Raw genomic sequence first — 72,089 nt, 5'->3', positions numbered from 1 at the left:
GTGGCGCACCAGTAGTGCGCCATTAGTAGGCAAAACTGGTGCGCCACTAGTAGGCCTTTTCCTAGTAGTGTGTGTGTGCGTGTGTGGGGGTTGGGTGGGTGGGTGCATGCGTGCGTTCGTGTGTGTGTGTGTGTGTGTGTTTGTTTCTGTGTGTGTGTGGGCAGAGGCCACCAACGATGGGGTGCGAGAGAGAAAATGCCCGTAGAGAGGGAAGAGAAGGTGTGTGCGCGTGAGAGTAGTTGACATCGAGAGAACGTGTTTGTTCGAGAGACACCAAGGAAGACTACTATATATCGATGGTGCATGTAGGTGGGAATTAAACGAAGGGATGGTCTTATTGGTTTCAGGGATATACGGGAAGAGTGAGAGGGGGTAGCTACAAGGAGATTGTTAAGTGTGATCGAGTGTGTGTTTTACCCATCCAGGCGGAAGTTATGTGCACACAAGAAGAGAACGATTCGATGTGGCGTTAGGGTTGAGGGTAATTAACTACGTATGGAGACATAGAGACCTTCAACGTGCATGTGTGAGAGGTATACATGTATACGTGGGATGTGTGTGTGTGTGTGCGCGCGCGCATGATCGAGATAAAAGAAAGAAGACATAAGTCATAAGCTAAGATCAAGGACATGGGAGAGACAGATCAGTATGACAATATGCATGCATGCGAGAATGCAGGGAAGAAGGCCCAACAATTGAGTATGTGTTTTTGTCTTTAAGAGATAGTGGCGTGGGCTGGAGCATGCATCTATGGCGAGCAGAGGGAGTGAGGCACAACGATTGTGCAAAAGAGATCAACCTATAAATGAAAGAAGGTTGATGGAGAAACAAATAAATAGAAAGATAAAGATGCTAGCTAGTGTGCGTTAGAGATAGGAGTCTAGTGGATCAGAAGGCTGAGTTATGGGTGTGGGTGTGAGAGAGATGAAGAAAGGGTGCATGTGACTCACATACAAACAAATATCAGAGAGAAATGAGATACCGAGAGATGGAGTTTGTGTCTGTGAGAGAGAAAGATATTTCAAAACGAGAGTGATAGCTAGAGAAACATATGAGGGAACACAAGATATCTCTAGGGAGAGACAGTGAGTGTGAGCGACATGCAGGAGAACAGTGGAGAAATATGAGACCCTGGGAGACAGAGTTTGTGTTTGTGTATGAGAAAGAGATATTTAAGAGGAAGAGTCGTAGGTTCTCATACCTAAGGAGCGAAAGACATCTCTGTATTAGGGGTGTGCGAGTGGCACACAGGGGAATAGTAGAGAGAAATGAGACCCCGGAAAACAAAGTTTTGTGTTTGTGTGAGAGAAAGTGATTCCACATGGAGAATCATAGTTAGAGACACATAGCAGGGAGCGAGATATACTTAGAGAGAGATAGAGTGATGAAGGTCGACGGAGAGAGTACCGTTAGTGTGTTACGAAGATAAAAGATCATTGTCAACATGCACGTAGCACGAGAGATACCCGAGAGACGATGAACGCGTATAGGTCTAGAGAGATAGTCCTATATAAGCATGAGTGATAGTTATATGAGACTAATATCTGGATTAAATGGGATTCAAATATTTAAACTGGAGATCACGACATCGATAATATCATAATGCAAATTGGTGTATCAAACATGCATATTCATTTGAATTTGGGGACACGTGTAATGTTATATAGTTTATCAATATTGGTGATCCATAGATTCTTTAATTAGAAACAATGCATGGTTTATATGCAATTAATGTCTAAACGGGATACACTATATGTTGCGTGTGTGAAACACATTATACATGTTTGAGAAGTAAAAAAACCCCCGCATGAAACACACATTAATTGGAGATCGTTAGAGAGGAATGCATACATTGGATTTCAACATGAAGTGGTTTCAAATATTTGAAAATCCAAATTGATGGATACAACCTTGTGAATCTGAGATCATGCCATTTGTAAACCATATTTATGTATAAAGGGTGTTGTGCTTTTGAAAGTATATATAAAAAATGATGTATATAGAATTTTATTCCAATCGAAAATGCATCCTGCCCGAAAAAAATAGAATACAAACGGGATTCGAATTGAGTTGGCATGGTAAACGTGCACTCTACAAAAGTTGAACAAAGCGGGGAAAGTCGCAGTAACCGCCCGAAACCAAAATCTGCGAGATGGAAATTACTACTGCCTATCCCTGCCACGCAAAGCCTATCTGCTCGATTTCTGTAGGTTTTGATAGGGGTAGGTTTGTAATTTCACTCAAATGTGACATAACCGCCTCTCACCCGGATTCATACACGGTGGGCGCCAAAACACAGTGTGTCCTCGGCCGAAATTGACTCCCTCCCTGATTCATACACGGTGGGCGCCAAAAACAAACTCTTGTCGGCAAATATTCGGTGTATGCGAGATTACCGTCCTATCTCCAAACGACTAATATTGCTGTGATGTAGGAAATTTGAAACTGGGGATAAGTTTGTAAATTTCCTCGCATTTGAGACAAGCGCGCCCTGAAGACATGGTTCCCCTTCATCTCCACCTCCATTTCCCCATTCGTACTCCGTGGGCGCCAAAACACCCTCTCCACCCCAGCCTCCACCGTCCGCCACCCCATCCACCGCCGTCCTCCTCCACCATGCCGGAGCTGATACCCCGACGCCGCCGTCCATTACAAGAGATCGACCTCTCTCATCCACGGCTTCAGACCAGGATCCTTGCATCCCGTCCTCTCGCTTCATCCCCGCCGTCGTCCACCTTGCCGGCGCTGGTCCTACGATCATCTCGTCCACCGCGGCCCGCCGCCACCATCTACCCTCCTAGATCAGCTTCCACGCCGCCGACAGCCATCGCTACCGCAGCACCGTCAAATTCTTAGCAGATGCATACACAGCGTCGCACCAGAGGCGGTACTCTTTCGTACCTGCTCAACTTATTTATCGCAGCAAGAAAATAGGTCGCCACTGCTTTACTCTGATTTCTTGTCCATCACTTACTTGCTAGTTGAGAGCAAACATTGGTTGCGAAGTTGCCTTTCTCCGGTTTGCACCTTCAGATCCGCCATGGCACGCTCAATACTATACTCCCAATGCTTATGGTTTTTCCCTTTTATATTCCACACTAGTTAAATCACAGTAGACTAAATTTCAAAATTGGGTCAGTCGATTTTTCAGAGCTCGGCAAAGTTTGCCGGTGCGAATGAAGGGGCTCGGGTGGGGACTTTGGTTGGGGGCGGGGGTGGGGCCTCGCCGAACGAAGAAAACTCGACGCGGGTGGAGGCGGGGATGGGGGTGGGTGTGGCGGAGGAACACAGGCGGTGGGGGCTGATGGTCCGGCCGGCGGCCTGTGCGGTGTTCTGTATGGGAAGAATCAGAGACGAGGAAGAAGAAGGGTTAGGAGACGTAGGATCTTCATTCAACCGCCTGAAATGGTCGACTGACCCAAATGCAGGCATGCCTTTATATTCAGTACCATCATCGTGCCTGCTTAGCACTGCTCCTGAATCCATCAAGCTAAACAACGTGCCACTCATAATTCCAAACTTGTTGCTCAAGTACGAATCTGATATGATGCTGATATTACTAAAATAGATAACATTTAATTGGTCAGCTAATGTTCCTACTTTACTTTCGAAAAAGCACCGGCACCACATATAGAGAGATAGCAGGGAGTTGCTTTCTTAATGCGCTCTGGTTCATCATGTGTGGGCACTGCGCAACGAACATTTTATTATCCGAAATCTGCTTGCTCTTCTTTAGCATGTTCCTCTTCTGTTCTTCTTTAATAAGTACTCTCTCCGTTCCTAAATACAAGTCTTTGTATAGATTCCACCATGGACTACATATGGAGCAAAATGAGTGAATCTACACTCTAAAATGTATATGGATACATCTGTATGTGATCCATAGTGGAAATCACTACCAAGACTTATATTTTGGAACGGAGGGAGTATGATAGTAGTACAGTATGTTCCTTGTAGTGAAGATGAGTAGCGACATTTGCAGTGTAGAGGTCTATATGGTCGGTTGGTATGGACACTTTGAACTCGTCGGGCCTCATTGATTCGTAGGATTTTGTAAACATGGGAATATGATTTGTAGTGGCCTGCCCACTTGAACCCTATAAGAATAGCAAGGAAATGCGGGGAGCTGTGTCGCCTTTGAGAGTTACACTGATATTAACAGTACCGCACCTTTAGTTGAAGAGAGCTGGTATCCGAAGCCTTTCTAGCCGTACCGACAATACTAGCACATATATTCCAGCAAGTTCCACTTTGCTGATTTTACTTTGATGCTTATGGTTTTCCCGTTATATCTACACTATGATCTGTGTAGCTGCTTTGTGTCGCACTAGTAGCAGTCCACTCTTGAAGCTAAACACCGCAATGACTTACAAAATTGGCACCAAGGCATTGAGTGCCATTCTGGATGCAATGAAACTCATACGCTCCCCACCTGTTGACTCTTGTTCAGAATATGATCCTAATGACTCTTGTTCAAAATTGCCACATATAGAGAGATAACATGGAATTGTATTTCTATGGGCGCTGTGATTCATCATGAGTGGGCAACCAACATTGTATGCAATTAAGCGGAACCTCAAGAATATGCTTCCTCTTCTGTTCTTTAACATGTTCCTCTTTTGTTATTCTGTATTTAGTACGTACAGTATGTTCCTTGTCAGGAAGGGGAGCAGGGACATCTGCAGTCAACAGCTGATAGAGCCGGCATGTACTTGATCGATAGGCTTTCAATTACTAGCGGCAATACAACACCGTATTTTCAAGGCAGTTCCACTTTCCCGATTTATATATCGTGGTTATGGTGTACCCCTTTTATGTACACTATGATCTGCCTAGTTGCTGTGTGCTCTTGTTATCATGGTTTGGCAATAAACTCTCTATACAGTATATTTTGAACCTATCATCTGCCAACTATCCTTACTTTTGGAGCCTATTTTTTTGTGTACTTGTGCCAGATTATATAAATGCACGCACCATATTACAGCACACATGAGCTCTCTCATCAGAATCCAGTGATAGCACACAAGTGTTTACAAGGGCGCCCCTATATTAGAATATCCTCTACATTACAAAGATAATCTCACAACTATTTATGTTTTCATGGTTCTCAGATATTATACGTAATTACAGTGAATATCAGAATCCGCGCATCAGAAGAATATTGTGGAACACTGCAATGACTTACAAAATTGGGACCAAGGCATTGAGTGCCATTCTGGATGCAATGAAACTCATACGCTCCCCACCTGTAGATTCTTGTTCAGAATATGATCCTAATGACTATTCTAACCTCGAGGAGTCAAAGGAAGATGGCCTGTCATGTTCACCCATCAAGGTGCCTGCTCTAATTTGGCAAGGTTTTATTGATTGCGTGTATCTTGCATATGTTGTCTTGCATTTCTTCTACTTTGTTGCACCGCCATCTGGTTAGTTTTCTCATCATATATGTCGAGATGCCATGCCCACCATTATCAATACATATTCCATCTATCATCATACCATGTTTTTCCACTCAAATGTTGTTCTTGTGCATCAGACATCAAAAAGGAAGAGGGTGATTGCCGAACCTGAAGGAGCACCAGCAAAGTCCTTGAAAAACGTGGTTGTGCCAGAGAAATCAGACAGCACCCCACTTATATTGGCTGTACAACCAGTGACACAAAATGTAGGACCGACTCTAGAAGACTGTACCCATACTTCACTGGCCACACCACAAGCCCCACCACACAGGACCTGCACTCCAGCAAAAGGTATGCCAATTTCAGTTGCCATAGCACCAGCCGTAGCACAGAAAAATCCCACTCCAGCAAAAAGGACAGCAAGTCCACCGGCCGAAGACCTATCCCAACTGCAGAGACGGCCAATTCCTGCAGATTGGAATCCCATTCCAGTTATTCCCAGTTTAAAAGACAATGCTTTCAATATTGATAGGGACTACGTGCATGTATTCTCATCATTGGAAGATTATAGTGAAGACAAACACCATTTTCACATCTTCCTGTCCCACTTACGTGTAAGTGCTATTATTCATGGTGATTATTTTCTTGTTTTCTGTTGATTGAACACATCAATGATTTACATTACATTGTTGTAAGTAGGCGAGGGTCAATCTGGATAGTCATGACGAGAAAAGCTTGCTTGCGCTTTTCAAAGAAGCATTGCAGCAGTATTGGTGTTACCTGAGGAAGTCACACTTTGATGGCAAGTCTATAAACGAATTTCTGGTGAAGTCTCCTGTGCTAAATTTAGAAGACATTGAATGGAAAAACCTTGTTATGCACTGGTCTCGTTTCGAGCATGAGGTACTATCTATGATATCGCATGACAATTTGAACTTCTACCTTTCCGCATGTGCCTTGCGGATCTTTTTGCAGGAAATCTGCTCGAAAAAGATTTCCGGTTTGAAAAGAATGACAGGATATCGCAAATATGTTGCCCGCTGCTTTGCTCTTGTTAGTACGTGTTGTCTCGTATCACTGTACTTGCATACATACCTGGTTCATTATGTGACAGCAGTATGCATGATAGCTTGCTTATCAATTGTTCGTTCCAAATTATCTGATCTGTATGAATGGTTACATTCGTGTAGAATATATCCAATGCCAATGAATTTTTTATCTCTGCATTGTTCTTGTAAGTACCTACTGTCCTTTATCAGTGTACTTATATTGACAGGTAGTTGTTCATGTAACATCACTCTGCAGCTTATTTTCCTTTGCCCTCCATTTTCTACACATAAGATCTATATTTACTCTTACCATAAGGTTGGATAACACCGATGGTACTGAAGAAGTTTAGCTCTGCATTGCTCTTGGCTGTACCTTTTGCCTGTATCGCTGTACTTACATTTATAGTTACTTGGTTATGTAGCATCACTCTTCATCTTATCTTAAATATTCTCCATTTTTTCTTATATTGTCACATCTATATTTACTCTTAACAAAATGTAGAATAAAGCCAATGCTTATGAAGAAGATTCTATGGTAAACTTCTTGAATTGCCCCCCCCCATCACCATGGACAAGGGCTTTATAGAGCCTGCCTTCACCAGTAATGTAAGTTTGCCCTTCTCAAGCCTTCAAACTTTCTTGTGTATATTTGGTTAGGCATGATTGCAACAGCTGTTTATTTTTGGTGTTTGCATCAAATTGCATGTTTAAAGTTTATTATGTACTCCAATTCATAAACAAAAGTTTGTCCTTCTCAATTTAAGTTTTAAGTTGTACAACCAAGTTCCTTCTTCATACCATGTAAATTAAACAATACAGAGCAAGTGATCTTATTTTGCCAATCTGAAATGGGATAAATTGATAGCACACTAACCATTGATACTTATGAGTTCTTGATCTGTAATCCATTGGTGTCGTGAAGCTGCCAACTCCTTCAAAATGTCATTTCCTGCCATGTCTTGACCTGAACAATACCATATTGTGTTAATGCTATTTTAAACTATGTCACTTTATTCGTCAGTAAGAAATGTGATGAATTGTCAGCACTGATACTTATATGTGCAAAACCTGTCATCTGTCTGCTTGTTTTATCTTTCAGAGTGAGGAGGATATAAGTGTCAAACAAGTGCAGTCTCACCGGCTTGCTCAGCTGCTTGCGCTGCAGCTCCCGAGTAGGGCTAACCTTTCTTGAACTCTATTGAAGTGCTGTCGGTTTTGTATATTATTTTGTCGGCGTGTTTAGTTGCACTAGTGGCGATCTTTGATGCCCAGTGTATGTAATCTGCTGTTTGCTTGTGCTTTATTATGATAGTGGTGAACTTTGATGCCCAGTGGATGTAATATGCCGTAATTTCTTTATTGTATAGTCTAGGTTTTTTTCTTATTCACGATGCTGCAGTTATTTTACTGTATATATATCCTGTCTTCGCAGTAAACCGGCCAAACCGTAAAATTACGGTACATAATCAGGCCGTCATGCAAATCACCATGTATGATCCGCATCATGGGCCCCGTCATCTTGGTCCGTTAACAGGCCTAAATGTAAACTGGCCCACTAGTAGATTCATGCCTTTAATAGGCCAAGTAAACCGCCGGCCCCATTTTCCCAAGAAAACTCAATGGACCTTTAGGAGGCTGAAAAGTAGGTTGGGCCTGAAACATGCCGAACAACTCACCGGCCGACAGCAGGCCGAAATAGACCCCGACCCATGAATGTGCCAATCAAATCATGGGCTTATAACAGGCCAAAATTGTCTCAGTCCTTGTTTGGCCCAATCAGATTATCGGCTGCGAGCAGGCCGGATGCAAACCGGGCCGTAGTTAGGATCAACTATATGACGGGATTTTAACAGGCCAAAGTTAATATAGGGCTGAAATGTTAAACGGGCCCTTAATAGGCTGAAACTAATATCAGGCCGAATTACTAAATGTGCCTTTAGCAAGTGGGCCCAAAAGCATAGCGTCAAGTTGACGGGCCGAATCTGATATGGGCCATAATTTAGCCCAAAGCCTCTTAAAGGGCCGGACCAGATCTGGGCCGTAATTTGGCCCAGAACGTGGTAGGCTTTTAACGGGCCGGATCTCATATGGGCCATTATTAGGCCTGGAACGTGGCAGGCCATTAATGGACCGGATCAAATATGGGCCGGCAATTGGCCCAAAACATGGCAACCAGTTAATGGGCTGGCCTACTAGGGTCCTCAAAATCTTGTGGGCACACAGCTAGGCCGGCCCATTAATGTCGGCGAAATCTCGTAGGCCTTTAGCTGGGCTAGCCCATTATGGTCCAAAAAATTCTTGTGGGCCTTCACATGGGCCGGCCCATTATGGCCCGCAAAAATCTTGTGGTCCTTTACCTGGGCCGACCCATTATGGCCTGCAAAAACTTGCGGGCCTTTAGCTGGGCTGGCCCATTATGGTCCGCAAAATCTTGTGGGCCTTTAGTTGGGCCGACCCATTTAAACTTTATGGGCCACTTTTGGGCCGGTCCACGTGTTAACATATCATAGGCGCATCTCGCCCATTGGATGAGTGACACCTGTGCCAACACGGAGCTTACACGTGTTTCCTACAGCCAATGATGATTTTACACGTGGAAAATCCCCATTGGTCCGGGCTGTTAACGGGTTATCGGATCCAAAACCGGACCCGATAGCTTAACGGCGTTCCGTTACGGTGGATGCCACGTGTCGGTCACCGTTGACGAAAAAACTTCTGTGACGCGCGATTTATTGTCATGGAAGTGGACACTTCCGTGATGATAATTTTGGTAATGTCATGCAACACTTCTATGATAGCACAGGTATGACTATCTTGATTCTGTCATAGATTTGTCATGGATGTACATGCATGACAGAAAACATGACCTACTGTGACAAACACATATCATCATGGAAGTGTATTTTTTTGTAGTGAAAGGATTATGGTATGAAGTTGCATTATCATCCAGGAAAGGCCAATGTTGTAGCAAACGCTTTGAGCTGGAAGAGTTATGTCAATACCCTCATAAGCGGAGGATTACCAAAGGAGTTAGCCGAAGATCTCAGGGAGCTTCGCTTGGAGATAGTCCCTAGAGGTTTTGTCGCAGCAATGGAGGTTCAGTCAACATTATTGGGAAGGTTTCGAGAAGCTCAAAAGGATGATAAGGAGATTGCTGAGATAAAGGAGAAGATGAGCGAAGGAAAAGCCAAAGGTTTTCGTGAGGATGAGTATGAAACTTTATGGTTTGAGGACCGTGTTTATGTACCCAATAATGAAGAGATCAGGAAGTTAATACTTCAGGAGACCCATGACTCGCCATACTCGATACACCTCGGAAACACCAAGATGTATTTGGATTGAAGGAGCGTTTCTGGTGGACTGGTATGAAGAAGGATATTGCGGAGTATGTCGCCGTGTGTGTTGTATGTCAGAGAGTGAAGGCAGAGCATCAGAAGCCAGCAGGATTCTTGCAGCCTATGCCGATACCCGAATGGAAGTGGGATAAGCTTGGCATGGATTTTTTCACCGGATTACCCAGGACCCGATCGGGATATGATTCTATCTGGGTAGTAGTGGATCGTTTGACCAAAGTGGCTCACTTTATCCCAGTGAAAACCATCTATATGAGTGCAAAGTTGGCCAAGATCTATATGACCAGGATCGTATGTCTGCATGGAGTTCCGAGGACCATCGTATCAGATAGAGGAACACAGTTCACTTCAAAGTTTGGCCATCAGTTGCATCGGACATTGGGTACTAGGCTAGAGTTCAGTACAACCTTTCACCCGCAGACAGATGGACAGACCGAGAGAGTCAATCAAATTCTGGAGGACATGTTGAGAGCTTGTGCACTAGATTATGGATCTAGTTAGGATGATAATTTGCCGTACGCAGAGTTCTCATACAACAACAGCTACCAAGCCAGTTTGAAGATGGCATGTTTCGAAGCCTTGTATGGAAGAACGTGCAGGACATTATTAATGTGGGATGAAGTTGGAGACCGTCAGTTGTTTGGACCAGATTTGATCAAAGAATCTGAAGAGAAGGTTAAGTTAATTCGAGATAGACTGAAGGTAGCTCAGTCCAGGCAGAAGAGTTATGCAGACTCAGAGCGCAAGGAGGTAGTCTATGAAATCGGAGACAGAGCATATCTTTGTGTGTCACCTCTGCGAGGAGTTAAATGCTTTGGAGTTAAGGGAAAGTTAGCCCCGAGATTTGTAGGACCATACCGAGTTTTGGAGCGTATGGGAGAAGTGGCCTACAAGTTGGCGTTACCCGAAGGACTGTCAGGAGTTCATGATGTGTCTCACGTTTCCCAATTGAAGAAGTGCCATGCTGAGATGGCCGATATTCCTCTGAGAGATAAAGTGCCCCTGGAAGCAATTCACTTGGATAGTGATTTGACCTACGAGGAGAAACCTGTCAAGATTCTCGAGTTTGCAAGCCGAGTTACACGCAGCAAGGTTATCAAGTTTTGCAAAGTCCAGTGGAGCCACCATACCTAGGATGAAGCCACCTGGGAGCGAGAAGAAGACCGACGGAAAGACCACCCGCACCTATTTTCTAGCCAACCCGAATCTCGAGGGCGAGATTCATCTTAAGGGGGGTAGGTTTGTAACATCCCAATTTTAGATTTGGATGTTATACATAGGACATCATATGCATATCATATTTTATTTGCATTTCGTTTGTGATCCTTGAAATCTTAAGCAACTCAAGGACCCACGCAGAGAGTTGGGGATTTCATTTATTTTCATATTTGAATTCTTCTCAAATTTGAAAAGGGGATCATTTTTATTTTTATAAGTTTTCTCTCCGAAATATTTCCAGTATAAAAATAAAAGAGAGGAGATAAAATGACTTCTCCAAAATAAAAGAAATATTGGCGGAAAAATGTTAAAATCCAATAAGTAATTTTATTTGGAATTTTGTTGCTATTTTATTTGAATTAGAAAAATGTGAATTTTTCAAAATTGCATTTTTAGGCCAGAAAAATGTTCCCTTTGTTCTAAATATTTTATCTAGACGGCGAAAATTGTTTTGGCGCTTTTTAGAATTTTTTATATTTATTTAGGATTTTCCCTTTTCGGCGGAATTTAAAAAAGAAAAAAACGTGAACCGACTCTGGGCCATGCCCGAGCCGGACATGTTCCGCCCAGCCCCTTTATAAGGCGAGGCCCAAGCTGCCCCAGCCCAAAGACGCCGCCGCCCTGCTCTGCCGACCGCCCCGCCGCCGCCCGTTCGCCGGAATCGTCGCGCTGCCACCAGTTTTTTTTTTGGTTTTTCGGTAAACCCTAGATCCGGTTTTTTTCGAGTAGATCGGTTCGGTATTTCTAGGTTTCGCCGGTTTAGATCGGTTTTTTGTTTTTTTCGGTTCAGATCTAATTTATGAACGTTCGTTCGTTTAGATCTAATAACGAACAAATTCGTTCATTTGTCTCTGCTAGCGGACGTTCGTCCGATAGATTTTTCTTTTTCTGTTTTATTTTCGCTAGGGACCTATCCGCGATTTTTTTATCGCAGATTAGCCCCTGAGCTTCAAACCCTCGCCACTTTTTAACCGTTCGTCCAAATCCAGTGAAACCAACGCCAAAATCTTCGCCTCGAACCCCTCTTTCCAGTTAATCAACTTGAACAAGCTTTTGACAAATTAAAATTTGGTTTCAAGAAGATTTGAATTCGAACTTCTTTTGATCGTAGTTTCAGTTCCCTAGCTCCGATTCGATTGATTCTTTTGCAAATCGAAGCTCTTCAGTTGAACTTTCAGATTTGATCTTTCTCATCTGAGTTTTACCCCTTGAATCTATGCTTGAGTGCTTATGTATGCTATTGTTTGTTTGCGATAGAATTCCTGGAGTGCGAAGCATGCTACTGCGAGTCTCTAGGGTTTGCAGATCGTCAGCAAGGCAAGTAACACTTCAATCATATCCCTTATTATCTAGTTTTTATGCTTTTCTTTCAACCCTCAAACATGGCATGAGTAGGACTGTTAACATGTGGGTATTGATGTTCTCAAAAAACATGTGGGTATTGGGAAGTAGATGATGAGGTAGAACCTATTGCCCTTTTATTATCAAACCCTGGGAGTTACTTCTACGTTATGCTTATACTGCTATGCTATGCTTGTAGACGTGGTTTGGTTGAGTGATTCATGACAGCTGTGAGATTATTTATAAACTAAGGGTTTATTTAAGGTGGCTACTTTAATAAACATTTGGGTGGATTGTTGGTGGGCACCTGGGGAATCCAGTGTTGTCCAAGGAGATCTCGGGGCATCCGTGTGATCATCCTTTGGTTCGCCACCCAGGCTCAATGGGATCATAAGATTATTCATGCTAGAAACTTCCGTGTGCAGCCACAAGCCATTATGGGCTCTGGCATAGTTGAGTATGTTGTGTGACCTCTTTCAGTGGTAAACTAGCAGATGTAGGGGATGTAGGTGGTACGGTTTACCCGTCGAAAGAGTTAATGCTTCTGAAAGACTGTGTCTCGGTCATCCGTTTCTCAAACACCATGTAGTGTGAGAAAACCAACGTAGGAGATCGAGTCTTGTGGGGAAAAGTTCGCAAACCTCTGCAGAGTGTAGAAACTAATCATCGTTAGCCGTGTCCCCGGTTATGGACATCTTGAGTATCTGGTACTTGAATTATTGATTTGATCTCATCACGTTACTTAATTAATTTTTTGGGTTGTTAACTTCTAATTTGGGATTGAGATGGGGTTACCATTCTCAATGTTTTTCAACTAACTTTTTAGATATATAAAATATATTCCTTTGTAGTAGGGAAAAATTGGCTTTTCGCAAAAACTTGTCAACCGTAGAGCCTCCACCAGCCAAATATGCATGTAGTGTTAGCATTTATTTTGTTCATTGCTCTACAGTGTTATTTTGCCAGCATATTCCATGTGCTGACCCGTTTCGGGCTGCAACGTATTATGTTGCAGACTTTTCAGACGAAGAGGTGCGGTAGGTCATTGTCGTGCACTCAGCTATACCGTTGGAGTTGATGGACTCATTTACCTTCGATGCTTCCGCAGTTATCATATTTAGATGGCCTTAAGCCATATTATTGTAATAAGTGTGTGATTGCACTCTGTTATAAATCCTTCAAGTACTATGTGTGTCAGCATTACCGATCCAGGGATGACACTTATGCATAGAGATTTGACCGTTTGAGGTCTTTATTAGATATGGTGCGATCTATGATGTCTCTTACCGATTTACGACTATCATTTTGGGGTTATGCATTAGAGACAGCTGCATTCACGTTAAATAGGGCACCATCTAAATCCGTTGAGATGACACCATATGAATTGTGGTTTGGCAACAAACCTAAGCTGTCGTTTCTTAAAGTTTGGGGCTGCGATGCTTATATGAAAAAGCTTCAACCTAATAAGCTCGAACCCAAATCGGAGAAATGCGTCTTCATAGGATACCCAAAGGAGAATGTTGGGTACACCTTCTATCACAGATCCAAAGGCAAGATATTCGTTGCTAAGAATGGATCCTTTGTAGACAAGGAGTTTCTCTTGAAAGAAGTGAGTGGGAGGAAAGTAGAACTTGATGAGGTAATTGTACCTGCTCCCGAATTTGAAAGTAGTTCTTCACAGAAATCAGTTCCTCTGATTCCTACACCAATTAGTGAGGAAGCTAATGATGATGATCATGAAACTTCAGATCAAGTTACTACCGAACCTCGTGGGTCAACCAGAGTAAGATCCGCACCAGAGTGGTACGGTAATCCTATTCTGGAGGTCATGTTACTTGACCATGACGAACCTACGAACTATGAGGAAGCGATGATGAGCCCAGATTCCGCAAAATGGTTTGAGGCCATGAAATATGAGATGGGATCCATCTATAAGAACAAAGTGTGGACTTTGGTGGACTTGCCCGATGATCGGCGGGCCATAGAGAATAAATGGATTTTCAAGAGGAAGTCGGACGCTAATAGTAGTGTTACTATCTACAAAGCTCGAATTGTCGAAAAATGTTTTCGACAAGTTCAAGGTGTTGAATACGATGAGATCATCTTGTAAGTGCATCTAGTGCCACCCTAGTTGGTTTTGGAGTATTGACGACAAACCCTGTTGAGGGACTAATGTGTTTGTGAGAATTGCAGGATAACACAGGTAGTAGTCCCTCATTGATTCGGTTTGCCTCCCGGAGATGACCCCTAAAAATGTGTGAAGACAATGGTGGTATGTGAAGATATTCACAATGAATACTATGACTCGAGAAGACATTCACATGAAGACTATGGAGTGCGAAGACATACCTATTTCGTAGTTTCCTTTTCTTCTTTGATGAGTCATAGGAACCACCGTACTGTTAAGTGGGGTCCAAGTGAACAAAGTCAGAGTGACTGAAGTGATGCTCAACCAAATCCTATGTCTTCGAGTGAAGACAATGAAAGCAAATCTTATTCAGAGTTGGATGAGTCAGCTTTACTTGTAGCCCAAGTCAAGGTGCCGCGTGTGTTCCTTAGTGACCCAGGGTCATTTCGGACAAATCAGGTCAGGTTGCCTAGTGGCTATAAATAGCCCACCCCCTACACCATAAATTGGTGGCTGCTCAGAGTTAGTGCACGGCTTTTGTCGTTTGAGAGCAACCCACCTCCGAAGCTTTTGAGAGAGAGAAATCCTTGCGAGGACAAAGCCCAAACACCCAGAGCCAAAGAGTGTTAGGCATCACTGAAGTCTTTCTGTCCGCGTGACCTGAAGACTTGTTACACTTGAGGACTGTGAATCCTCCAGCCGGTTAGGCATCGCGCTCTGAGCATCCAAGAGTCATTGTGGATTGCCGGTGAACGAAGTCTGTGAAGGTTCGGAAGTCTACCTTGAAGACTTACCAGAGTGATTGGGCGAGGACTGGGTGTCCTTAGCTCAAGGGGAATAAGGTGAAGACGTGGTCTTCTGAGTTGAATCTCAGCCTCCCTAACCAGACGTATAGTTGTCACAGCAACTGGAACTGGTCTAACAAATCCTTGTCCGCACCAAGAGACTGGTTATATCTTCTCCCTCTCTTTACTTACAGTTTGTCTTTGTGAAGTCATTGCCTGCCTGCGCTACCTGTTTGACTTCACTATGTGACTTCTATTGTTGTTTGGCTTCCTACTATCTTCCTTCCTGATCATTACTACTTAGCTGCTATTAGTCTTCGTGCTTTCACTTCATTGAATACTTGACTATGGTTTGCCTAGTGTAGTCTACCTTCTGCTGCATGTTAATAGGTTCGTTTCTATTGTTTGTCTTTGAAACTTCCATGTTTTGAAGACTTTCATAAAAATCACCTATTCACCCCCTGTTGTCGATAACTAGCACTTTCAATTGGTATCAGAGCAAGGTAGTCCCTTGTTCTGTGTGATTCGGTTTAACCACCTGGAGTTTTAGCTATGTCGACTGCAGGGATAATCAAAGTCTCCGATGCGTGCCCTGTCTTCGATGGCACTGATTACCCCTACTGGAAGAATAAGATGTGCATGCATCTTGAAGCCATTGATGTCGATCTATGGTATGTCGTCAAGAACGCCGTTCCCAAGACTGGTGAAGGTGTCACCCCTGCTGATGTCAAGAAGTTCGTTCAACTGGATTCTACTGCGAAGAACATCATCTATGGTCATCTGACCAAAGGACAGTATGGCCATGTGAGCGCTCTGGAAACTTCGAAGCTTGTCTGGGACTGGCTCTCCAAGGTCAACGAAGGCGTCTCAACCCAGAGAGATAAAAGGATTAGTGTTCTTCGCAACCTCTTCAACCGCTTCAAGAGAAACGACAATGAGAATGCGTAGCTCACGTTTGATCGCCTCACTGACATCACAAATGAGCTTCATGCTCTCGGCGCCACTGAGATCACCAAGCATGAAATCGTCAAGACACTCCTGAGATCACTTGACAACTCAATTGACACCCTGGCCCTGATGATTCAAGAATGCCCTGACTTCAAGACACTCGATCTGTCTGACATACTTGAGAGGCTCAACACACATGAGTTTCAGCTATCTGAGCAAAGAGATAACTATGGTCCCAACTATGGCCGAACTCGCGCTTTGAAGGCAAAGGCTGTTTCCTCATCTGAAGAAGAATCTCACTGCAGTTCTAGTGATCATGCAGACATTGGAAAGGAGCTTGCTATTCTTGTGAAGAAGTTCCAGAAGTTCACCAAGAAGAAAGGCTTCAGAAAGTCTTCACGATCCAGCTCAGGAAATGATGAAGATTCTACTCATGACCACAAGAAGAGAACATGCCACAAGTGCAAGAAACCTGGTCACTACATCTCTGAGTGTCCGCAGTGGGACAATGAAAACAATTAGAAGAAAAAGAGCAAGGAATATGATTTTTATGACAAGAAGAAGAAGAAATCCTCAAAGTCTTCTTCCAAATCTTCATCGAAGTCTTCATCACACAAGAAGAGCTCATCTGGCAAGGCTCGTTCTTTTGTTGGCAAGGAGATGGATTCAGAGGAGGAGTCTGCTTTTGAGGAGGCGGAGGTGGAGTCTGAGGAGGAGTCCGACTCTGGCGTTGCTAGTCCGGCTCTAGCTACAACTTACGTTGCCAAGTCCATCTTCAACACTGAAGCAATGTCTCCATCACCAACGCTGATGCTAATGACAAGGATTACTCCGCTCCCACCTACTGCTTCATGGCACGTGGTGCCAAGGGTATGACAAAAAAGTCTTCAGAATGGATTATGGATAGCGGATGCACTAATCATATGACTGGAGATCGAAGTCTTCTCATGGACTCAACCTTACGTCCATCTGACAAGAGTCACATCACATTTGCTGACACTGGTAAAAGCAAGGTATTGGGTCTAGGTAGAGTTGCAATCTCAAAGGATCAGCACATGGATAAAGTGATGCTTGTTGAATCCCTTGGTTTCAACTTAATGTCTCTCTCAATGCTTTGTGACTTGAAAATGATTGTGATATTTGGAAAATATCGTTGCCTTGTACTAATGGAATCTGACAAGTCTCTAGTCTTTGAAGGGTATCGAAAATATGATTTGTACATGGTAGATTTCTCAGCAGGACCACAGCTTGCCGTATGTCTTCTAGCAAAAGCTTCAGAGTGCTGGCTCTGGCATCAAAAGCTAGGGCATGCTGGCATGAGGAACCTGTACACTCTCGCGAAGAAAAAACATGTCATAGGCATCGAGGGCGTCAAGTTCAAGAAGGATCATCTGTGCGGTGCCTGCGAAGCTGGAAAGATGACGAGGGCCAAGCATCCCTTGAAGACAATCATGACGACATCTCAACCCTTCGAGCTGCTACACATGGACTTATTTGGCCCTACTCACTACTCTACTCTCACTACTACTGCTTGTCTCTATGGCTTCGTCATTGTTGATGATTATTCAAGATATACGTGGGTGCATATAATCCTCTACAAGACTGAAGTCCAGGATGTCTTCAGACGCTTCGCCAACCGTGCCATGAATAACTATGGCGTCAAGATCAACCATATCAGAAGGGACGACGGCACTGAGTTCAAGAACACCGGCATCGACCTTTACCTCGATACATTGGGCATCATTCATGAGTTCTCCACTCCGTACACTCCTCAGCAGAATGGCATCGTGGAGCGCAAGAACCGAACCCTCATTGAGATGGCTCGGACGATGCTTGATGAATACAAGACTCCAAGAAAGTTCTAGCCCGAAGCCATTGATACTGCATGCCATGTCATCAACCGTGTTTATCTTCACAAGCTTCTGAAGAAGATATCCTATGAACTCCTGACTGGTAAGAAGCCAAATGTCAGTTACTTCAGAGTATTTGGTGCTAGGTGCTGGATCAAGGATCCACATCACACTTCAAAATTTGCACCGAAAGCACATGAAGGTTTTATGCTTGGTTACAGAAAGGATTCGCACTCCTACAGAGTCTTCAACCTCTTTCACTATAAAGTGGTTAAAACTGTAGATGTGCGGTTCGATGAGACTAACGGCTCGCAAACAGAGCACCTGCCAAATGTGCTAGATGAAGATCCACCTAGTGAATCCATCAAGCTGATGGGAACTGGAGAGATCATACCTTCTAAGGCACAGGCTGAAGAGGAACTCATCATTTCTGCACCTAATCAACCTGAAGCCATTGCTCAGCCTGAAGACAATGATCAGCAAGAGCAAAATCTTCATCCAATTCATCCTCATGTTGCAAATGAAGTACAGACTGAGAAGATAATTGACAGCATCAGTGCACCAGGTCCACTCACTCGTTCAAGAGCAACACAACTAGCAAATTTCTGTGGGCACTTTGCATTTGTCTCAATATCAGAACCCAAGAAAGTTGCTGAAGCCTTCATGGAACCTGAATGGATTCAAGCTATGCAAGAAGAGCTTCAACAGTTCAAGCTGAACAATGTGTGGGAACTAGTCAAGCGTCCTGACCCTCGCAAGCACAACATAATAGGCACCAAATGGATATATTGCAACAAGCAAGATGAGCATGGTCAAGTCGTCAGAAACAAGGCTCGTCTCGTTGCTCAAGGATACACTCAAGTTGAAAGGATTGACTTCGATGAAACATTTGCTCCTGTGGCTAGGATTGAAGCCATTCGCATATTGCTAGCCTACAGAAATCATCATAACATCCTTCTGTATCAAATGGATGTGAAGAGTGCCTTTCTCAACGGCAAGATTGAAGAAGAAGTGTATGTTGCACAACCACCTGGCTTTTAAGATCCAAAACATCCTGATATGGTATACAAGCTTAACAAGGCATTGTATGGCCTCAAACAAGCCCCTCGCGCTTGGTATGACACACTCAAAGACTTCCTGAAGAGCAAAGGCTTCAAACCTGGTTCCTTGGATCCCACACTCTTCACGAAGACATATGATGGTGAACTGTTTGTGTGCCAAATATATGTGGATGACATTATCTTCAGCTGCACTAACCAGAAATACACAGATGAGTTCGATCACATGATGCAAGAGCAATATAAGATGTCCATGATGGGTGAGCTAAAGTTCTTCCTTGGTCTTCAAATTCGTCAGCAAAGCAACGACATCTTCATATCTCAAGAGAAATATCTCAAAGACTGCCTAAAGAAGTTTGGAATGCAAGACTGCAAAGGTTACACGACGCCAATGCCAACCAAAAGTCATCTGGGTCCTGATGCCAATGGTAAAGAGTTCGATCAAAAGGTATACCGCTCCATGATTGGTTCTTTACTTTATTTATGTGCATCTAGGCCAGATATAATGCATAGTGTTTGCATGTGTGCCCGATTCCAAGCGGCACCAAAGGAATCACATCACTTAGTTGTGAAGCGAATTCTTCGATATTTGGCTTACACCCCAACACTAGGATTATGGTATCCAAAGGGCTCCGAGTTTGATCTAGTGGGATTCTCGAATGCTAATTATGCTGGTGACAAGGTGGATCGCAAGTCTAGATCAGGCACATGTCACTTTCTGGGACGACCACTTGTGTGTTGGTCTTCAAAGAAGCAGAACTGTGTATCTCTCTCCACTGCTGAATCTGAATAAATTGCTGCTGGATCTTGCTGTGCTCAGCTTCTATGGATGAAGCAAACACTCAAGGACTATGGCATCCATCTGAAACAAGTACCACTCTACTGCGACAATGAAAGCGCCATCAAGATTGCCAACAAACCAGTTCAGCACTCGAAGACAAACACATTAAGATTCGTCATCACTTTCTCAGAGATCATGTCATGAAGGAATATATTGATATCATTCACGTCAACACTGAAGAGCAATTGGCAGATATCTTCACAAAGCCCTTGGATGATAAAAGGTTTTGCAAGTTGCGGTGTGAGCTAAATATCTTGGAATCCTCGAATGTCCTGTGATTAGGCACACATCCTAACACTTATGCATGTTGATGACTTAGATGTGCAACACACGAAGTAATGTATATCTTCAATAATGAAGACTTACACTCTGAGTGTGAATACATTAATGCGGAATTTGACTTCGGAGCGCCACGATAATTCTGCGCCGTGTCTGTGTCTAATACTTCCTATACGGTGGGTAACGCCACCACCAAATCCTTATTTGGAGTGTTTTTTTGGGCGTTACATTTGCTAAGTCTTCGCATTTGATTTATCTTCAACATTGATTTGTCTTCATGATGATCTTCACTTTAATGATTTAGTCTCACTCAGATATATACATATATTTGTGTTCTGTCCTCTACATCATTCACTTATAACTATGTCTTCTCGTTTGAATCTTTTGAACTAAGTGAATGTGATCGGACCCTAACCTCTTCTATGCTTCTTCCTCAAATTCTATCTATCCAAATCATATGCATTCTATTGAAACCGTCGAATGTGTTCTCTACGTCCTTGTCAGCAGAAGATACAGAGACAAACATTGAATCTGTTTTAAATGCTCAATCCTAATTGCCTGAAACCCGGAGAAGCCGGAACGACCACCCGACAGTCCAGGCGTGCGTGGGAACATGGAACAACTTCCAATGTGTTGCATGTTCGCCACATGTCTCTCAGATGTGAACCGCCAGGGGCACCTGCGTAATTGTCTATGTTGTCCCTCTCCTTATAAATGCACATCACATCGCGGTCAAAATCTTTCTTCCACCTCTCCACCTCGACAAACCCTAGAGCCACCGCTAGCTCTCGACGACACCGGCGACGAAGCGCTTAGCTGTCGCGACCTCTCCGACGCCGTCCTCACGCCGGCCACGGACATCGTCTTCTCCGCCGCCACCATAGGTGTCCTCCGTCGCCAAGTTAGGGCACGGAAGATCGAAGTGCTCGGCCTCCTCTCTACCTCGTCTAGCAGTTCTTCGTGTGCTAATTAAAACTCACTTTTACTGCCTTTTTGATCCGATTGATTCATCCTTTTTCACCAAAAGTAGTTTCTCTGGCTACATCGTTAGATCTATCCTGTTCCGCATCTCATAATATGCCTAGTATATTCACTTATGCTTCACATATAGTTAGATTCCTCACTTGTACGTATTCTTGGATTCGTACAAATATGGAACCAACTCCCAACATAAAGTGAATGTCTTCGCACTATGAGGTCAATGTCTTCTAAACTGATTTATCTTCAAAATCTTCTGAGAATGCATATGACCTCTTCCCCTTCCCTCACATCTCTAATGCTGTCACAGGTACATGTCCGTGGGAGAATCCCTTAGTTCTCATAGTCTGCATTCATTTGCAGAATTCTTACAGCATCACATTAACTCTCCCAAAGCTAGTTCTTATCTGACCAGCAGACGGAAGACTTTGACAGCTTTGAATCCATTCAGTATGAACTTAATGGCCACAGAAAAGTCTGCAAGGAAGGGTGGCAGGCAGCGCCGAGGGGGGACATCAAGGGATTTTCCACCAGATCTCTATGAGTTGTATAAGACTGATCCAGAAGAGGATTACAATCAGCGCAAAACTCGAATCAAGTGGATTCGACGATATTGGGCCGAGCAATGGTTCAAATACAGGTTCGTGCCCCAGGAGTATGCTGAGGAGTATGCCATCAAGAGTCCCTGGGGTGATATTCTCTTTCGAAATCTTCAACCCAAGAACAGAGCTGAAGATATTGCTCAGGGTTTCTACCCCTGTATGGTCCGTGGACCACAGCCTGCCAATGTCGACCCATCATCATTGCTGTGGTGTCGTGACGATAATCTTTTCAAGCACAACTTTCAGACTGCAAAGGCATCGGCCAAAGAGAACAAGAAATCGCTGGGAATAGACTTCAACCCCGGTCCTTCTGCTCCTCAGGCTGATGGCACACGTGATGCCAATCCCAATGTCATCGGCCCCTTCAACAACCTTGATGGTCTCCTCTCCTACATCGCCGCTCAGAGAGCCACAGTGAATCAGTCTGGAGATGAAGCTGATTCTGATGAAGCGCCTGCTCCGCCAAAACCACAAAAGCAGAAGAAACCCAAGGCTTCAAAGCCCTCCACTGCACCAAGAGCTTTGCGTGCGAAGCCTCTGGCCACTGCTCCTCCTGCATCAAGTGTGCATTCTGAAGATCTTTCTCGCATCTCCAAGACTGAGAAGAAGAGGAAGCCCATGCAGATTACTGGTCAAGAACTGACCCCAGCTGCCGTTCTAAGGAATGAGAACGATGCCATTGATCTATCAAGTGATGACGACCTTGGTGATGATGCTCTCGAGCTGCTAATAAAGAGCAAGCAAGAGGCAGAAATCTTCAACAATCTTCCCCTATTTGACGTGGACATCCTGAACAAGTTCATTGATGAGTGGTTTGATAGCCCAAACCTCAGTTTTGATGATCTTCAGCTTCCTGTTGGCCTCAGCGTCTCCTTCCATGGAGCCATTGCTCCTGAGCTGGCTCTAGCTTAGAGAATTGTTGAACTGAAGAACAAAATTGACTATGAAAAAGCCCAGTTCAAGAAGCATACGGCCAAGCTCAGTGTGACTGATGTCCAAAACTTCAAGCAAATGATGCATGAGCTCAAGGAGGCGTTTCACAAGAAACGTGACGAAGCTAAATGTTCACGAGAGCGCATGAAACTCCTCGCTGCCAAATGTGTTCAAGCTTACAATGAAGCAGAGAAGCGCAAGGCACTTGGGCGTCCTGGCATCGACCCCAAGATGGCTGCCAAGAAGAAGAAGCCTGCTGTGGCCCCAACTGAAGCATCCTGGCGGGAAGAACCTCGCATTGTCTTCCCCGCCAGTATGACAGGCGTGAAGCCTAAGGTCCCCACAGTAGCTTCAGAACTCAAGAAAACAAGGACAGCCGAAGCCAGAAAGCGCATGTCCAAGAACACCACTAACGATGCTCCACCAACCAAGAAAAGAAAAACAAAGAAGAAAGATCAGGCTGCTCACACAGAGCCCCTTGTCGTCGAGCCAATCTCAGTTGCTCGTCCTGCGTCCACACACCAAGAGCGTCGGTTGATAGTTCACGAGCCTGCTACTACAGAGGCTCCTGAAGCTCAAGAAGATCCAACTGTTGACCACACCGCAGCTGAAGACATTGGTCCCCAAGACAATGTAGATGATGATGAAGTCCTTCCTCAGATTGAGCACAAAATGGTATCATCGCCTGTTCCAACGAACAGCGAACTCATCAGCATTGGTCGTCCTCTGACGCCAACTGCTCAGGATGGTTCATGGGCTGATCACCCTCAAGACCCCCCCCCCCCCCCGTGAAGAAGAATCACCAAGTACTCCCCCAACTCAAGTCACCACTCCGGTGCTTGATGATGACGACTTTGAGGCCCAGCCAACTCCCTCTCCACAAGCGTTGCCCGTTTTTCACAGGCTTCGGAAAGGACCAAGGCCCCAAGTCACTCTTTCGAGTGTTCCAGAAGGAGAAGAGCACCACCACTCAGTATCACGCCAAGTGTTTCCTGAAGCCACCCCAACTGTGAACATCTTAGAGTCTGAAGCCAAAGCTGCTGAAGGCATTCCGGCTGCATCAGCCGATGAACAAGAAGAACCCCGTCAAGAAGAAGAACATGTTGCTACACCCCCATCCAACCAAGATGTTTTTCTCGAGGAGATCGTGTCCGACCCTCCAGCTACTCAAGTGGAGGTTGATAACATTGAGGCGGCCACCAACACCAATACTGAAGCCAATGACGTTGTCATGACTGAAGCAAATGTGGCGCCAGAAGTCAATGTGGCACCAGAAGTTAATGAGCCTGAAGTTTCCAATGCACCTGGAGTCTATATTCCACCTGAAGCCATTATACCACTTGCAGCTCACGACAATGCAGATGCTCCTGTACCTCCTCCAAGGCCACACACTATCGAGCTGGCATTTGATCGCGGCCAACCTGTCATGGTTCGCTGGCCCATTCTGGTTCCTCCGCCTGCTGCAGGTCCACAATTTGGCTATCATGTAGAGCACAGGCCTAAGGTCCAGAAGCCTAAGCCAAGGTTGCCAAGGTTTCCAGGAACTGCAACTTCACCAGGATCCTCCAATGCAAATGGTTTCATTGCACACAACACCTTCTTTGACAGTGCCAAGAACCCCTACTCGAAGCCAAGAATTTCATCTGATCGGTTCTGGAGCTATCAGCAACGCAGTTACTACTCTTGTGTTCTTTATGATCAAGGGCGCATCTTTCCCCATATGAGCCTAGACTATGAAGCTATTGCTGGACTACCCTGCCTAGAAGAAGCCCTTGACTGTTTCCGAGATGCTGGTCTGTTGCAATTTGTGACTGATAAAGAGCACTGGAACGAGGAGCTTCTGCTACAATTCTATGCCACCCTCCACATTCCCGGCTACAACGGGGATCCGAAGACATGGATCATTGAGTGGATGACAGGCAATGTTCATCACGAAGCCAAAGCTCTTGGCATTATTGAGCTCACTGGTCTGCCCACTCCAGGTGAACTATATGAACCTGGTTGTCAGCTTCACCGCAATGCTTTGGAGAGCATCTTCCAGAAGCCTGAGTCCAACATGAGCCAAATGCTGAGCATGATGAAGCCACTACCACTACAACAAAAACACCCCTATTGCAACACATGACTAGCAACGATGATAACACAATGTGTTGTTTGGTTGAACCCACCTTCCCCACTTAGCGCTAACCTCCCGTGCCCACCTCCATCTCTTTTAGCGCTGTACCTGCTCACGCATCTGAAACTCCCATTGTTTTCTCTTTTGACACACCTGTCTAAAAAAATCAAGGGACACCCAGCAGCCAGGGTTCCCACCACCGCCGCCGTCCCCTCGCCCTCGGTCGCCTCCGTCCCCTCGCCCTCGGCCGCCTCCCCTCGGTTCATGAAAGAACCTCTTCCAAGCTCGCCTCCCTCGCCACTTTCTTCGCTCATTGGGGATGCACACTGCATCGCCACCCATCTCCTGCGTCGGGGAAGGAGTTGCCGCCGCTGTTCCTCCGCGCGACCAAAGATGCAGACAGCGCTGTTGTTCGTTCGCACAGCTAGGAACGACGCAAGTACCGACGCGCCCGTCCTCCTCAACTGCAGCAGTTCAGCAGGTCTTATTCTGTCCCTCGCACATCTGCAATCCTGTATTGTGTCCCTTATTTAGGCTTTGTTCATTTTGATTTATCCCCAAAGGGAATGAATCAACACAGGGATTGGGTGGATTCCTGCATGTCACTCAGATCTCTTTAGGGATTGAATCCCTTGCATCAACTATTCCCCTTCATCTAAATAATGTTCGGTTATATACATGGTTTGACAGGGAATGATTATTATATCAGGATGGCAGATAACAAAACAGAGATTTGAAGCACAAGTACTCCTATCAATAACAAATTTCATGAATCAATGTACGTCTAGATCCCAATTAATGCATCATCACATTGCTTTTGCTAGACAACCACATGTTTGTTTACCTCGATTATTTCTAGTATATATATTATCTAATTTAATATTAAAGAAAAAATTTATTTTCTTGTTGCCTCCCTGTTTAAACTTCACTTTAAAGGAATTATACAGTTACTAATAAGCAGAGTATACTCTAATAAGTATGTGTGATAATCAACTCTGATTAATACTAAGTGGATTTTACAACTGGAAAACAAAAAGACCAAATACATGCCCACATCAACCGATTAATTGGTGACGAGAATTGGATAATTCAGCCTTAGCTAGGATGTATCAGGAAACAAGGATCAAGAAACCCCTCAATCTAACCCAAGCTTACAACTTAAGAAGAGGAGAAGAAAGAGAAGGGACATGTACTTTAGAGAAGAAGCAGATGGTTGTTGCCTCGCCGTCACTGCCGCTGGAGAGATGGCCGCCCCGTCCCTGTCACTTTTGCCTTGCAGTGCAGCCTTGTAGTGCCTTATTCCTGTCCAATCCACGTCTTCTTTCTACGCATGAATGTCTAAGTCTAACACAAGGAGAAGACCCTCTAGCCTCTAAGAGCGCTCCCAATCTAGCACCGCTGGCAGCAGCTACGCCATCACATCCTTGCCCACAACCCCTGAAACCTCTCACCAACGTGATCTTCCTCCCATCTTGTCCTCATGAAGGGTCAAAGTGCCAGTCAGCGATTCTCTTCCATCTTTTCCATAGTTCATGAGCTAATCTTCTAATTTTTTGCCCCCAAGAATTGATTCCTCACAAAATTTACATCCCCGTTTTGCCTCCTGCTCACCCTTGTTCATGTGGAGCTAGCAACTTAAATTGGGCATGGAACAATCATAAGTGCCATTAGTTACTGTTTGTGCGTACAATTCTGCTTCTTCATTTTCCTATATGATTACTTTACCTCGGCTCATTGATTTCAGCCGCTGTTTCAAATTATAAGTGGATTAGATTGAGGTATCTGTGATCTTTTAGTTGTTGTTCTTTCAATTGTTTTTCCTCTTACCTCTAATTAATTCATTTATTATATAGCTCCTTTTGTTTCCTTACCAAACCACACGCGGACCAGTATGCACTTTCCTCATTACATTGCTATTTGTAATAGGGAGATATTGTGCCTTTTGTATTGTAACAAATGAATTCATGGCATGTATGTTTGGCTCAGCTACCTTGGATTGTATACGCGATTTATTGTTTTTTAAATGTGTTGTGCAATACAATAATGCTTAAACATGGATTGTTTCTGCACCCAAGTGACCTCTTCTCAACTTCATTTTCTTTTCAGAATTTTTGTTTAGTGGGTAACTACTCCATATTTGGTAACTTGATTGTCTGCTTATGACAACTGGATATTAGACCTCTCATTGTGCATGCGGTCCAGATAATTCTATCAATCAGGTATGCCTAATCTTTCTTTAAATTGATTGCATGTCTGTGTTCACGGAACCATGTGCGATTCTCATGTGCATGGTAGTAAAATGCATCTCCACAAGTAATGAATAACTGGTCTGTAATGATACCCTTGATGTTACATACTATTTGGGTGTTATGTGTGTCACATGGCTTGGTTTCAGTACTCAGTATTACATAGGCACTGCCTTGGTTCTCGGAAATACTTTAGATGTATCATCGTATACTTAAATTTGGCTAGCGTTAAAATGAAATCTCTTAGCTATAAGATAACATAGTATACAGATGGGGTGATGATCTTCTTTTTTCTTTCTTCATGCTTTCAGTTTGGTTGCCTCTCGACATGTCTTATTGAAGAGAACATGTAGCCACGAGTTGATAAACCCAACTGCTCAAATCTAATGATGCTTTTTTCATGTTCTTGCTTCTGCAGGTTCTGAGAATTTTATTGATGGATCAGGAAACTATTATTTGTGACTTTGTAGTTCTCAGGTAACTACGAAGTTTTGTGTGCTGTAACATTTTCAAGTTGCTGGCACTGAGATTTCTCCTAATACACCATAGCAAGCATGACTAATGAATCATCCCAAGCATGAATTGCTGAATTCATTTCATTATTAATATAATATAATGTTTAGTACTCCCTCTATAAAGAAATATAAGAATTTTAAGATTAGAAAAGTAGTGATCTAAATGCTCTTATATTAGTTTTTTACTGAGGCAGTAGTAAACACTACAAGTTGATAGTTGTTCAGAATGAACAGCCACATCCGATTGGTCAAAGGTGCTTGGTGTTTTGCTATGCAGATTCTTATCTCGACGAGTCATTGATATTCAAAAATGTGCAGGGCAATAAAGAGAAATAGAACGTCCTTACTTTACGAAATCTGTTTGTACTAAATAGCATGGCGATGACCGTTTCGCTGGTGTATGATGAAAGTATCTGCACTTTCCATTTCTGAATTTTGATCCTTTTTAATAGAGAATGCATTGGAACAAGAAAAGTATATAATGATAGTTCATGTAGTTCATCAAAGATGCAAAAACTAATTAGTCCACATATATAAGTCACATGATCTGCAATGTTGTTTAACAGTTTCATGTTTTAAGAAGTTTTTCTGTTCAGATTATTAATGAGCCCCACGTTTATATATAAATCCAAGTCCTGGTTAATCACATATGTATGGTGCTCACTTAAATTTTACTTCTCTATTGGCCTGATTTTCTCTACTCTAAGTTACTCATCTCATATTGTTGTTGTTGTAGATCAACAAGATAAATTGACGATGCATCGCTCAGATATTGATTGCACAGTTGAGAATGGAGCTTCTAGAAGATAATTAGGACGTCATTTTTAGGATAAAATTTTCAAACATTATAGTTGATTGCAAGGTCAAGAATTGGCCCACTACTAGATATAGTTTCACCTCTTGTAATCTTCGGATCATGTTCTTTGTAATGAACACAGTTGATATAATATATGAGATATTTCTATTTGTTGTATTGTGGCCTATATTCTCTATCGGCATTGAAGTAATATAATTACGGATGCCAGTATATAAATATGATTAATTGTAAATGCTATCTAGCGAAGCTTCTAGCCATTGTTACGTGCAGGGTCGTCACCAACGCATATGAAGTGTTGTTGGGCTCTAGCTTTATATGTTGCTATCTAACAACACTTCTACATGCAGTTTACCAACGCATGCATATACGTTGTCGTAGATGCTTCCAACGCCACCAACGGCAACGCATACTAATCCGTTGGTGTAGACCTTACCAATGCATATATGGGCATATGACAACGCATTGATGCGTTGCTAAAGGGGTATTTCTGTTTTAGTGTGCCACGCGATGCTGAATATCCACGGGAATTCTTTGTTGAAGACCTAGAGTATCTGACCCGCACTATTTATCATATCATCAGGCGAACTCTATGGCCTATCAAGGGACATTCCTCTGCAGCGAAGCTTGAAGGAGCAATGAAGACATTGGTCTTCTATATCTTCAATGGCATCAGCTTCAATGCTCAAGATTTCTTCATTAGGCAATTGGCTGCATCTGGCTCTGATCTTTTTGGATTGAAATTCTATGCTCCATGGGTTATGCGCCTTATCAAGCTTCACTCTGCGGTCAACTATCAGCCGTCTGCGCGCAACCATCTGATATTCTTGCTAGAGGTTGATATGTCTGTCGAAGCCATATACCCAGAGCCTGCCAAGGAGCCTATTTAGCTTCACAATGCTGATCACCAAAGCTTCACTCAGCCCATTGAAGGAGTTCTGGCTGCCTCTCGTGTTTATCCGTTGGCTGGCAATACACGTGCACCTCATCGTGCCCATACTGAAGCCACTGAAAGCACAATAGCTCAATGGCCTCGAAAGCGTTCTCGTGTTCTCAATGACCGAGAGCTTCTCGTTGCCTTGCATCAAAAGTAAGATAAGCATCACTACTGGCTGAAGCGTCAGATGCAAAGCCTCTTGGTGGATGTCAACCGCATTCGCAACCTTGCCACCAAGAATGCATTTGTCACTCACGAAACCTGTCGGAGGTCATGGAAGAGTCTGACATTGCTCAGTGTTGAAGCTGATCTTCAAGACGATGGCTTCACCGAAAGATTCAAGTTTGATTCCACACCTCCTAGGAATGATGTCCTGCGTAGGACTCCCTCACTTGAAGACTCTGACTATTCATCCTCAGCTGCAATTGTTAATGCCAGAGTCATTGATAACGAAGATGATGCTACTTCACCACCTCCAACTTCGGCGCATATAGACACTGCACCAAGTTCTTCTGCACCACCAAACCTCAACGACGACCCTGCTGCTTCACCACCTACTCCTCATGGGAACGAGTAGAGGCTCTATGTCTTCAAACCTTTTTGGTCCTTACTGACAAAAGGGGGAGAAGCATATGGGTTGATAGTCTTCAAGCGGGTCCATATGGGTGGTTGCTATACTTTTGCCAAGTGTTTACAACTCTCGCTTCTGAAACATTTGGTTCTTTGAGTTGTAACACTTAAACTTGATGGTCGTCTGCTACTTTTTCTGCTATTCTGTGATGCGACGATAAATTCCGCATGTGCGATGATAAATCCCGCATGAAGTTATTTTGCAGACGTCCATTTTTCATTATGCATGTCATTATCCTTGTTATATCTTTTCATGCATGATGAATTGTCTTCATAAGTTGAAGAGGATCTCCACAAGTACAACCTGGCATGTGCATTTGGATTCCGAAGCAAAACCTTTATATGCACATCTTCAGGGGGAGCCTTTTGCCACTTACGAAGACAATATCTTAATCCTTTACAATTTCACATACTTTTATCCCCGTTGAAAACTTCAACCAGTTTGTCATCAATCACCAAAAAGGGGTAGATTGTAAGTGCATCTAGTGCCACCCCTAGTTGGTTTTGGAGTATTGACGACAAACCTGGTTGAGGGACTAATGTGTTTGTGAGAATTGCAGGATAACACAGGTAGTAGTCCCTCATTGATTCGGTTTACCTACCGGAGATGACTCCTAAAAATGTGTGAAGACATTGAAGACAATTGTGGTATGTGAAGATATTCACAACGAATATTATGACTCGAGAAGACATTCACGTGAAGACTATGGAGTGCGAAGACATAGCTATTTCGTAGTTTCCTTTTCTTCTTTGATGAGTCATAGGAACCACCGTACTGTTAAGTGGGGTCCAAGTGAACAAAGTTAGAGTGACTGAAGTGATGGTCAACCAAATCCTATGTCTTCGAGCGAAGACAATGAGAGCAAATCTTATCCAGAGTTGGATGAGTCAGCTTTACTTGTAGCCCAAGTCAAGCTGCCGCGTGTGTTTGAAATATGACCGTTGGAACACGTGTCAGTTCCTTAGTGACCCAGGGTCATTTCGGACAAATCAGGTGGGGTTGCCTAGTGGCTATAAATAGCCCACCCCTACACCATAAATTGGTGGCTGCTCAGATTTAGTGCATGGCTTTTGTCGTTTGAGAGCAGCCCACCTCCGAAGCTTTTGAGAGAGAGAAATCCTTGCGAGGACAAAGCCCAAACACCCAGAACCAAAGAGTGTTAGGCATCACTGAAGTCTTTCTGTCCGCGTGACCTGAAGACTTGTTACACTTGAGGACTATGAATCCTCCAGCCGGTTAGGTGTCGCATTCTGAGCATCCAAGAGTCATTGTGGATTGCCGGTGAACGAAGTTTGTGAAGGTTCGGAAGTCTACCTTGAAGACTTACCAGAGTGATTGGGCGAGGACTGGGTGTCCTTAGCTCAAGGGGAATAAGGTGAAGACGTGGTCTTCTGAGTTGAATCTCAGCCTCCCTAACGAGACGTACAGTTGTCACAGCAACTAGAACTGGTCCAACTAATCCTTGTCTGCACCAAGAGACTGGTTATATCTTCTCCCTCTCTTTACTTACAGTTTGTCTTCGTGAAGTCATTGCCTACCTGCGCTACCTGTTTGACTTCACTGTGTGACTTCTATTGTTGTTTGGCTTCATACTATCTTCCTTCCTGAATTAGCTGCTATTAGTCTTCGTGCTTTCACTTCATTGAATACTTGACTATGGTTTGCCTAGTGTAGTCTACCTTCCGCTGCATGTTAATAGGTTCGTTTCTATTGTTTGTCTTCGAAACTTCCATGTTTGAAGACTTTCATAAAAATCGCCTATTCACCCCCCTCTAGTCGATAACTAGCACTTTCACTTCTCACTCGTATCGATGCTTAAGTCTGTCCGAATCATGTTAGCAATTGCCGCATTTTATGAAATTTGGCAAATGGATGTCAAAACTGCGTTCCTTAATGGATTTCTTAAAGAAGAGTTGTATATGATGCAACTAGAAGGTTTTGTCAATCCAAAAGGTGCTAACAAAGTGTATGAGCTTCAGTGGTCCATTTATGGACTGGTGCAAGCATCTTGGAGTTGGAATATACGCTTTGATAGTGTTATCAAAGCATCTGGTTTTATACATACTTTTGGAGAAGCCTGTATTTACAAGAAAGTGAGTGGGAGCTCTATAGCATTTCTGATATTATATGTGGATGACATATTGTTGATTGGAAATGATGTAGAATTTTCTAGAAAGCATAAAGGAGTGTTTGAAAGGAGTTTTTCAAAGAAAGACCTCGGTGAAGCTTCTTACATATTGAGCATCAAAATCTATAGAGATAGATCAAGACGCTTGATAAGTTTCTTCAATGAGTACATACCTTGACAAGTTTTTGGAGTAGTTCAAAATGGAACAGTCAAAGAAGGAGTTCTTGCCTGTGTTGCAAGGTGTGAAGTGGAGTAAGACTCAAAGCCCGACCACGGCAGCAGATAGAGAGAGAATGAAAGTCATTCCCTATGCCTCAGCCATAGGTTCTATAAAGTATGCCATGCTGTGTACCAGACCTATTGTATACCCTGCCCTGAGTTTGGCGATGGAGTACAATAGTGATCAATGAGTAGATCACTGGACATTGGTCAAAATTATCCTTAGAGGACTAAGGAAATATTTCTCGGTTATGGAGGTGATAAAGAGTTTGTCGTAAAGAGTTACGTCGATGCAAGCTTTGACACCGATATGGATGACTCTGAGTCTCGATCTGGATACATATTGAAAGTGGGAGCATTTAGCTAGAGTAGCTCCGTGCAGAGCATTGTAGACATAGAAATTTGCAAAATACATACGGATCTGAATGTGGTAGACCCATTGACTAAACGTCTCTCACAAGCAAAACATGATCACATCTTAGTACTCTTTGGGTGTTAATCACATGGCGATGTGAATAAATTATTGACTCTAGTAAACCCTTTGGGTATTGGTCACATGGCGATGTGAACTATAGAGTGTTAAATTACACGACGATGTGAACTATTGGTGTTAAATCACATGGCGATGTGAACTAGGTTATTGACTCTAGTGCAAGTGGGAGACTGAAGGAAATATGCCCTAGAAGCAATAATAAAGTTGTTATTTATATTTCCTTATATCATGATAAATGTTTATTATTCATGCTAGAATTGTATTAACCGTAAACTTAGAACATGTGTGAATACATAGACAAAACAGAGTGTCCCTAGTATGCCTCTACTTGACTAGCTCGTTAATCAAAGATTGTTATGTTTCTAGACCATAAAGATGTGTTGTCATTTGATGAACGGGATCACATCATTACAGAATGATGTGATGGACAAGACCCATTTGTTATCTTAGCATTTTGATCGTTAAGTTTTATTGCTATTGCTTTCTTCATGACTTATACATGTTCCTCTGACTATGAGATTATGTAACTCCTTAATACCAGAGGAACACCTTGTGTGCTATCAAACGTCACAACGTAACTGGGTGACCATAAAGATGCTCTACAGGTGTCTCCGAAGGTGTTTGTTGAGTTGGCATAGATCGAGATTAGGATTTGTCACTCCGTGTATCGGAGAGGTATCTCTGGGCCCTCTCGGTAATGCACATCACTATAAGCCTTGCAAGCAATGTGAAAAGGAAAGTATGAAGTAGGACTTCTACTTCCTTCCCCTCCCACTCCTTCCTTTCCCCCTTGTCCAAATATGGTAAGGGGGGGGATTGGACTAGGGGCCCAAGTAGGATTCCTCCTACTTGGGCGCGCCCTAGGCTGCCTCCCTCCCTCCCTGTCCTTTATATACGTGGGGAGGGCACCACTAGAACACACATCAATTGTTCCTAGCCGTGTGCGGTGCCCCCTCCATAGTTTGCTCCTCCGGTCATATTGTCGTAGTGCTTAAGCGAAGCCCTGTGTGGATCACATCACTAACACGGTCACCACGCCGTCCTGCTGACGGAACTCTCCCTCGGCCTCAACTGGATCAAGAGCTCCGGAGACGTCATTGTGCTGAACGTGTGCTGAACACAGAGGTGCCGTACGTTCGGTGCTTGGATCGGTTGGATCGTGAAGACGTTGGACTATATCAACCGTGTTACTAAACGCTTCTGCTTTCGGTCTACGAGGGTAAGTGGATACACTGTCCCGGCTCGTTGCTATGCTTCTCCTAGATAGATCTTGCGTGATCGTAGGAATTTTTTTGAAATACTATGTTCCCCAACACAAACAACGAAGAAAGGGGGGAAAGTCGTAGCATGAATCTAGGACTTGATTCAACGAGGAAATAACAGGGGGAAAGTAGTAGAGACTGGATACCCAACCGGTCTCTTAGCTGAAAAGGGAAATAAAGGGAAAATGCAGTACAAACTGGATAAGGAACAGATCTATTATTGGTTGAAAAAAGGATAGAAAGTGGCGGCTGGTGGACAAGTCAACAGAGTATGTCCAGTATTAGATTTGCTGCCCTCACATAGTAAAAGGTCTCCAGGATTAGATTTGCTGCCCTCACAAAGTATCAGCAAACTCGGCATCACAACTTTATGCCTCCTTGTAGGTACATTGTGCTGATGTGTCCACTATCGCATGTCCTTATACCAACCTTTTGATGTTGTTAATGTAAGGGCGCATGTAAAATGAAGCAATGACACTGTTACCTTAAGGACATGTCTAACCAGTGTTATTGTTAATCTAATGCCTCCAGTGATATGATGCAATTAAACTGTGTTACAAATGGTACTCCTGCTGTTTTCCCCAGTATGATAAGTAAGTTACTTCTTTACGCTGCTGAGTGTCCTGCTATCCCCACGGTCCCATGCCCTTAAACCAACTCTTTAGCTGCTGTTGATTTACTGTATCTGGTAAACAAGCAATACCACCATTAAAGTAATCCCATATTTGACGAATGCCATTGTTGATCGTAATGCTTCCGGTAACATGAAGCATTGGTGACATTTTAAAATTTCTACTGTCCTTGCATGATTGCCATGAACATAATTAAGATGCTTCTTTTCATTTCGTGTATGTTTCTTATTTTCTTATTGACCAGCAACTGTTTTCTTTCTGTATTTTTGTGTGGATAGGGATATCCATTTCACCTTGTTGCTATTGTGACCTTTTGGTGAACTGCACAAAACACTTCTTTTTGGAATGAGTGTCTTGTGCAGTTCAACTAAAATGTCACGTGGGCAACATCTCTCAATTTTGGTGGAACTGCACAAAATGGTGATTGGAGTTTCCAAAATCTCTGTCAAATTCTGCTGGTAATCTCGTGCAACATTTTATTAGCCTTTGCAAGATGAGCCATCACTGTCACCACAATGGCACTTTATTTTAGTGGAACTGCACAAAAGGATTAGCAAATTATAGTTGCACCTTACACGAGCAGGACAACCAACTACTAAAGAAGAACCTGCCAGCTCACGAGAGCAAGTACTTCTTGCTAGCTGAATGATGCAATCTTTGCTTCATTTCAAGTGAACTGCAGAAAAAGTCGCATGAATTGAATCATCGAGTGGAGCTGCAGGTTGACTTCCACTAGTGCCACTACTATAGTAATCATGCTCTTTATTATCTGTGATGTGTAAACATGAATACTCAACTACAGATGTTGTGATGGTCAAGAGCATTCGCCAAGTTCTTGGGTCGTATGACACGGCTAGCCAAGATGGATTTAATCCCGATATTCACTTTATCAAAAGGCTCTAATGGGTTTGTTCTAAATCTTGCAAGTCGGGAATCAAGGAGATGTGTAGGCATATTTTTTGTAATTATTATTTGAATCTTATTTGTTGGTTCTGAATCTTGCAAGCTGGGAATCAATGAGATGTGTAGGCATCTTTGTTGTACTTATTATTTGAATCTTATTTGTTGGTTCTGAATCTTGCAAGCTGGGAAACACGGCATGATGATGCAGAGGACAACAACCATAACAAACAGTTCAAACTTGGTAGTATTATCTGTGTGAAAGTGCAACAAATGTGCTGATCATGTGCGTCCTGAGAGTAATATTCCAATTGTTGTGCATGTTGATCCTGTCGCACTGATATAACGAGCCAATGCATTGCTTGTTTTAAGAATAAATTACAATGAAAGCTAACTAAATTTAAGTAAAGTGACCACTAACACTTGTTATTACAGTACCAATACAGACCCGCTCGTGAACCGACGTGTGGCCGGAATAGGTTTCTTAATGGAGGCGTTCGAATGCGCCGAGGGTGCATGTTCTGCCGGGCATGCAGCGGGCGAGGTAGGGGTAGTAACTGTTGTCGCCTGTACACACTTAGTTTACTCTTGAATCCAGTTCCCCAAGAGCTGAAAAATGAACTGCTGCTGCTGCCTACCCACTCGCTCACTTGAAGAGACTCCAATGGTGATCCGGGGGTGAGCCTGTTGGATATGGGCTTCAGCAAGGAGTTCACCTTTGAGTTCGCCGTTCAGTCCCACGGTTGCACCAAGTTGAATGTGATGTACAGCAACGATCCGGACTCGGTGAAGTTCTGCCTCGCCGAGTTCAAGCAGTACCTACAGGACGAGAAAGCACAAGGTCGCAGGACTAGACCTTGCGCCCATCCATTCGTCTCCTGATAGGGACCAGTGGATCACCGTCGCCCAGGTATGCGTGCGGGACGAGGTTCTCGTCTACCACCGCTGTAGGGGCATCAGAGGTTCTGGAGCATTCGCCCGTTTCATCAGCAGGGCCTACTGCACCTTCACTACGGTGGAGAGAAGGAAGAACGTGACGATTCGGCCATCTGGTGCAACAAGCTTGTCGACATCCAGAAGCAATACAAGATCTTCGGCAACGAGCAAGAGAAGGACTCCGTGGTTGACCTTGCCGAGACCATCATCGACCCTTCCTATGCCAACATGAAAGAAGACAACGATAGCAAGGACTTGAGCACGTGGGAGGTACCTCTAAATCTAGCCTACATAACCTACGCGACCAAGGAGGCATACGCATGCTATGACATGTACAGGCGGATCTTGGACACGAGGGCGTGTCTGCTTCCCGTAACCGACGAGTACATGGACAGCCGCAGCGTCATGATCAAGCGTGCCAGGAAGGTCTAGATGTTGTACTTTATCTATTTAAGCACCTTTATCATGTGAGTGTTTCATGCATTAACCTATGTCTCGTAATTATCTGTTTTGTCCGAAATATTTCTTCTAAGAACCCATCAACACGTTTGCTTTTTTTTCGTGGCTACTTGCTTATGTATGTAACTAGTTCACTCGGTTCTCGTGCTTTGAATCTCCTTCCTCCCAACATATTCCCCTTCTCAGGTGGACCCTGCATGTCTCGTACATAGACATATGGGACTAACCACCTATCCATTTGCATTTCTTCATTTTGTTCAATCTTTCGTCCTCTTCCTATACAGCGGCTGGCGGCGCTGCCGCGCACACCTCGGTGAGCCATCATAGCCTGTGGTGTTGGCCAGGACATCCCTCTACTCCCACCCATTGTCCGGCGGCGGTAGCTCTACCGGCCCACCCTGCACCCGAACAAGTCAACCCTCGTACTCCCCTCCGCCTGCGTCTTCCCCCGCACCAGTTCATTCAGTCTGAGGTCTCGACATCGTCCTCCGCCTTGGTGCCCTCGCCGCGGCGCCGCCGTTTGTCGCTCCCAACATGGTCAGCAAAACAAGAGGAATCGGGAGACGACTGTTCGTCGAGAGGCTGACAGTCCCGGGCCCACCAGGTCCATGGCCTAGGTTTTGTTTTTTAACATGGGTAGCCAATGACATGTTTCAACTTTTTCTGGATCCAGCGGGTATCAAGCGGCCTCCGGCCATCCCAGACTAGCTTGTCTATAACATCAGCAGCCCAAGTTATGTTTTGCTTTTTCAAGACGAGGCACAACTCAGTTCTATTTTTCAAAAAGAATTCAACACTGAACCCATGTTATCCCTTCTATAATAGTATATATATATATATAACTATATCTTATTTTATTACATATATATAATAGAAACAACATAAGGTTCCGTTAAACCTGTCGTTCGTCCAACCATTTTATAGACCTTCCCACTTCCTTTATTTTTCGTTTTCATTAATCCTATATCTGAAATTTCTCCCACTTTCTTTTTTGATGTAGTCTGAGTTTTCTCCAAGTACTTTTCCATAGGACCAACTCAACTGTCCCACGTCTAGCCTAAAAAATAATAATACCCCACGCCCTATTAACTCATCAAATTAAAATGATATTTTATTTCGTAAATCAAAAGTTCTTACAAGTAATAATAATAATTGTTTATATATAACTTGGCAAGTTAACTCCTAGTGATTGCGTACATAAGGTTGCAAAGATTTTACTAACCAATGTAGTAATAGCCGTGCAATCATGTGTTTATGTTTTTATAACATTTCTCCATCCAGCCCAACAAGATATTATCACCCAGCCCAACAAGTCTGCGGATTTCGAGAAAAATGCAAATGGGCTTTAAATTCTACCATAATATATAAATGTGCTGCAAAGATGGTACATCATTGTTTCACCCAGCCCACCAAATGGACTAAAGAAACCAAATGGACCGACTGACATGTGGGCTATGTAAAACCCCGCATGTAACTTGCCATATTTGGAACTCCGACTCTTGCCATTCCCGGCTATGCGATATGTTTTTCCCTCCGTTGTCGGGTTTTGTATTTCGTTTTGTATTTTGTCATGTCATGCATTTTCGTATCATGTCATCATGTGCATTGCATTCGCATACGTGTTCGTCTCATGCATCCGAGCATTTTCCCCGTTGTCCGTTTTCCAATCCGGCGCTCCTATCTCCTCCGGTGCACCCCTCTAGTTTTCTTTCGTGTGCGTGTGTCAAACTTTCTCGGAATGGACCGAGGCTTGTTAAGTGGTCTTAAGATACCACCCGGAGACTACCGGTCAAGTTTCGTTCCATTCGGAGGTCGTTTGGTACTCCATCGGTTAACCGGGCATCCGCAAAGTCCATTTGAGTATCCAGCAAAAAACCCCTCTAAAACCAGCCCAAAACCCACCAAACTCTCTTCCATGCTCTAGGTCGTTCGATCACGATCGTGTGGGCGAAAACCGCACCTCATTTGGAGCCTCCTAGCTCCCTCTACCTATTTATATGTGGGCATCCCGAAAAACGCAACTGCAGTCGAAACCCTAAATTTTTCCCTCCGCGCCGCCGGACGCGTCCGCCGCCGCAACCGACGAATCGCGGCGCGCCACGTCGCCGCCGGGTCCTCCCGCCGCCGCCGGCCCGCAGGCCCTTCGCCGGCCCCCACGGCCCGCGCCTGCCCCACCACCACCGTCCGTCGCCTCCCGCGGCTCGCCCGCCGCCGCCACCGGCCGCCGCCGGCCAGCCCCCGCTGCCGCGCCTCCGCCGGCGACCCCCACCTCCGGCGCCCCTCCTCCGCCGCCGGCGCCCTCCTCCGGCCAGGCCCCGCCGTCCCCGCCTCGACGTCGCCGCCTGCCCTCGCCGACGGGCTCGGGCTCGAGCTCCTGTGGCGACGAAGCCTCGATCCGATCTGGATACGAACGTGCGTTGACTTTCTTCCCCTTCCTTTTTTCTTCTAAGTCTGGAAATCTTATCAGCATATGCACTTGTTCGTGATGCGATAACTTCTTGCATGTAGTTCCGATTCGCGCGTGTAATATGTCATATTGTTCGTCTCGGGATGCTCTTCATTTTGTTCAATTGCACCATGTTCATTAGAGGTCATCTCGATGCCCAAATCTTCGTTGCAAGAGGGCTAGTTGCTGTTATTCTCTGGTTCTTAACAGAACTTGGAGATTTGTCATTTTTGTATCATTTATTCTGTGCATCTTTTGAGCATGAGCTCTACATCTGTCTTGAAGTATACCATGCCATCTTTCCAGTGGTATAGTCCATTTATTTTTGTGATCTCTGTGGTGACTAGCACAAGCATGCAAAGTAGGCCCCGTAATATTTCTGATTTCAGGGACTTAGTGATTTCTCTAAGTCATTGTCTGCTGTAATTTTGTTGCCATGTAAACATGATGCTACAGAGAGATCCATGCATATTTTGGAGATGATCAGTAAGGGTGTTTTGTAGCTATAGTTGCAATTGATCCATTCCTGCAATTGTTTGCAATTATGGAGTGCCATAGCATGACTCAATCTTGCTCTACTTTTGCTATAAAATATTTCTGGCAGATTCTTAACATGATATGCTTTCTTGCCAAGCTTATTGTAGTTGATCCAAACATGATATGCTATTGTTCTTGCCATGGATAGCTTCAGAAACATGCCATCTTGCTGTAGGTATTCTTGGTTTGTCATGCATTGCTCTGTAGTGAGTGCATCAAGCTCACAAAGAGGCCTACATATTAATATTTCTGCCATGCTCTGTTTTCTGCTAAGTCTGAAACCTGATAACGAAACTTGCTATGTTTACATGCTCGCCATCATATCTTCTGGTCCTTTTTGGCTTATGGTCAGTAAGGGACTTTTGTCATGTGCATTTAGTAGAACATTTCCATGCCTTGTATTGCTATGTTAAGTTCCCGTAGCATGTTGATTTCGTGCTCTGAACATTGCTACCTGATGATGATTTTTGCCATGTCCAGTTTTTCACTAAGTCTGTGAACCTGTAAGCTTTTGCATTTTTGCCATGCTTGTTTGAGCTTGATATGTTGTGAACTAGCCGTAGCTCAGTGTTCATCTTTTGTCAAGCATCTCCTGTAGATCACTGCCATGATGATTTTTGCCATGTCCAGTTTTTCACTAAGTCTGTGAACCTGTAAGCTTTTGCATTTTTGCCATGCTTGTTTGAGCTTGATATGTTGTGAACTAGCCGTAGTTCAGTGTTCATCTTTTGTCAAGCATCCCCCTTGACAGTTCGCCTTGAATAAAACTCCTCCAGCAAGGCCCAACGTTGGTTTTACTATTTGCCGCCTAAGCCATTTCCCCCGGGTTTTCGCGAGCCCGAGGGTCATCTTATTTTAACCCCCCTGGGCCAGTGCTCCTTCGAGTGTTGGTCCGAACCGAGCAGCCTGCGGGGCCACCTCGGGGAAACTCAAGGTCTGGTTTTACTCGTAGCTTGACTTATCCAGTGTGCCCTGAGAACGAGATATGTGCAGCTCCTATCGGGATTTGTCGGCACATTCGGGCGGCTTTGCTGGTCTTGTTTTACCATTGTCGAGATGTCTTGTAAACCGGGATTCCGAGACTGATCGGGTCTTTCCGGGAGAAGGTTTATCCTTCGTTGACCGTGAGAGCTTATGATGGGCTAAGTTGGGACACCCCTGCAGGGTATTATCTTTCGAAAGCCGTGCCCGCGGTTATGAGGCAGATGGGAATTTGTTAATGTCCGATTGTAAATAACTTGTCACTTGACCCAATTAAAATACATCCACTGCGTGTGTAGCCGTGATGGTCTCTTCTCGGCGGAGTCCGGGAAGTGAACACGGTCTGTGTTATGTATGACGTAAGTAGGTGTTCAGGACCTCTTCTTGGTCATTGCTAGATGACGTCCGTTCCGTTGCTTCTCTTCTCGCTCTCATTTGCGCAAGTTAGCCACCATATATGCTTTTGCCGCCGCAGCTCCACCTCATTGCACCATCCTTTCCTACCAGCTTAAATAGTCTTGATCTCGCGGGTGTGAGATTGCTGAGTCCCCGTGACTCACAGATTCTACCAAAACAGTTGCAGGTGTCGACGATGCCAGTGCAGATGATGGCGTCGATCTCAAGTGGGAGTTCGACGAGGAACGTGGTCGTTACTATGTGTCTTTTCCTGATGATCAGTAGTGGAGCCTAGTTGGGACGATCGGGGATCTAGCATTTGGGGTTGTCTTATTTTCATCTGGAATTTGACCGTAGTCGGTCTATATGATTGTATTTTGAATGATGTATGATGATATTTATGTATTGTGTGAAGTGGCGATTGTAAGCCAACTCTTTATCCCATTCTTGTTTATTACATGGGATTGTGTGAAGATGACCCTTCTTGCGACAAAACCACTATGCGGTTATGCCTCTAAGTCGTGCCTCGACACGTGGGAGATATAGCCGCATCGTGGGCGTTACAAGTTGGTAATCAGAGCCATCCCTGACTTAGGAGCCCCCTACTTGATCGAATCGCTGGCGTTGTTGAGTCTAGAACAAAATGTTTTGAGTCTTAGGATTATATATATCGGAGAGTAGGATTCTTTTTACTCCTCAGTCCCTTCGTCACTCTGGTGAGGTCTCCTGACGTAGAAGTTTTGACTATCCTCTCCTCAAATTTCACTAAAAAAAAATTTAGGATCACGCGGGTATCTTGGAATCGTTCCGATCGATTTGTGACGAGAACATTGTTCTTGGTGCCTCCTGTCATTTAGGGGTTGTGGCAGTGTCCCGGGGAGTTGAGCTCCGAGGTGTTGTCATCACAATTTTATCGTTGCAGTTCTGGAATACCTGAGTTTCGCCGACATCAAAATCTCTTTTATGCAGTTGTTGGTGAGACCACCTCGACGCCACCCAGTACTGGGGCGGGAGTTCGGGAGTATTGCCATAACTTGTATAACGGATGTTTTTCGAAGGTTGAGGTAAACGATTTCCAAAGGTTTCTTGGTTATGTGTTGACGGATGGATACAGCTGGATCTAGGGATTGCTAGTTTGGGTGATATATATTTTGTGTCCCCTGTATCCCCTACACCAGATTGCATAACCAGAAAGTTTCGGGAGTTTATAAGTGGGAATTCTAGTAGCCTTAGGATATCTTTCCGACAGACGCATGATATGAGATTGGGGTTCGACGTCTAGTGGTCCGCCTTTCCACGGTTGATTTTACAGTGGTCTCGTTGTGTCTTAAAGAGTCCATGGCTTTGCCGACTCGGGGACGCTTCGTATGTCATGTGCACAGCCTTGTACATGATGGTGCTGTACGATTGAGCCCGTGTGGGCCCCACCACGAAAACTTCGGACGAAATATCTATCATATGTTTGTTCCGGCTTATTCTGCAAGCCAATACTTTGTTTTATTTTGTATTGTGGTATTCGAGTTACTTCGAATTCATATGTTCATCCCATATCTTTTTCAAGTGGCTTCTCAACTTATGGAAGTGTGATGATTTACTACGGATTTCACTCGTTCATCTTCGTTCGAATGTTTATTGTGAAGGCTATATGTTGCAATTTCTATCCGTTGATTCTACTTATCTATTTGTCTATCAAGATGCTAATGGATGTCACCCTCTTCAGGATGGCTCCGCCAACGCATCAGAATCCGGATCGCAATGAAGGGAGTCAGGCGAACCCTCCGCCACCACCTCCACCTCCGGAGGCATGGCAAGCAATCATGGCAGCCACCAACGCCAATGCTCAGATGATTCTGCAACTCTTGCAAGAACGTACTCAAGGGCAAGGCAATCAAGGCAATCAAGGTCAAGGCAACAATCAGTTTCACTTTGCCACTCTCAACCAGTTTCTCGCAAATCAGCCCAAGTCTTTCAGCTACTGTGCCGAGGCCACGGATGCCGATGATTGGCTCGTGGACATCAACAAGCATTTTGAATGTAGCAATGTCAGGCCTGAGGACTATGTCAAGTTCGCTTCTTTCCAGCTCAAGGACCAAGCTGCTGATTGGTTTCAACAATACAAAGATTCCAGAGGAGGTCGTGTGATCACTTGGACTGACTTCTGTCGGGACTTCAAAGCGCACCACATTCCACAAAGTGTTGTTGAGAGCAAGCGTGAGGAGTTCCGCAATCTCAAGCAAGGCAACATGTCTGTGTATCAATACAACATTCAGTTTCAGAAACTTGCTCGCTTCGCTAAACAAGACGTTCCTGATGAGAAGAGTATGATCTATCACTTCAGAGGTGGCCTTAAAGAGGATCTGCAGTTAGCTCTCGTTCTTGTTGAGCCTACTCACTTTGATCAATCCTACAATATGGCACTGAAGCAAGAGGCTGCTCAGCTCAAGTGTGAGGCTTCTAAGAAGAGAGTCAGGGACGCAATTCAGTCTTCTTCTTCCTCACTTGTGACAGCTAAGCAACAGAAGTTCTGGTTGCCTCCTCCTCCTCCGTTTCGTCAGCCTTATCAGCAGAAGAACAAAGGTGGCCATGGTTCTTCAAACTCGTCCAACTCTGGCTATCAGAACAAGTCTCAGAATCAAGCTCCCAAGTCCAATGCTCCTTATCACCGTCCACTCTCAGAGGTGACTTGCAACAAATGTCAGCAGAAAGGTCACTATGCTAACAAGTGCTTCAACCAGAGGCGTCTTCCTCCTCCTCCTCCTGTCAGAACTTCCAGCAATGCAGTGGTCAAGCATAATCCAAAGTCTGCAAAGGTGAACATGATGAATGCAGCTCAAGCGGAGGAATCTACTGATGTGATAATGGGTAATCTTCCTGTTAATGATATTCCTGCAAAAGTTCTTTTTGATACTGGTGCATCGCTTTGTTTCATGTGAAGACCGTTTTTTGCCAAGCATGAATTCACTTGTTCTCATCTGAGTAAACCCATGGATGTCGTTTCTCCGGGTAAACGTTTGAGTTCTAGTATGATGGTTCCGGATGTTTCCATCAAGTTGGGCGACTATGAATTTCAGTCTTCTCCAATTGTTCTTGGTGACTCGGATATTGATCTTATTCTCGGGATGGACTGGCTTTCTAAGCACAAGGCTCAACTTGATTGTGCTGCCAGGGAAATTCATTTGACACACTCGTCTGAGGATGTGATTATTTTTGCTGCTCGTGATGAAACCATTCGGTTTTTCTCTCTCAATGAGAAGGGCTAATTGAATGCCATCTCTCAAATTCCAGTCGTTTGCGAGTATCAAGATGTCTTTCCAGAAGAACTTCCGGGTATGCCTCCTCATCGGCCAGTTGAGTTCGTTATCGAACTGGAGCCTGGCACTGAACCCGTTTGCAAGCGTCCATACAAGCTTGGACCAAACGAGCTGAAGGAATTGAAGAAGCAACTCGATGAACAAGAACGTCTGGGTTTGATCAGACCGAGTTCTTCTCCATGGGGTTGTGGCGTTCTTTTTGTCAAAAAGAAGGATGGCACGACCGACTTTGTGTCGACTACCGTCCATTGAACAAGAAGACAATCAAGAACAAGTATCCACTTCCCAACATCAATGAGCTATTTGAGCAACTCAAAGGCGCTAAAGTATTCTCGAAGCTTGACCTTCGTATGGGTTATCATCAGATTCGCATTCGTGAAGAAGATATTCCCAAGACAGCATTCAGAACAAGCTTTGGTTCTTATGAATATACTGTCGTGTCTTTCGGCCTTGTCAATGCTCCTCCGGTGTTCTCTCAGATGATGAATTTCATCTTCAACCCCTATACCAATGAATTTGTGCTGGTGTATCTCGATGATATCTTGGTCTTCTCCAAGAATAAGCAGGATCATGCCAAACATTTGCGATTGGTGCTCGACAAGCTCAGAGAGTATCAATTCTATGCGAAGTTCTCTAAAGGTGAGTTTTGGCTTGATGAAGTTCTTTTTCTTGGTCGCATCATCTCTGCCAAAGGCATCGCTGTTAACCCCGAGAAGGTGTCCGCAGTTCTGGATTGGGAACCTCCTCAAAATGTCAAGCAGGTCCGAAGTTTTCTGGGTCTTGCAAGCTATTGCCAAAGATTCGTTGAGAATTTCTCCAAGATTGCAAAGCCTCTTTCCAACCTCCTACAGAAGCATGTGAAATATGTCTGGTCTCCTGAGTGTGACGTTGCTTTCAACACTCTCAAAGAGAAACTAGTCACAGCTCCTGTCTTGACTCCTGATGAATCCAAGCCGTATGAAGTTTTCTATGATGCTTCTCTCCAAGGTCTCGGTGCTGTGTTAATGCAAGAGAATAAAGTTGTGGCTTATACCTCTCGGCAGTTGAAGCCCAACGAGAAGAACTACCCCACTCACGATCTTGAGTTGGCGGCAGTTGTCCATGCATTGATTACGTGGAGACATCTCTTGTTGGGAAGACAAGTGGACATTTTCATTGATCACAAGAGTCTGAAGTATATCTTCACTCAGCCCAACCTCAACCTCAGGCAGACTCGATGGGTCGAAATGATTCAAGAGTACAATCCGAGTATTGAATATACTCCAGGCAAGGCTAATGTCATTGCAGATGCTTTAAGCAGGAAGGCTTATTGCAACAGCTTAATCCTCAAGCCTTTCCAACCGGATCTTTGTGAAGCTTTCCGCAAGCTGAATCTCCAAGTTGTTCCTCAAGGCGTTCTTGCCAACCTCATAGTCTCTCCTACTTTGGAAGATCAAATTCGTGAAGCACAACTCCTTGATGCCATGGTGAAGAAGGTGAAACATGGTATCGACAAGGGTCTTTCCAAATACAAGTGCTATCGCATTGATGACAGAGACACTTTGTTCTTCGAGGACCGGATTGTGGTTCCTAAAGGTGATCTAAGGAAAGTCATAATGAACGAGGCGCACAATTCCCTACTTTCCATTCATCCTGGAAGTACGAAGATGTATCATGACCTCAAGCAGTCGTATTGGTGGACTCGAATGAAGCGAGAAATTGCTCAATTCGTGAATGAATGTGATGTCTGCCGAAGAGTGAAAGCAGAACACCAACGACCAGCTGGCCTCCTCCAACCTCTTGCTATTCCGGAATGGAAGTTTGATCATATCGAAATGGACTTCGTGACTGGATTTCCCAAGTCCAAGCGCGGAAATGATGCTATCTTCGTTGTCATTGACAAGCTTTCTAAAGTGGCTCATTTCCTTCCAATCAAAGAATCCATCACAGCAGCTCAGCTGGGAGAGCTCTACACCTCCAGAATTGTCTCCTTGCACGGCATTCCACAATTGATTTCTTCTGATCGTGGAAGCATCTTCACCTCCAAGTTCTGGGACTCCTTCCAGAAGGCCATGGGCACAAACATTCGCTTCAGCACAGCTTTTCACCCTCAAACTAGTAGCCAAGTCGAGTGAGTCAATCAAATTCTTGAAGATATGCTCAGGGCTTGTGTCATTTCCTTTGGCATGAAATGGGAAGATTGTCTTCCTTATGCTGAATTCTCCTACAACAACAGCTTCCAAGCGAGTTCGGGCAAGGTACCATTCGAGATTCTATATGGCAGAAAGTGCCGTACTCCTCTCAATTGGTCAGAGACTGGTGAACGCCAACTTCTTGGCAATGACTTAATCACTGAAGCTGAAGAAATGTGTAAAGTCATCCGTGATAATCTCAAAGCCGCGCAATCGCGTCAGAAGAGCTACTATGATAGTAAGCATCGTGATTTGGCTTTCGAGATCGGAGACCATGTCTACCTCCGCGTCTCTCCAATGAAAGGCACTCGTCGCTTCGGTATCAAAGGGAAGCTTGCCCCTAGATACGTGGGTCCTTTCAAGATCATTGGTAAAAGAGGCGACCTCGCCTATCAACTTGAGCTTCCTTCCAACTTCGTGAACGTGCACGATGTGTTCCACGTGTCACAGCTCCGCAAGTGCTTCAAGACGCCTGAGCGCACTATCAACTTCGAAGAGATTGACCTCCAAGAAGATTTGTCTTATCATGAGCACCCCGTTGCTATTCTTGAAGAAACTGAGCGCAAGACTCGCAACAAGTCTATCAAATTCCTGAAAGTGAAGTGGTTGCACCATTCCGACCGGGAAGCCACCTGGGAACGCGAGGACCATCTCCGTTCCGAATATCCGGAGTTCGTTCAGTCCTAGATCTCGGGACGAGATCCTCTCGTAGTGGTGGAGTGTTGTAACACCCCGCATGTAACTTGCCATATTTGGAACTCCGACTCTTGCCATTCCCGGCTGTGCGATATGTTTTTCCCTCCGTTGTCGGGTTTTGTCTTTCGTTTTGTATTTTGTCATGTCATGCATTTTCATATCACGTCATCATGTGCATTGCATTCGCATACGTGTTCGCCTCATGCATCCGAGCATTTTCCCCGTTGTCCGTTTTCCAATCCGGCGCTCCTATCTCCTCCGGTGCACCCCTCTAGTTTTCTTTCGTGTGCGTGTGTCAAACTTTCTCGGAATGGACCGAGGCTTGTTAAGTGGTCTTAATATACCACCCGGAGACTACCGGTCAAGTTTTGTTCCATTCGGAGGTCGTTTGGTACTCCATCGGTTAACCGGGCATCCGCAAAGTCCATTTGAGTATCCAGCAAAAAATCCCCTGTAAAACCAGCCCAAAACCCACAAAACTCTCTTCCATGCTCTAGGTCGTTCGATCACGATCGTGTGGGCGAAAACCGCACCTCATTTGGAGCCTCCTAGCTCCCTCTACCTATTTATATGTGGGCATCCCGAAAAACGCAACTGCAGTCGAAACCCTAAATTTTTCCCTCCGCGCCGCCGGACGCGTCCGCCGTCGGTTGGACACGTCCGCCGCCGCAACCGACGAATCGCGGCGCGCCACGTCGCCGCCGGGTCCTCCCGCCGCCGCCGGCCTGCAGGCCCATCGCCGGCCCCCGCGGCCCGCGCCTGCCCCGCCGCCACCGTCCGTCGCATCCCGCGGCTCGCCCGCCGCCGCCACCGGCCCCGCGCCGCCCGCCGCCGGCCGGCCCCCGCCTCCGCTGGCGACCCCCACCTCCGGCGCCCCTCCTCCGCCGCCGGCGCCCCTCCTCCGCCGCCGGCGCCCTCCTCCGGCCAGGCCCCGCCGTCCCCGCCTCGATGTCGCCGCCTGCCCTCGCCGACGGGCTTGGGCTCGAGCTCCTGTGGCGACGAAGCCTTGATCCGATCTGGATACGAACGTGCGTTGACTTTCTTCCCCTTCCTTTTTTGTTCTAAGTCTGGAAATCTTATCAGCACATGCACCTGTTCGTGATGTGATAACTTCTTGCATGTAGCTCCGATTCACGCGTGTAATATGTCAAATTGTTCGTCTCGTGATACTCTTAATTTTGTTCAATTGCACCATGTTCATTAGAGGTCATCGTGATGCCCAAATCTTCGTTGGAAGAGGGCTAGTTGCTGTTATTCTCTGGTTCTTAACAGAACTTGGAGATTTGTCATTTTTGTATAATTTATTCTGTGCATCTTTTGAGCATGAGCTCTACATGTGTTTTGATGTATGCCATGCCATCGTTCCAGTGGTATAGTCTGTGTATTTTTGTGATCTATGTGGTGACTAGCACAAGCATGCAAAGTAGGCCCCGTAATATTTCTGATTTCAGGGACTGATTTCTCCAAGTCCTTGTCTGCTGTAATTTTGTTGCCATGTAAACTTGATGCTACAGAGAGATCCATGCATATTTTGGAGATGATCAGTAAGGTTGTTTTGTAGATATAGTTGTAATTGGTCTATTCCTGCAATTGTTTGCAATTATGGAGTGCCATAGCATGACTCAATCTTGCTCTACTATTGCTATAAAATATTTCTGGCAGACTCTTAACATGATATGCTTTCTTGCCAAGCTTATTGTAGTTGATCCAAACATGCTATGCTATTGTTCTTGCCATGGATAGCTTCATAAACATGCCATCTTACTGTAGGTATGCTTGGTTTGTCATGCATTGCTCTGTAGTGAGTGCATCAAGCTCACAAAGAGGCCTACATATTAATATTTCTGCCATGCTCTGTTTTCTGCTAAGTCTGAAACCTGATAACGAAACTTGCTATGTTTACATGCTCGCCATCATATCTTCTGGTCCTTTTTCGCTTATGGTCAGTAAGGGACTTTTGTCATGCGCATTTAGTAGAACACTGCCATGCCTTGTTTTTCTATGTTAAGTTCCTGTAGCATGTCGATTTCGTGCTCTGAACATTGCTACCTGATGATGATTTTTGCCATGTCCAGTTTTTCACTAAGTCTGTGAACCTGTAAGCTTTTGCATTTTTGCCATGCTTGTTTGAGCTTGATATGTTGTGAACTAGCCGTAGCTCAGTGTTCATCTTTTGTCAAGCATCTCCTGTAGCTCAGTGTTCATCTTTGTTGCTATGTTGGGGTGCTGTAGCATTGTTAATTGTTGCATTTTAAGTGCTATCTTGCTGTCTATCGCAGATTAGTGTCATTCTTGTTTTGCTTGCCATTTGCAAACCGTGCATCCGATTCCGGTGATCTTTATATCGATTTCGACCGAAATCATCTCATCTTTCCAGTGGCATGCTTGGTTTGCCAAGTTACTGCCATGTTCATCATTTTCCTTCCGGAGCACGCATATGCGTCGCATATCATATCTTGCATATCATACATGTTTTGCATCATGTTGCTTGCGCATTTCTCGTTGTTGATTGTGATTCCGTTTGTTTTTTTTCTTGTCTTGGGTAGAGCCGGGAGACGAGTTCGTGAACGAGGAACCTGTCGAGTACGCTTACGAGGATCAAGCTTTCGACAACTCGGAGAATCTTGCAGGCAAGATGACCACCCCTCGAAATCACTTCTATCTTTGCTATGCTAGTTGTTCGCTCTATTGCCATGCTCGGCTACCTATCACTTGCTATATCATGTCTCCCATTTTAGCCATGTCAGCTCTAACCATCCTTTCCTAGCAAACCGTTGTTTGGCTAAGTTACCGCTTTTGCTCAGCCCATCTTATAGCGTTGCTAGTTGCAGGTGAAGTTGAAGTTTGTTCCATGTCGGAACATGGATATGTTGGGATATCACAATATCTCTTATTTAATTAATGCATCTATATATTTTGGTAAAGGATGGAAGGCTCGGCCTTATTCCTGGTGTTTTGTTCCACTCTTGCCGCCCTAGTTACTGTTATACCGGGATTATGTTCCTTGAGTTTGCGTTCCTTACACGGTCGGGTGATTTATGGGACCCCCTTGACAGTTCGCCTTGAATAAAACTCCTCCAGCAAGGCCCAACTTTGGTTTTACTATTTGCCGCCTAAGCCTTTTCCCCCGGGTTTTCGCGAGCCCGAGGGTCATCTTATTTTAACCCCCCTGGGCCAGTGCTCCTTCGAGTGTTGGTCCGAACCGAGCAGCCTGCGGGGCCACCTCGGGGAAACTCAAGGTCTGGTTTTACTCGTAGCTTGACTTATCCAGTGTGCCCTGAGAATGAGATATGTGCAGCTCCTATCGGGATTTGTCGGCACATTCGGGCGGCTTTGCTGGTCTTGTTTTACCATTGTCGAGATGTCTTGTAAACCGGGATTCCGAGACTGATCGGGTCTTTCCGGGAGAAGGTTTATCCTTCATTGACCGTGAGAGCTTATGATGGGCTAAGTTGGGACACCCCTGCAGGGTATTATCTTTCAAAAGCCGTGCCCGCGGTTATGAGGCAGATGGGAATTTGTTAATGTCCGATTGTAGATAACTTGTCACTTGACCCAATTAAAATACATCCACTGCGTGTGTAGCCGTGATGGTCTCTTCTCGGCGGAGTCCGGGAAGTGAACACGGTCTGTGTTATGTATGACGTAAGTAGGTGTTCAGGACCTCTTCTTGGTCATTGCTAGATGACGTCCGTTCCGTTGCTTCTCTTCTCGCTCTCATTTGCGCAAGTTAGCCACCATATATGCTTTTGCCACCGCAGCTCCACCTCATTGCACCATCCTTTCCTACCAGCTTAAATAGTCTTGATCTCGTGGGTGTGAGATTGCTGAGTCCCCGTGACTCACACATTCTACCAAAACAGTTGCAGGTGCCGACGATGCCAGTGCAGATGATGGCATCGATCTCAAGTGGGAGTTCGACGAGGAACGTGGTCGTTACTATGTGTCTTTTCCTGATGATCAGTAGTGGAGCCCAGTTGGGACGATCGGGGATCTAGCATTTGGGGTTGTCTTATTTTCATCTGGAATTTGACCGTAGTCGGTCTATATGATTGTATTTTGAATGATGTATGATGATATTTATGTATTGTGTGAAGTGGCGATTGTAAGCCAACTCTTTATCCCATTCTTGTTCATTACATGGGATTGTGTGAAGATGACCCTTCTAGCGACAAAACCACTATGCGGTTATGCCTCTAAGTCGTGCCTCGACACGTGGGAGATACAGCCGCATCGTGGGCGTTACAGGCTAGTAGGTCGAAGCCTAAGCACTTTCGCAAAAAATAAAAATGCAAAGGTCGAAGCAAAATGCTACCCCGCCGACGGCTAGGCAATCCATCCACTCCTCCGCACCTCCTGTTATTCTCTGCCGAGTGTAGGCCCACCCCGCACCCGAACCAGTCAAGTTTCCCACTCCTCTCCGTTTGCGACTCCACTGCCGCATCTTCCCCATCTCTGAGGTGTTCCAGTCTGGGGCCTCGCCGTCGTCCACCGGCTTGGTGGCGGGTTTGGTCAACATGGTCAACAAACGAGAGTCATCGGAAGATGACTGTACGTGGAGAGGCTGACAGTGGGGACGCACCACGCCCATGGACGCATGCATGCAACTGCATCCTTTTTACACTAAAAATAATGCTTTCTCCCCCTGACAGCTGGGACCACCAGCTACATCTTCGCATGCAAGGAAGTGCGTCCTTATTATGAAAAAAACGATTCTTCCCCTTGACAGCTAGGAACCACCAGCTATATCTTCGCACGTAAGGAAGTGCATCCTTATCCTCCCTGACAGTTGGGACCCACTCGGTCGAAGCGTACGTAGCGTTGTCTGTGTACATACCGGTCGATCGGTCTGTTTGCCACGATGAACCGTGGCCGAGTAAGGAGCGGTAGCAGTTCCGACAGTCCAGTCAAAAACGTGTACACGTACGTACAACCAGATGCCAAAAAATACGGCCACGTATGAGGGAGTCCTGTATTAAGGGATAGTCAGGCGTCTGGGCTATGTGACATGTGCCGGACTAAAGGGCCATGAAGATACAAGACAGGAGACTTCCTCCCGTGTCCGGAGGGGACTCTCTTGCGTGGATGGCAAGCTTAGCGTTCGGATGTAAAGATTCCTTTCTGTGTAAACCGACTCTGTACAACCCTAGGCTCCTCCGGTGTCTATATAAACCGGAAGGTTTAGTCCGTAGAGGCAATCAGAATCAGAATCATACAGGTTAGACATCTAGGGTTTAGCCACTATGATCTCGAGGTAGATCAACTCTTGTAACCCCATATTCATCCAAGATAATCAAGCAGGAAGTAGGGTATTACCTCCATCAAGAGGGCCCGAACCTGGGTAAAACATCGTGTCCCTGTCTCCTGTTACCATCGATGCTAAGACGCACAGTTCGGGACCCCCTTCCCGAGATCCGCCGGTTTTCACACCGACATTGGTGCTTTCATTGAGAGTTCCTCTGTGACGTCGACGACAGGATTGATGGCTCGCCTTGTTATCAAGGACAGTATCACTTCTGGAGGAGCCCTGGCCTCAGGCCAAACCCTCCGTCCGGGCAGCTTTACCATGGCCGCCCGTTCAGCCGTTAAGCCGATGATGACCTCTCAAGTCATCGAAAATCGTCTCCGTGTTGGCCCCGAACACTCCAAGCGGATGGATCCGGCAGATTTGTCATCTTTAAGCGAACTCCTGGATCGCATCGCCGCCCTGGGGGTCGCTATAGACTATGATTGGATTGGGCTTAAACCCGATCAGAGAGAAATCAAATATCCGCCGATCACCCATCAGATAACGGTCGTAGAACTCTTCTCCTATGCTAAAAACAAGCTATGTTCGGATCTCTGAGCTTGAAGAGTCAGCTACCCGTCTGCGGGGTGACACCCCCAGTCCTTCGAACTTAGAATCGGGCGTTAAGCCTAGAGAATCACTGGACATCCCGGCGCCTGAACTAATGAGCTCGAAAGTTTTTCAAACTCCGGACTCCATAGTGGGTCAGGGTTCGGATTTAACGCCACCCACCCATCACAACCAATATTCTCCAAGAAATTCCGGTCCCCCGGATATATGTGACCTCATGTGCGTACGACAACAGCCTCAGGAAACGGTCCATCACTTTTGGGCCAGATTCCTCCTTGTCAAGGACAGGATTAAAGGTTGCCGCGACAAGGACTCAATTTCAGTATTCTGCAATAATTGCATGGATGAAGGGATCCTCGACGCCCTCAACCGCCGTCGCGTATCACACTTCGCTGACTTGGCAACCATAGTACAGAAATACTGCGCAATGGAAAGCGCTTAAAAAACTCAGACAGCTCACTGGGAACTACCGGCTTTCACGCCACCTCCCGGGCGGGCAAAAAGGATGCACCCTCGCGGCGCACCCGACCCGTGGGCAAGAAAATAAAACCCATTACCGTACGTGGAACCATTCTTGAGGGATGGCTCCATAAGCCATGCAAAATACACACGATCCAGATACCGAACCAACCGACAGCCTTAGAGCATGTTGGATACTCCGGCAAGTGGACAAGAGCGGCGAAGATATCCTCACCAAAAACACATCGGAGCAGTACTCTCCGAATAATGACGACGTCAGATTGACGGTCTTCGAGAGTTTCGCTTCAAACAATCGGCGCAAGAGGGCACTACGTGACCTCACCGAAGTCTGCCAAGTTGCAGCAATAAATCCTTGGAACGACGTGGCCATAAATTTTACTGCCGACGATGAACCAAAATTTCAGTCAGTCCGGGCACCAGCCGCCTTGGTTCTCAACCCAATTTGGATGGCTTTCGGCTCACTAAAGTGCTCATGGACGGCGGCAGTGGGCTGAACCTCATCTACGAGGACACGCTCAATAAAATGCAAATAGATAGAAGCCGCATCGAGCAAAGTTATACGACCTTTCGAGGAATCATTCCCAGTCAGGAAGCAAGATGTGCAGGAAAAATTAAGCTCGACATGGTATTCGGCACGCCGGAGAACTATCGGTCCGAAGAGATAACCTTCCAAGTGGCCTCTTTCAACAGTGGATATCACGCCCTGTTGGGGCGAGATGCATTCACGTGTTTCCAAGCCATACCTCATTACGCGTATATGAAGCTCAAGATGCTCGGGCCCAATGGTATTATCACTCTCGCCAGTGATCCGGACATAGCACTCCGTGCCGAAAACAAAACCGCATCCCTGGCCCTCGAGGCACTATCTGAGGCCCTCGCAGCCGAAGAGTTAACCGCACTACGCTCCACGATGGATAGGGACAACGTAATTCTCGATAAGCGGCCCAGATCCACCTCCTTCAAAACAGCAGACGAAATAGTCAAATTTCATGTTCACCCAACAGACCCTAAGAAGACAGCTTCCATCGGGGCACAGCTGGACCCGACGATCGATGCCGCATTACGCACGTTCCTGCGCGAGAACTGGGACATATTCACCCGGCATCCCTCAGATATGCCAGGAATCCCACACAGGTTGGCCGAACACAGTCTCAATCTATTGAAGGGACACAAGCCGGTCAAGCAAACACTGCGGCGCTTTTCGGAACCCAATCGACAAGCTGTGGGGGAGGAGCTAGCCAAGTTAATTGAAGCTGGGTTCATTAGAGAAATAAAACTCCCGGACTGGCTAGCAAACCTGGTGATGGTACCAAAGTAGGACAAATCCTGGCGCCTGTGTGTCGATTTCAAAGACCTCAACAAGGCCTGCCCTAAGGATCCCTTCCCCTTCCCCCGCATCGATCAGATCATTGATGCCACTGTAGGACACGACTCACTGTGCTTCCTCGAAGCATACTCCAGATAGAATCAAATCAAAATGAAGGAATCTGATCAAGCCGCAACGGCATTCATTACCCCATATGGGCCTTTCTGCTTCAATACTATGCCCTTCGGGCTGGAAAATACAGGCGCCACCTACCAACGCATGCTTCAAACATGCCTGGAGAAACAAATCGACAAAACGGTCGAAGCATATATGGATGATGTTTTCATCAAAACTAAGCACGTCGAGTCACTAATAGACGACCCGCGTCTCACATTCGATAACCTCCGTACATATGACATCAAGCTGAATCCGGAAAAATGTGTTTTTGGCGTCCCTGCCGAAAAACTGTTGGGCTTCATCATCTCCAATAGAGGAATTGTGGCAATGTAGGATGCCATCTTTTTGCCAATCAAAGCCATATGCCGCCTACCGCTCTACAAACAATCTCCATTACTTGGCCTTTCGCGGTCTGGGGGCTTGACATGGTCGGACCCCTTAATGGGGGAAGCCATAAGAAAAAATACCTGCTGGTCATGGTAGATAAATTCACTAAGTGGATAGAGGCCAAACCAGTTAAAACGGCCGAAGCCGGACCGGTGATAGACTTTATATCCAGCGTCGTACACCGTTATGGTGTCCCACACAGCATCATCAGCGATAACGGCTCCAATTTTACAGCCAACAAAGTGAAAACCTGGTGTGCTAACATGGGCATCAAACTCGATTATGCCTCCGTATATCACCCACAAACTAACGGTCAAGTCGAACGAGCTAATGGTCTTATCATGAGCGGCATTAAGCCCAAACTAGTGCGGTCTTTAAAAGAATCAGACAAACACTGGGTCGAGGGGATCGACTCCGTACTCTGGGGGCTGCGGACCATGCCCAATCGCACTACCGGTTACACACCATTCTTCATGGTGTACGGCGCAGAGGCTGTTTTGCCCTACGACATCATTCATGACTCACCTCAAGTGCGCATGTACGAAGAGAGAGAAGCTGAGCTTGATCGGCAGGACAGTCTAGATGCCCTGGAGGAGGAGCGCGACGTTGCAAAAGCCCGTTCCGCCTTCTATCAACAACAAGCCGCAAATATCAAAGCAGAGAAGTGCGGGCCAAGACTTATAATGTTGGTGAACTCGTTCTACGCTTGCCAGAAAAAAAAAAGGACAAATTCAAGCCCAAATGGGAGGGTCCCTTCATTATAGATGAAGTTCTCACTGGAGGTACGTACCGCCTGCGTGATGCATCGGATAATCGCTTAGAGCCGAACCCGTGGAATGCCGCCAGACTCCGAAGATTCTATGCCTAGAGCCGGACTCATTGTTCGTTTTCTTGTTCTTCTTTTTACATGTTCCTTTCTTTAAAAAAATTCAGCTTTATAGCTCTTATGCGGCTAGACCGCACACTTATGAGGTACACATCTTTAAATGTACACGCCCATAATACCTGGTGGCTTCTTTTACAGAAGCGTATTATCATTTTTCAAGCATCAAGCTCAGAAACATATGTGTCCTTATCTCATATGTACCTTTTCTTCGCCATTATATGCACCTTTATGACTTAAGTTTTTGCTAAGCTGGGTTGCCTGGCTCCTGTGCTTATGCCCTACGTTCCCGTTTGTTCGGCTAGGGCATAAAGGGAGCACCTCTGCGATTGTTACAGCCGGGTCATCCGGACGTGTACCTCAGACTGTGTGCAGCCGAAAGCGAGCGTTCTTAAGGGAATAATCGGTCGGCGGACTAAAGATGTTTTACCCTCGTTGCAATGTCAACCCCCAGATACTATGTATACTGCGATTGTTTTCGAATCACAGTTCGGGCATGCATACTAACACATGTTCACCCAGGGAAAGGAACCCTTAACGGAACTATTCTCTCTTTGGATTAAGGAACCCTTAACATAGCTAGTCGGATACAACTTGTCTGTTCAAGCAACTATGACCCCTACGCCTGGTTTGCACGCATGCCCCAGTATTTATTACCAGTTCGGTATTCGGAAACACTCCGCACCTTTGGGTCCGGAGGTGGAAGCGAAAAGGTCTGCCATGACAATCGTTTTACAATTCGGCTATCGAGAAATTTGTCAATTGAAGTACATATTCACTTGGACTCAGAAGCCACTTCTTCCTCTATACCATCTAACAGGCTGTCTAACCTACAATCCTGTTGTGAAAACTTGGCGGCTATCTTTACTTGGTCATATACCAAGGTTACTGGAATTTCTTTCCCATCTGACCCCCGAGGGCCGACCTGGGCCATATGATTCAGATCAAGTCTGGTGTACCGCGTTTTCACCATGGCCCAGGCCTCGCGTGCGCCTTCCCGGCAAGCCGATATCTTCCATAATCCAAAGCGGCACCGAGCTCCCTTGAATAGCTTCACAAGCTCCTCCATACTTCCTGGAGGGGATGCGGATGGCCATAAAGCCATGGCAACACTCCGCAGTGCTTTCCGAGGTCGATCGTACACTTGGGACAGCTCTTGTAGCAGATCGCCTTGAGATCCGGACATTTCCTCTTCAGGACGGTCAGTCAGTATACCTGCAGACATAAATCTGTTAGGTCATTTCATGGCCGCATTACATGAAGGTAATTTCAAATGCATACTGAATATGCGGCCCCGTAGCCTTTTGTTCTCTTTTACAGCGTCTGCTAGCTAGGCTCGCACGTCTTTTAGCTCTTCGCCCAGCAGGGTGTTGGAATCCTGTAGCTTGTTCTTATCATCCCTGGTCCGCGTCAACACACGTTCTCCAGTGGCCAGTTGCCTTTCGGCATGTTGTTTACCCGCTTGCGCGACCTTCAGTTCCTCTTTCAGTTGATCTAACGATCCTGCCATGGGAAATACAACAGTATTAACATTACTGGTATATGATTATATTTTTCTAATGGAGGGGAACATTACCAGTCGGTGCCTCCTTGGACTTCTCAGGTTCGGCGGAAGCAACAGCTAGCTGGGTCTGACACTTTTCTAGCTTATGAGACAACATGTTGTTCTTCTCCGTGAGTGCCTGATTATACAATGATCCTTAAATCAGTTGTTTCAACTGCGTCAAGTCTCGGGGGCTACTATTATATGATTACCAGATATGTACAATACATACCCGCATATCTTTTAAATGCTGGTCAGTGGCTCTGGCAAGCCCGTCCCGAGCAGATCGGATGTACGCATCAGCCGAGCTGAAGGCATTGAACGCCTCTTTACTAAAGCTGGGGTCGCGAAGAGCGGCTCTTCGGCACCGATGATTCATGGCGCTCTCTACTTCAGAGTTCGTGACGGATACATCATCCGAATCCTATGAAGGAGGACAATCCGGCGGCACTCCCACGTCAGCCCCCGCCCTAGAGGATGGGTCTGGAACCTGATTGGTGGAGGCGCGACCGGCAGGATCCCCGGACATAGTCCGGCGAACACTCTTCCTGATAAAATATAGCGGACAATGTCACAGTTTGATGTGATCACCAGAGGGCATATTTAATGTCATACCTCCTTGATGGAGGCTCGGCCGTGTTGTCGTTCGCCTTCCTCTTCTAAGACCCGCCCGGCGCAGGCGCCGCCCTCTTATGAGACGCCTCTGGTGTGGCATGGTGCGCCGAGCGCTTCCCCTTTGGAGCACAAGACAGTGCAGCGGGTGAGGCATAATGAGGAAGTTCTTTTGGAAAAAATGTCTCCTGACTACTTACATATGAAGCAGGGAGGAGGCCAGGATAATCAGCCACGATGGCTACTTCTATGCTATCATAGCTCGCCTGGTAGAAGACTCCCTCCTGGAGCTCTACAAATATGTCCGAATCCTCATCGTATCCGGGATCGAGGTCCCGGTTGTGGTCCTCCGGCTGTGGAGCGGGGCTATGGAGCCCCGCGATAACCTTCCGCCATTCCTATTAAATATGGACGGGTTAATGGCAATTAAACATGACTCAGGGAGAGGATTGAGTAAAGTGGCGGGATTAAAACTCACCCAACTAGGAGGATTGTACATGGAAAATCCCTCTCGAAGCTTAAGAAGAGTGAACTCCTCTTTCTCCCCTATGTACAGATCGACCAATATTGTGGCCAGGGCGGTAGGGGTGTCCAGACCCTTCCATCCGTAGTGTGAGGCGTCATCTTCCCCATTGTAGTGCCACATAGGGAGCCCTCTGAATTGGAGTGGCTGAACCCCTCGCACTATGGAAGTCGCCATTACCTTGATTATTGATAATCCAGACTGGGCAAGTGTCCTTATCTTGCCCATTAATTGTTGGACTTCCGCGCTATCTTCCTCCTCGAGGCTCCGAGGGCGCCAGCTGTGGCGTTTCTTCAATGGAGCACTCGAAAATTCGGGAAGACCCATTCAGACTGGGTCAGGGAGAGCAACGTCCTCAATATAGAACCACTCTGAGGACGCCTTCTTCGGCGTGCCGGACAGGTATCTGGTCCCAAATATACACCATACTTCGGCAACGCCCACCTTGAATAAAGATCCCTTTTGGGAGCGAGGGACGAGGCGGAAAATCTTCCTCCATAAGTCAAAATGGGCCTCGCATCCCAGGAATAGTTTGCAAAAAGTGACAAAACCCGCAATGTGCAGGATAGAGGCCGGCATGAGATTGTGCAGTTGGAGACCATAGTACTCCAGGAGACCTCGAAGGAAGGGGTGGATTGGAAATCCGATGCCTCTTAATAAAAATGGGACGAAGCACGCTCGTTCCCCTCTGGTTCCATTGGGGAAATTTTCCGCCAGAGCTTCGCCAGTGAAAGAGGTCAATCCTGCCCGAAAATTCCCTGTGTCTGAAGCTTAACCAGCTGGTCATGGGGCACTGAACATCTCTCCCAATCGCCCGTGTCTAGATGGGACTCTCTTTTGCGTGGATGGCAAGATTAGCGTTCGGATGTAAAGATTCCTTTCTTTGTAAACTGACTTTGTACAACCCTAGGCCCCTCCGGTGTCTATATAAACCGGAGAGTTTAGTCCGTAGAGGCAATCAGACTCCACGAGCTATTGTTCATCCACCGTCAACTTCCTCTAGTGTCGGAGTAAATGGCCACGGGTAGCCTAACCGACTCCCCTGGCTCTTCAAAAAATTATCAGTGCGATCGAGCCTTCAAGCACCCAAAGCATAGAGCCGCCTTCCCCTGACCGGCTATCTCACAGGCCGACTACTGGAAGGCGGCCTGGCCCTAAAACCCCCCCGCAGAGAGCCACAAGAAGGCCAACTCCAAGATGCTGGCCACAAGAGGGCCGGCTCCCGGCAAGCAGCCAAGATTGCACCCTCAAGGGCTGCACCCACATAACGGTGACGAGACGGGGCGTGGCTACAGTAAAGCCTGCCACCCCCGAATCCCAGAGCACGCATGGCCACAGTGCGCCGTACGGGTCGGCCATCCCCCGTCCGGCATGGCACTGTTGCCATGTTGACCATGACGCCACCCACGACAGGCTGTCAGTACGGCCCGCGAGCGACCGGACCCTTCAGCCAGAGAGACGCTCGAAGGCGGCCAAGCCTCCCCCAGTCGGCCTGGGGTGTAGCCGGCTCCCAATAGCCGGCTACCTCACTCCCTCGAGGTATGTGCATCATTAAGGAGATGAGACGAGGTAAGGCTACAGTGAGAGCCCGCTAGACGGCGGCACTGTAGCCATGCTTACCTCGGCAAAGCCCTCGTCATCAGGGGCGAGACTACAGTAACGAGCCGCCGGCAAGACCCCCAGGCGGTGGGGCCGGCCAGTCGGCCAAGAGGCCGGCAGCCGGCGGGACCCACTAGTCGACGGGCCCTAGCGGCCGGCGGAGAAGCCAGCGGATACAGACACCGACGGCCTGGACCCGCATCCAGCTGGGTTACCATTGTACCCCTGGGGGGTAGGCCTATATAAACCCCCCAGGGCACCCATGCAAAGGGCTGATCTCTTATAGTTTTAGACACCACATAGAGAGAAGAGGAGAGCTAGCCTTGCCCTTCTTCTCGCTCTAGCCAAACAGCTCAAGGAGCCACTTGTAGCCACTTGTGTTGATCTAGTGATCATGCGGAGACCCCGCAGAGCAGGACTAGGGATGTTATCTCCACGGAGAGCCCCGAACCTGGGTAAGATTCACCGGCGTGCATGTCTTCGCCTTATCCCGTTTCCAGGCACCGGCGATGTCTTACTGGCTCCCACAATGATAAGCCACCCGTTGGCATATGTCGCACCTACCACCCGACATTTGGCGCCCACCGTGGGACCAGGTGCACCGTCGTCCGGAGACCTGTTCTGGATGGGAACTCTTTTCCTTCGCAGCGAGCGTCGCCAGCCCGGCACGCCCGATGGCGCTTGCCCCGACGCCTGTGCGGCTAGCTGCCTCGCCGATCTTCTTGGCGAGGCTCGCATCTCCGACGAGCGTGCGTTCGATGCGGCCACAGACTGCCGCGAGAGCCGCCTCGTCAGCCTCCTCGACCAGCTTCACGTCTCCAGCGAGCCTGCTGCGGACTTGGAGTCGGTCGGCTCCACCGACCCGATGCTTGTCGACTCCGACACGACATCGCTTGACGCCTTCCCCACCAACGTGGTGATCATCGACGAACCTCTTCCTCAAGCTGACTGTGGCAGCAACGCTGTCACTGAGGTGCTGGTCATCAGCCACGGCGCCGCCTCAGGCGAGAACGCCCACGACGCCCTACAAGCAGCGCTACACGACTTGTCCGCCCCCATCCCGGCCGACGCCGACGCCAAGACACTGGAGGCACGCCGCCTCGCCCTCATCGCGGAGGGCCAGAAGATAGCATCCATGGGACGCCTCACTGAGGCTCACCAGCACGAAGTCGACCGCGCCGCCTTTGGTACGCCGTCTCCTGGCGGGCCGAGCCGCGCCGGCATCGTCAAGAAGCGCGGCGCGGCCATCGCCAGCATGCTGGGAGCAGACCGCCCAGTCTACGCCATGCCACTCGAGAACCTACGTGCCGCTCAGGCGGCCGTAGACGAGCTGGGGGCCGATGAGCTCCCCTACATGACTAGACGCATCCAGTAGCTGATCGACGAGTTCGCAGAGCGGCACGAAGCCAGCGCCCTTGCTGAAAGTCCTCCCCTACGCCGAGAGCACGGCACGACATCCCGGACGCCGACTGCAGACGGCGCCCGCGCGAGAAAAGACAAGAAGCCGGCTGCTAGCCGCAGTCGGACTCGGCTCACCATCGAGCGCGACGCAGAAGGCTGCCCCCGAGCTGTGGAACGACGAGGCAATCCGCCTCCTCCCCCGCCTCGTGGGGAGAGATATCCCACCCCGCCGCCTGTTACGCATCCGACTCTTGGCGACCGACTAGGCCACCGCGAAGGAGTCGGCGAGAATGACGCCCGCCACCGGATCGACCGCCTAGCGCGATCCCTGGCACTTGAAGAAGATGATGATGTCGGCCCGCCTTGCTTCGCCCCCCCCATCCGCGACGAGCCCTTCCCTAGAGGGTTCTCACTCCCAAGAGACACCCCAAAATACAACGGCTCCGTGAAGCCGGAAGACTGGTTGATCGATTACTCCACCGCAGTCCGCATAGCAAACGGCAACAGGCGTGTCGCCGTGAAGTACGTCCCGCTCATGCTTCAAGGCACGACACGCACTTGGTTGAACAGCCTCAAACCCTACAGCATCAACAGCTGGCTAGACTTCACGGAAGTCTTCATCCACAATTTCACCAGCACGTACAAGCGGCCTCCCAAGCCCCGCAACCTCTCCTTGTGCATCCATGGGCCCAGCGAATCAACTCGCGACTACCTCACGCGTTGGGCCGAGCTCCGCAACTCCTGCGAAGGGGTGCACGAGGTTCAAGCCATAGAGTACATCACCGCTGGGTGCCGAGAGGGCACCCTCCTCAAGCACCGGCTCCTCTGCGACGACCCGACTACCCTTGACGAGCTGCTGATCATAGCAGACAAGTACGCCACGACCGACTATTCAATGAAGACCGAGCTTCGAGTGGATGCCTCTGGAAAGGTGCTCGCTCCGGCTCCCAAGACGCCGGCTGGTGACTCCAATCGATGCCCTAACCCAAACAACAACAAGCGCAAGGCCCCTATGCCGCCTTCCACCAGTCGGCAAGTAGCCACAGTCGAAGACGAACAACCTGAAGGGCGGCCCATGCCCAACAAGCAGAAGGGCAGCAGGCCGGCTTGGCAGCCGGCTTTCTCCTACGAGCAAACCCTTGATGCCCCCTGCAAGTTCCATACCGGCGTGAAGCCATCCAACCACACGACTCGGAAGTGTCATTGGCTCACGCGGATCTCCAAAGACGAAGGGCTGGTGCCGCCTCCACCTGCTCGCCAGCCACCTCCAGCCCCTCAGCAGCCGGCTGCTCGACCAGCAGTCGAAGCCATTCAAGACGAGTTCCCGGACGAGCATGCCGCCTACATCGTCTTTACAAGCCAAACTGAAGACAGGCGCAGTCGGCGCCAACAACACCAAGAAGTCAACGCGGTCGCCTCTAACAACCCAGAGTTTATGCATTGGTCTGAGAAGCCTATCAGCTGGAGCCGGGCCGATCACTCAGAGGTGATGACGTCTCCCGGCTCTTATGCATTGGTGTTGGACGCCACCCTTGCGACAGAAAGGCGAGCTGCCCGTTTCTCCCGTGTACTGATTGACGGTGGGAGCGGCATCAACATACTGTACCGTGACACCATGGAGAAACTGAACATCAAGACAAAGCAACTCATGCCAAGCCGAACTGTGTTCCATGGCATCGTACCCGGCCTGTCCTGCTCACCAATCGGCAAGATCAAGATAGATGTTCTCTTCGAAGACAAGGATCACTTCCGCCGAGAAGCAGTCTGGTTCGAAGTGGTGGATCTAGAGAGCCCTTACCACGCGTTGCTTGGCCGACCTGCCTTGGCCAAGTTCATGGCTGTGCCCCACTACGCCTACCTCAAGATGAAGATGCCAAGTTCAAAGGGGATCATCACCATAGCCGGAGACTACAAGAAATCCTCTGAGTGTGCTGCAGCCAGCAGCCGGCTGGCCGAGTCCCTCGTGATTGCCGAAGAAAAAAAGATGCTGGACCGAGTCGTGGCCATGGCCGGCAAGCTGCCGGCCCTGTCCCCTGACCCCAAGGAATATGATGCTCAAGGCTCCTTCCAGCCGGCCAAGGAAACAAAGAAGATACCTCTGGACCCAGAGAACCCGGAGAGGTTTGCCGTCATTGGAGCACACCTGGACAGCAAATAGGAAGGCGAGCTCGTCGATTTCCTCCGTGAGAATTAGGACATCTTTGCATGGTCCCCAAAGGACATGCCGGGTGTTCCTAAGGATTTCGCCGAGCACAAGCTACACGTCCGAGCAGACGCAAAACCAGTCAAACAACCTCTCCGCCGACTGTCGGAAGAAAAGAGAAGGATTGTAGGAGAAGAGATAGCCCAGCTTCTAGCAGCCGGCTTCACTATGGAGGTGTTTTTTCCAGAATGGCTTGCCAACCCGGTCCTTGTATTGAAGAAAAACAATAAATGGCGCATGTGTATAGATTATACCAGCCTCAACAAAGCCTGCCCCAAAGATCCGTTTGCCTTACCTCGAATCGATCAAGTGATAGAGTCCACAGCCGGATGCGAGCTGTTCAGTTTCTTGGATGCTGACTCAGGCTACCATCAGATCAAGTTGGATCCAGCCGACCGCCTGAAGACCGCCTTCATCACACCATACGGAGCTTTCTGCTACCTGACTATGACATTCGGCTTGAGAAATGCCGGTGCCACTTTTGAGCGTTGCATGCAAAAATGCCTCCTCAAGCAACTCGGCAGAAATGCCCACGTCTATGTAGACGATATTGTGGTGAAGACGGAGAAGCACGACACCCTGTTGGAAGACCTCAGAGAAACATTTGACAACTTGCGCCGGTTTCAGATCAAGCTCAACGAGAAATGTGTGTTCGGAGTACCAACCGACCAGCTTCTAGGCTTCTTGGTCTCCGAACGCGGCATCGAGTGCAACACAGTAAAAATCAAGGCCATAGAGAGAATGGAGATTCCCACCAAGCTGCGAGACGTCCGAAAGTTTACCGGGTGCCTGGCCTCCCTGAACCGCTTCATCAGCCGGCTAGGAGAGAAGGCTCTCCCCCGGTACCGACTCATGAATAAGTCCACCCACTTCGAGTGGAATGACCAAGCAGACCAAGCTTTTCACGAGTTGAAGTAGATGCTGACCACGCCACCTGTCTTGGCGGCGCCAACTGAGAAAGAGCCCATCCTCCTTTACATTTCCGCGACTAGTAGAGTGGTCAGCACAGTTATTGTGATCCAACGCCCAGAAGAAAGCCGGGCTCAGTTAGTCCAGAGGCCGGTGTATTATTTGAGCGAAGTACTGTCCACCTCGAAGCAAAACTACCTGCACTACCAGAAGATGTGCTATGGAGTATACTTCGCCGCCAAGAAGCTGAAGCCCTACTTTCAAGAGCATCCCATCACGGTCGTATGTACTGCTCTGCTTGCCGAGATCATAGGCAGCCGGGATGCATCCGGCTGGGTGGCCAAGTGGGCCATTGCGCTGGCTCCTTACACGATCTTCTACCAGCCTCGCACCGCCATCAAGTCCCAAGCATTGGCCGACTTCCTTGTCGACTGGGCCGAGACCCAGTACCTACCGCCGGCTCCCGACTCCACTCATTGGCGAATGCACTTCGATGGATCCAAGATGTGCACCGGCTTGGGAGCCGGCATCATCCTCACCTCTCCCAAGGGCGACAAACTCAGATACACATTGCAAATTCATTTTGCCGCCTCCAACAACGTGGCCGAGTACGAGGCGCTCATACAAGGGCTCCGGCTAGCCAAAGAGATCGGCATCCGCCGGATCCTGTGCTATGGCGACTCGGATTTGGTAGTCCAACAATCATCTGGCGACTAGGACGCCAAGGACGCAAACATTGCGAGCTACCGATTCCTCGTTCAGCAAATTAGCGGATACTTTGAAGGATGCGAGTTCCTCCACGTGCCACAGGCCGACAACGAGCAAGCAGATGCCCTGGCACGAATCGGCTCCACCCGACAAGCTATACCAACCAGCGTCTCTCTCCAACGCCTCCTCAAACCGTCTGTCAAGCCGTCTCCAAAATCAGACTCCATCTTCGTACCGCCTGACCCTGATGCAGTCGAATCCGACTTGGGAGACCCAGCGGGCGGCTCGGGGACTTTGACAGGCGACCCGGGGACTGCCGTAGTCGCACCCGGCTCGGGGACTTCAGAACCCGGCCCGGGGACTGCAGCAGTGGGCCCGGGGACTGCAACGACACAACAGGCGGTGGCCGACTCCAACTCTTTACCACCCAACCCACCTACCCTGGTCGCAGCAGCCGTATTGGCAATAGAAGAAGTCACAGCTCCATCATGGGCCCAACCCATCCTCAACGTCCTGGTAAACAAAGAGATGCCGACTGACGAGATCTCGGCAAGACAAGTTCAACGCCGAGCCGGAGCATACACAATAGTAAACAGAGAACTCGTTAGGCGCAGCATCACTGGAGTCTTCCAGCGCTGCGTCGAGCCAGAGAAGGGCATAGCAATCCTCAAGGACATCCACCAAGGCGAATGCAGCTACCACGCGGCCTCAAGGTCACTTGTCGCCATAGTTTCCGCCATGGGTTCTTCTGGCCGACTGCTTTGGAAGACGCCAAGGAATTAGTCAAATACTGCAAAGGGTGCCTAGTCTTCAGCTCCAAGCAACACCTGCCGGCTTCTGCACTCAAGACCACCCCCCTCACCTGGCCCTTTGCCGTCTGGGGACTGGACATGGTGGGCCCATTCAAGACGGCGCGCGGCGGCATGACACATCTGCTTGTCGCCGTGGACAAATTCACGAAGTGGATTGAAGCGAAGCCAATCAAGAACCTGAATGGGTCGACTGCCATGACATTCATCGCAGATATCACCCCCAGTATGGCGTACCACACAGCATCATCACCGACAACGGCACAAATTTTTCCAAAGGAGCACTGGCACGTTTCTATGCGACACAGGGCATCCGACTGGACTTAGCGTCCGTTGCCCACCCGCAGTCAAACGGCCAAGTCGAGCGAGCAAACGGCCTCATCCTCTCCGGCATCAAGCCCTGACTGCTCGTACCATTAGAGCGTTCGGCCAGCTGCTGGCTCGACGAGCTGACGGCCGTCCTCTGGAGTCTACGTACTACCCCGAACAAGTCAACCGGCTACACCCCTTCCTTCCTTGTATATGGTGCCGAGGATGTCATCCCAACTGACATTGAGTTCGACTCACCTCGGGTCACCATGTACACGGAGGCGGAGGCCAAGGAAGCGCGAGAAGACGGCATTGACCTGCTGGAAGAGGGCCGGCTGTTAGCCCTCAGCCGGTCCGCCATCTACCAGCAAGGTTTGCGCCGTTACCACAACCGGAAGGTCAAGCCAAGATCCTTCCAAGAAGGCGATCTTGTGCTCCGGCTGATCCAGCGAACAGACGGCCCGCTCAAGCTCTCGGCCCCTTGGGAAGGCCCCTTCGTCATCAGCAACGCCCTAGGCAACGACTCCTACTACCTGATCGACGCACAGAAGCCGAAGGCACGCAAGAGAGATGATTCCGGCAAGGAGTCGGAACGACCATGGAATGCCAATCTCCTCCGAAGATTTTACAGTTAAATGCAGTACGTACGACGCCACCTTTTGTATTAAGTACAAGACAACGGGCCCCCCGAGGAGCACTCGGGGACTACCCTCTTTTATCTATGTATGATGTCATACTATGAATGTATTACTACATTTGTTTTCCCGTCCGGCACCGGGTTCGATCAGTTGGCCGGGGCACTTGCCGCCTTGAGTTATATTAAAGTTCTACTTGCAGTCAGACAAGTTGTGTGCCAGCACCCAAGCCCTCTCTTGTTGAAAGTCGCAGCTCGAAGAATCGACTGCCCGACTGGCAAGAGTCAAAGGCAGGAAAGGACGCCCACACGAAAAACGGCTAAGGACTAACGAACTTATATAACACAAGCCGGCCTCCCACCCCGCCAACCGGCTGTCAGAACAGCCGGCTGGCCGACTTCCCATTCACCTTGCTACAATTTAAGAAAGATAGAGTACTTGCCCTCCCAAATGGCCAAGCCCTTCCCCAGCCACAGACTGCAGAGCAGCTGTCCGGCTGGGAAGGCGACGACCAAGGGAGGGCGATAAAGGAAACAACCAAAAGGATGAAAAGCAAATACAATCGGAAGCCAAGCACATGCATGATTATATTTACACAAAAAGGCCTTCGAAAGGCCGACAGTCAACATAGTTTGAATACACCCCCAGTGGGTGGAACTGCGCAAACTTAACAAATACTGTTCAAAGAGTAATAAACAGGAAAGCAAAGGTGGTGGATCAGGCCACAGGTGCAACAGGCAAGCCAGGCAGGTCAGTGGAGACAGCAGTGCTGGCTGGAGGAGTGGCCGGCTGGCGAGTCTCAGCTTGATCATCACCGGCTGCAGGCGGTGCGCTCGCATGCGCCTCGTTGCTGGAGGCACGATGAAGCTGAGGCTGGTCGGTTGCTCCACCGTCTGGCATGTCGTCTTCACCATCCTCTCCCTCCTCCTCTTCGCCCTCGTCGCTGGAGTCGATCTCCTCCGCCGAGTCCTCACCATCCACTGGGTTCAGCCCAAACCACTCCTCCGGCTGAGCACCGCCGTCATCATCCACCTCAGGGGCAAAGGCACTGGTGTCGGTGTAGTCGGCGATCGCTGAGGCGCGCTGGATGATAGCCGGCCGGACCGCCTCCACCTCCTCGTCGGCCTCCTGCCGCCAGGTGGCCAGCTGGTCCAAATCCAGCCCAGGATACCAAGCTCGGACAAACTCCAGCGCCCGCCTGGCGCGTGACCGAGCTGCAGAAGCCTTCCAGCCCTCGAAGCGGCCAACCGCTACCTCCAGCCAGTCGGCAGTCCGACTGGGGGTACGGGGAACCACCTCGCCGGGCCAGAGGGCTGCTAGCACTTGCGCCCCAACGCACTGAAGACAGCGGAGCATGCGGTGAGCCGGCTGGAGGTGGGCTTGGATCGCCAGAAGCTGCTCCTCAAGCGACCGGCGAGCATCCGGCGCGATCTCAGCTCCAGCCTACCTTTGCGCCTCGCGGTGGGCCTCGATGACTTGGCTGGCGGCAACAGAGTAACCAGGGAAGTACTCTGCACAAGTAAGAAAGGAAGAGAAAAAACACAAAGTCAGAAAATGGACCAAATGGCAGGCGGCAAACAAAGGAACGAAGAAGAAGGCGGCCTACCGTCAACCAAATCTTTGATCTGGCCGTAGCCGTTGCTCAGCGATTGCCTTGCCCCAGCCTAGCTCGCCGCTTCGGTCTCGTATTCTGCTTGGAGGGCGGCCTCGCTGTCCCGCGCCGCCTTCAGGGCTGCCTTATGGCTCTCCTCCTGGTCGGCCAACTTCTTGACCAAGCGGCCATGCTCCTGAGCCAAGGCGTTGTACTCAGCTTCCTTGGCGCGAAGGGCGATCTGGGCCCCACCCAACGGCTCCCTCAGGTCGGCATTGGCCTCTGCAGATATGGTAAAGAAGAACAAAGCAATAAGAAATAAGTCGCCAGGAAAGATCCGGCCCGACTGCTTAGCAGTCGGCCCGAATCTCAGGGACTACACCCAGTGGGTGCGCTGACGCGCCTCCACGTGAGATAAAAGATGAAGCACTTACTCCCGCTCTCAGTCAGATCAATGGTCTTCTGGTTCAGCTCCCGGGCCTGGAAGTTGAAGGTAGCCGCACGGAGGTTGTGATAGTCCCGCAAATAGGACAGAGGAGCGAATAAGAACAAGATAGCAATCGAAGTCTACTAAGAAGTTCCAAGCCGCCTGCTCAGCAGCCGACTCGGAACTCGGGGACTACACCCAGTGGGTGCGCTGACACGCCTCCACGGAAGAAATCAAGAACAAGAAACATAAAAGCGGGAAGACTCACCCGAATGGCCGTCCGCGTCGCGAGGAACTCTTGGGTATACTGCTTCAGCACGTTGGCCTGGGATTGAAGCCGGTTCCGGAATTCTTGCGCCGCCACGTTCAGCACGGCCGTCCCACCACCCCGCGTCCACCCCGAGCTGGCGCTGGCCATCTCCAGATCCTGGGCCACCGAGCTAGAGCCCGCGGCCTTCTGCGGGTCCGGCGCCGAAGTCGCCTTTCCTGCGCGCTAGCGCGATGGCGACCGGACCACAAGGTCTGTCCTCGCAGCCGGCTCGCCTCCAGCCGCTTGCACGGGCGGCGTGCTAGGCCGGCTGCCTTGGTCCGCCCCAGTCGACGATGGCGGTGCTGCCTCCCTCTCCCGGACGACGACATCATCCTCCTCCCTCTCCATCCCCGGCTGGTTACCACCGGCTTCCTCCGGCGGGGCCTCCGGGATCTCGGGCGCCACAGCGCGCAGGGGGACGACAAGCTGCGGAGGCCTGTTACGCAGGGCCTCCGCTGCCCTCTCTGCGGCAGCAGCCTTCGCCTGAGCCTTGGCCGCTGCGTCGGCTTGTGCCTCCGCCGACTCCTCCGTCGTCTCCTGCGCTGCCTTGGCAGCGGCCGCCCTCAGCTCCTCCGCCTCCCGCTCCTCCCGCGCCTCCCGCGCATTCCGCTCCGTCACCGCTTGAAGCTCGGCACGGGGGTCCACGCGGCGGGCGTTTGCAGATCCTCCCGCCGCTCCAACCACGGAGGCGGCAGCGGTCCGCTCAAGAGAAAGCGGAGCCCTATTTTTTAAGTCAAGACAAGGACTCAGAAGAATATCAACAAAAAAGAAGAAGGAATACGTGAGAGAATTGACACTTACGCCGAAACCATTTGTGGCTGCTTCACCACCTTGCGGAAGCTGGCAGTCTTCGCGGCTGCCTCATCCCACTTGGTCGCCGCCGCCGCGCTCTTCGGCTTCTTCAGCCGACTGACGAATAGGCTCGGTGCGGCCCGGCGCTTCTGCGCGCTGCCTCGGACAGCCGGCGCGGCAGATGAACCCGCGCCATGATGATCGGACGCCGGCTGGCGGCGCGGGACGACTTCCGCCTCGTCATCATCCGGCCAGTCGTCGAAGCTGGCTCCATGCCCGGAGCCGCCTGCCTCGCCACCTCCCCCCACGGTGTCGACGTCCAGAGCAGCCGCCCCCAAGTCAGGATCGTCCAAGTCGTGCGTCGTTCGGTCGGGAAGATATTGGCGCTCCACCCCCGCTGCCCAGGAGCCGGTCGAAGGAGGGGGCTCTGTCAAGACAAACCGACTAGTCAGAGTCGGCCAAGAGAAACTTGGTGACAAAAGTAAAGAAGAGAAGAAAAATAAAGCTTACCGTAGGAGGGGGATTGGCACGGGAGTACGGCTCCTTGCCAAACTGCCACTCGTCGGTGAGCTTGCAGTTCGCAAGGTAGTTCACCATGTGAGCTACCTCTGCATGAGGCATCTCCTTGGTACACAGCCGACTCGGATCAAGTTGGCCACTCATTTGACAAATCATATGAGGGCGGCTTTGGAGCGGGAGCACCCAACGCGCCACGAAGGCGGCCAGCAAGTCGGTCCCGGTCAGGCCCTCCGACTGGACCATTACCCGGAGTCACGCGACGGCGGCGGCTCCAGCAGGCGTCAGCGTTTTGGCCCGATAGGACCATTGGGGCCGCCTCCCAGCCGGCGGGCCAGCTACATAAGCCAGCAAGTTGACGAAGTCGCCTTGAGAAGCGACGTTCTTCACATAGAAATAGGACTGCTGCCAGAGCTTCACCGACTGGATCAGCATGATGGGAAGAAAGGGATTGTCGGCCACCGACCCCCGCATCGCGATGAAGGCGCCGCTCTGAGCCGGCACACCCCTCATGGCGGTGCCGA

The sequence above is a fragment of the Aegilops tauschii genome, chromosome 2, assembly GCF_002575655.3.
Source record: "Aegilops tauschii subsp. strangulata cultivar AL8/78 chromosome 2, Aet v6.0, whole genome shotgun sequence".
Classification (NCBI taxonomy): Eukaryota; Viridiplantae; Streptophyta; class Magnoliopsida; order Poales; family Poaceae; genus Aegilops; species Aegilops tauschii.
The sequence above is the reverse complement of the archived record's forward strand: the minus strand, read 5'-3'. Positions refer to the sequence as shown.